We start from the raw sequence: 72,089 nt of genomic DNA on the forward strand, positions 1-72,089 counted from the left end.
TCAGAATGTTGCTGTGAGAATGTTCCTCCTTTGTTATTATGAAACATTGTGCCAATGTTTTATAAAAGAACCTTCTACCGTCTGTTGCCTAAACAACATCAACCCAAAATATCTTCAGAATGTTGTAGGCAAAATGTTCTACCTTTGTTAACACATCACATTACAGGACCTGTATCTTAGGCATAAATAACACCCTTAAAACATCTTCCGAATGTTGCAGTGAGAAATGCTCTTCCTTGGTTTTTATGAAACATTATACCATTGTTTAAAAAAACTGAAAATTATACAATCTGTTACCTAAACAACGTCCCCAAAATATGATAAAAATGTGGTGGGCAAATTTGTTCTACCTTTGCTAACTCATCAAATTAAGAGAACATTTTATAAAATACATTCCGTCTTCTCAGGCCTCAATAATATCCTCAAAACATTTTATGAATGTTGCTTTGATAATGCTATTCCTTTGTTTTCATGTAACATAATCTGTGGCCTTAACAATATCCTCAAAACAATGATGCAGTTAAAATGTTACAGTTAACATCTTTATAGGAACATTACTGGAAATGAAAAAACATCCTTAAAACATTATTTGAACATTATATTGAAACGTTTTGTTTAAAACATTAATAGAACTTGTAGGTAATGTTAGCCAACGTTATGAAAACGTTCCCTGCTAGCTGGGAGGGAGTTCAAAGAACTGTTTAAAGAACTTTTGAATCCCTGAAGTCTTCACGTCACACTCCAGTTCTGTAGGTGGCGGTAATGCGATTTAAGGCGGTTGCCACCAGCCAAAAACGTCGATGAAGACAAAGAAGACGCGGAAGAGGCGGAAAAAGAAGAAGCGGCAGTAGCAGCAGCAGTAGCGTGCTTGTGACGTGCACACTGGATAGTCTACTTTCTATTTTTATAGCTCGTCGGTGTATTACCACTATATATATATATATATATGAGAGAGGTTTACATCAAAATGCCAGTCTTAAAGTCTGAAAGTATTAGATGGGAGACGCTGGAAGCTTTGAAAAACTCAGCGAAAGCAAAAGTCAAATATAGTCCAGATTGGCTTGAAAAGGGGGAGGTAAACGAAAACTTGCTTCAAAGCCTTTTTTAAATGTGCTTGGTTGCTAGACGGTTATGCCGCTTATTTATTTAATTAATGTTGGTTAACTGAAATGGAAACTCTTTAAAGGCCTTTCAGCTATGACGATATATTTTATGTACCTGGTTAAGGACGACTGTAACTTATAGTACTTGTGTAGATAAACTCCGCAATGAAAGCTTCACTGTTTTCTGAACATGATTTCGTCTTTGGTTCTACATTAACAGGGTATTACTATTCCCCACTGCCTTAATGTGTTTTTGTAGATTGCATAAATTTTATTTTAAAATTTTTTTTTTTTTTATCTACAGGACATTTTAGCAGGCTGTAAAGAGGTAACGAGCCTGTCCCCTCTCTCTGAACAAGTTCTAAAGAGACTGAGCCCTCAGACTGTTCTGAAAAGTGGTTCCTGCTTGGGGTCCATGATCCCTGATGCAAGTACATCTGAAGATGGCCTTAACTCTGGTTCAGCAGCTGTTAAAATGTTACATACTTTCACTACTACATCATCCACCTCACCACTGCTGTTCACTGTCGAAAATAAGGTGAAGGTAAGCGCTAACATGTTTTATTCTGGTTCCATTTTAGAGCAAGGTGTTAATATTATCATGGAAGTCAAGTCCAATCAGTGATGAATATGGATATGGATCTGTTTCATGTGTTCTTTTTTCTGCTATTATATACAAGGTGACAGATGATAATTCGGAGAGTTTGAGCTCCACTGTGGACATGTGCAGCAGTTTACCACCACCCATCTCCCTCCTCTCACCCAAGGCCACTCAGATGGCAGGATGCATCCGCATCTGTGAGAAGAAACATTGGGCTAAAGCCAAGGTGCTATGTGATCAAATGAGTGCAGTAAATTGTTACTATGAAGTTACAGTGGTATGATAGAAGTGTGTAGAAGACAGTTTATTCCAGAGTAGTTAACAAAGTGCTTACAGACTTGCAGGATGGAAATTTATAACAGAGATTTACAACAGTGCCTAACATTCTGCTATGCAATATAGCAAGCAACTATGAGGAATGTACTTGCCTAACTTTGCCTAAGACACCTAATCCTAATTTTAAAAACACATAGAAACTAAGTCTCTGCTGCATTAGAGGCCGAACATTACTAGAAAGTAGGGATGTCACGATACCAAAAATCGAGTAGTCGGTACCGATACCACCAAAGTACATGATACTCGATACCACAGTGTGGTATAAAAAAATTTTTTATTTAAAAACTCTCCTGGAGGACATCCTCCTCTGGCTGGCTGGCTAAAAGGGGGGAGGGGGAGGGGGGTATTTTAGTTATCAAACATTGTCTGACAATGAGTGGAGGTGCGGTCCTAAATGTGTGTGCGCACACACACCCCTTATACTCTGAATGCAAGCATTAGTTTAAATTCACTGATATGATGGCAGGATTTGTTTGTTGTCATCTCCCTCGAATGCGAAGTATTTCCATATTCCATACCACATTTCCTCTCAACGAGTCGGGGTGGAGCTAAACTTCTTTAGTTTTTCCCCGTGTGCTTGTAGTTTGTTCTTCTTCACTACTTGTGGACCGACTAAAACACTTAAGCGTATTTGCTTCCCCATCAGGTCAGGAAGAATTGCAACCTCGGTACCTTCATTACCAACAGTACTACGCTAATGCTGAAAAACAGGTACCGTCACGTTTTAAGAATGTTGGTACCGAAGTAACAGTTCTCGTGACATCCCTACTAGAAAGATGATGGTGGTAACTCAGATTCTTCCAAACCATTCAAGCAAAATGAATACACTGCTCTGAACTACAACCCCAATTCCAAAAAAAGTTGGGTGCTGTGTAAAACGTAAATAAAAACAGAATGCAATGATTTGCAAATATCATAAACCCATATGTTATTCACAATAGAACATAGAAATTATATGAAATGGTTAAACTGAGTAATGGTACCATTTTAAGGAAAAAAATGGTAAAAGTTGGGATGGGGACAACAAAAGGCTGAAAAAGTAAGTGTTACTAAAAAGAAACAGCTGGAGGAACATTTTGCAATTAATTAGGTTATTTGGCAACTGGTCAGTAACATGATTGGGTATTAAAAGAGTATCTTAGAGAGGCAGAGTCTCAGAAGTAAAGATGGGATGGAATCTGGATGGGAACAAATGTTGCTCTAAAACCTGTATATACCTTTCAGCATTGATGGTGCCTTTCCAGATGTGCAAAATGCCCATTCCATAGGCACTAATGCACCCCCATACCCCTAGAGATGCAGGCTTTTGAATTGAGTGCTGATAAAAAGCCAGATGGTCCCTCTCCAATTTAGTCCTCTTTAGTAGGGATGCACCGAATGTTCGGCAACCGAAATTATCACTTAATAATAAGTGAAAAGGCCGAATAAATTTGACCGATCAATGACGTGTTTGATGACGCGACCAAATAGCCTAGCAACCAGAGTGAGACGCGCGAATGTCACGACCTCCACTCCCGGCAGCATGAAGGGGCGCGCGCATGCGTGATCTACGTGCACGAGTGCTCAGCGAGCGCATGCTTTTCAGATGTTGACAACCGTGACATTGTTTACTGCGGACACATGCGTTTGTTTTGTTTCAGTTCCAAAAAAACGTGTCTGGCCTTTGGCCAAGTTTTTCATTATAATCGGCTTCGGCCAAGAATTTTCATTTTGGTGCATCCCTATTCTTTAGTTTAGAGGATGCAGCGTCCATGGTTTCCAAAAAGAATTTTAAATTTCGATTCGTCTGACCACAGAACAGTTTGTCTCAGTCCATTTTAAATGAGCTTCGGCCCAGGGAAGACTGTAGCGTTTCTGGATCATGTTCACATATGGCTTCTTCTTTGCATGATAGAGCTTTAACCAGCATTTGAGGATGGCACGGCAAGCTGTGTTCACAGACAGTGAGTTCTGGAGGTTTCTGAGCCCATGCAATGATTTCCATTACAGAATCGTGCCTGTTTCATGCAGTGCCGCCTGAGGGACCAACGATCACAGGCAATATTGATTTTCACCCTTGTCCCTTGCACCCAGAGATTTCTCCAGATTCTCTGAATTTTTTGATATTACTGTAGATGATGAGATATTCATAGTCTATGCAATTTTACATTGAGGCACATTATTCTGAAATTGTTCCACAAATTGTAGATGCAATTTTGCAGATAGGTGAACCTCTGCCCATCTTTACTTCTGAAAGACTCTGCCTCTCTAAGAGACTCTTTTTATACCCAATAATATTACTGACCTGTTGCCAATTAACCTCCAGCTGTTTCTTTCTAGGAACACTTACTTTTCCAGCCTTTTGTTGCCCTGTCCCAACTTTTTTGAGATGTGTTGTGACCATCAAATTCAATATTTCCTTGTTTTTTTTTTTTTTTCTTTAAATGGTACATTTACTCAGTTTAAACATTTGATATGTTTTCTATGTTCTGTTGTGAACAACACCTGTGTTTGAGATTTGCAAATCATTGCATTCTGTTTTTATTTACATTTATTTACATTTTACACAGCGTCCAAACTTTTTTGAAATTGGGATTGTAAATAAAGGTTTCACACATGAATTGGTGTATGTAAACTCTTGGATATTATGATGTTCCAGTGTAGTACACACTTACAACGCTGATGAAGAAATGATTTATAAAAGGTATAAAGTTATGAAGGTTTAATAATAACTGATTAATAGACTTTATCTATTTGTTCATATTCAGCAACTGCTGCTGAGATATTGTACTAAAAATGACACATCATTATTAAATAATGTTGCCTCTTTCTCCATTTACAGGCAGAGCTGAACCTGAGGCAGGAGCTGCAAGAGTGTCTGGTGGCTGGTGTTGCCAGTCGGGAGTCAGAGCAGCTTAAACGCTTTGAGGAGTTCATGGAGCTTAAGCAGAGACAGGAGTACCAGAGCATGAGGGACATGATGGAAAAGGAGTATGTACCTTTTAGATAATCTGCCATTTAAAATGGGAATAATATAACGTAATAACCTATGGTACTTCTTAGGATATATTAGTGGATATGCCAGTTAGTATTTGTATACAAATGGCAACACTAAGATAATGATAATAAGCTTTGTTGGTCATTGTTTTCCAACTTCTGAAAGAACACAGGAAAGCCTTGGACGCCAGGAGAAGTTAAAGGAAGAACACAGAATGAAGGTAAGTGTGAAAAATATACCTTTCACCACTCAGTGTGCACGTGCATGCATTATATCCCATTAATTATCTAGAGTGTGGCGACCTACCACAGTCTAATTTGTCCCGCCACAGTTTCGTTGTGAACCGAAAATAGTTTTACACTTCTCATAATAACATAAAGGATCTCTGTTTTGCACCGTTGCTTCGGCAAAGCATCTCTCACTACAAGCAAGTCAGACCCTCCACCCAGTCATTCAGACTAAGCCAGAGAATCACACTTCCTCCACTAGCTTGACTTCTTCCCAAAGTGCATCCTGCTGCCATCTGTTTCCCAGGGAATTGACGCTCACACACACACTCTGCCGTCCACATGATCTGAAAGAAAATGTGATTCATCAGACCAGGCAACATTCTTCCATTGCTCAATGGTTTAGTTCTGGTGCTCACATGGCTCATTGTGTAGGTGCTTTCGGTGGTGGACAGCATGGGCACTCTGACCCAGTCTTCAGCTGTGCAGCAAACTGCCATGAACTGTGTGTTCTGACACCGTTCTATCATAGCCAGCATTAACTTTTTCAACAATTTTTGCTACAGTAGCTCTTCTGTGAGATCAAACCAGATGGGCTAGCCTTCGCTCTCCACAGGCATCAGTGAGCCTTGGGTGCCCATGACCCTGTTCTTGGACCACTTTTAGCATGTACTAACCACTGTATACCAGGAAAACCCCACAAGACCTGCCATTTGGGAAATTCTCTAGCCAACACAATTTGGCCCTTGTCAAAGTTGCTCAGATCCTTATGCTTGCTCATTTTTTGTGCTTCCAACACATCAACTTTGAGAACTAACTGTTCACTTGCTGCATAATTCATCCCATCCCGTGACAGGTGCCATTGCAATGAGATAATCAATGTTATTCACTTCACCAGTCAATGAATTTAATGTTATGGATGGATGTGCCTGAAGGTGTGTATATGGTAGATGTTTCTCAGAGCCAATCTACTTCAAGGTTTGGCCTGCTGTGCATGCTCAGATGTTTTTCTGCTCTCCCTGGTTATAAAGAGTGATTATTTAATTTACCGTAGCCTTCCTGTCAGTTCAAACCAGTCTGACCGTTTGAGTATTTCAGAAACCGCTGATCTCCTGGTATCTGCATGCTGTGCTATAGAAAGTGTATAGGATACTGCCGACAGCAACACTTGGTTGATGAGAGTAGGGCTGTCACGATAGCAAAAATCTAGTAGTCAGTACCGATACCACCAAAAATAAATGATACTCGATACCAAAGTCGATACCATGGTGTGGTATAAAAATAAAATTTTAAAAATAAAATTTAAAACTCTCCTGGAGGACATCCTCCTCTGGCTGATACTGGCAAAAAGAGAGAGAGAGAGAGAGAGAGAGAGAGAGAGAGATTGATTTTAGTTATCTAACACTGTCTGACAACAGTGGAGGCTAGAAGTGCTAAGGTGCACACACGCACACTTTATACTCTGAATGCAATAATTCACTTTAAATTCACTGATATGGTGGCAGGCCAAAAAGATTTATTAAACCCATTAACATTTGAAAAATTTTTTGTGACATTAGGCTACATTTTGCTGACAGGACACGGGCTGAATGGCGATGCGTGGTGGCCAATTAGGAGGTAGTCTGTAACACTGCAATGCATTAGCATTGTTAACAAATAACTGGCTATCGCAAACATTACATGGAGCATAACATTATCTGGTTTTACGGCCACAATGCCAGCTGCCTCAAACAAACATAATAGAGGGCCCGTCTTTCAGGTGCTTCGCCAAATTCAAGGTGTTTCCTCGCTTTGTTTGAAATTAATGATGGCATCGGTTGCACACCGGCTTCAGAGCATCAATTATGTTTGTCATCATCTGCCTCAAATGCGAAGTATTTCCATATTTGACCACCTTTCCTATCGAGTTGGGTCGGAGCTAAACTTGTCACCATTTCTGTAGTTTTTCCTGTGTGCTTGTAGGCGTTCTTCTTCTTTACCACTTGTGGACCGACTAAAACAATTGCACGTCTTTGCTGCCCCATCAGGTCAGGAAGAATTGCTACTGCCGAAAAAACAAGTACCGTCACGTTTTAAGAATGTTGGTACCGACTTGGTACCAAAGTTGCAGTTCTTGTGACAGCCCTAGATGAGAGTTCTTTGGGGATTAGGGTAATTGAGATCGCATTTTTTCCCCCATTCTGATGTTTAATGGGAATAGAACAGAAGCTCTTGATCTGTATCTGCATGGTTTTATTTGTTTTATCTATTGCCACGTGCTTGGCTGATTGAATAACTGCATGAATGAGATGGTGTATGTGTTCATAAGTGTATTTTAAACTTTTTTGAAGTCCCCAAAAGTAAACAGGTGTTGAATAGTATAATGCATTTAGAAGTAGGATAAAACACTTTTCTGTTTAAGTAATAATACTAGTTGGAACATTTGGAATCTCCTTTAATCATTAATATGAAAAGCTTTTCTTTGTCAGATCCTAAACTTGCGGCTGCGGGAGGCAGAACAGCAGAGGCTGAGGGAGGCAGAGCTTGAGCGGCAGAGGCAGCTGGATGGCAGGGACAGGCTGAGAGCACTCAATGCCATTCAAGAGGAGGTGCTTAGGCTCAATCAGCTCCTGGAACCTGCACCTTACACACAAACAAGCCCCACCTTGGACTATACTTCATACGTCACCCGTGGCAACCAGCTTTGTTCACAGGTTTCAGAGGTGGTACGCACTATGACTGAAGTGAGTGGTTATTTTTCAGGAGTTTTAGTCTTTAGTGGTTGTTTATGGAGAATGATTTGAACATTGGGCCTTCATGACACGTTCATAAGCGTTCCATACATCTTTGATCAGGCATATTGGAGGATGCATGCAAGGCTTGTGTTAAAGTTTTTATGATGTATGTTGCTTTGTCTATGCTTGAAAGAAAATTGAGGGTTTCTCTTTAATTATTATGACTCTGCTTAAGACTTGAGCTTGCTGTATTTGTAATTTCTTTAACCTTATCTTGGAAGTTGTTATTTTGTCTCTACTAAATGCATATTCATGAAGTATTGAGCAATCTTGTATAAACTGTTCACTTTGTGTGTATCTCCTTGTAGAAGTATGGAACTTAAATGCCCTTAAACTGTAATGGTGGTGGTCCATTTGAAGGATTAGTTACTTAGGATATAGTTACTTTTTTATAAAGTTTATATCCCAACCTAATGAATATCAATGCCTTAGTCAGATTTGCATTAATAGCACTGCTATGAATCCACTGATGTATACCTTCGACAACTAAGGAAAAATATTGCAGTAATTGTGAACAGACCCATAATAAGTCAATTTATTTTCACATTCTTTCATGTACAGACGAAGTTACATGAAATTGTAATGTCACTGTAGAGTTCTAATGTAAACCTTTTATAAATTATCTAGCATTGCATTATGACCAGTATATGCAGAGTCTATAAATGTGTAAAGGCTCTTTAGAAAAATACTCTTTAGAAAAATGTTACTTAACAGTGTTTTCAAATTAGTCTGTAAGTTATTTTTAGAATGTGGGATTTCTTGTTTGTATATTGTCACATTCCATATCAAGACATTGTAGTTTTAAAATATTGCCCATCTTTTTAAAGTATGTTTTATTGTCAGAATTTGCAAAAGAGTTTCACATATGCCAAAATATGTGAAAAAGCCAAAACAGAACACACACCCCACCACCCCATGCAACCAAATAATCAACTGGAGGCTGCCAGAATCTCCCAGGTTTCTAACTACTGTCCCCTCTGATTTATTTGCTGTATACTGAAGACATTTGGGTTTGAGATCAAAATATGAATATGAAAAGATAGTTTAGAGTTTCCACTTTTATTTCCTTGTCTTTATATGTAAATGTGTTAAACGACATAGAACATAGCACATATTGTATCAGACCACCTAATTTGTAGGTGAGCAAATTATTGGAACATGTGAATGACAAGTGTTTCTTGTTACCCAGAGGTGTCCTGTTGGATTGATTGTGAACAATAGCTTTAAACATCTATTATTGGTTTTAGCCTTTAGTTTCATGTGTGAAGACTGCATTTGTGGTTTAAAAGGATAAGCCAACATGAAGATCAGAGAGCTGTCTATGGGAGATAAGTAAGCCACTTTCAGAGGCATTGCACACACATTGACCAATACAACAATTTGGAACTAAAGGTGTACTGAACAACAAACACCAAATGGGTCAGCCAAGGAAAACAACAGACTTTAACTCAATTGAGCATGCATTTCACCTCCTGAAGAGGAGACTATAAGGAGAAACCCCATGAAACAAACAACTGAAAGAGGCTGCAGTGAAAACCTGGAAAAGGATCACAAAAGAAGAAACCAACAATTTTGTGATGTCAGTGAGTAGCAGGCTTGAAGCAGTTATTGCAAGCAAGGGATATGCAACCAAATATCAAGTGATATTTACTTTACATCAAGACCTATGTGGTCCTATACTTTTTCTCACCTAAAAATTGGGTGGTCTGATACAAAAGGTTCTATGTTTTATCTTGTTTAACACATCTGGATATAAATACCAGGAAGCTGAAATCCTAAACTCTGCTCTCATATCCATCTTTTGAGCTCAAACCCACATGTCTTTGGTGTATAGCACAAACAAATGAATTGGCCTTGCCATTCCAATAATTTCAGAGGGGACTGTATATTGAATGTACTAGCTCACCAAACCATAGTTTAACTGAGAGAAACTCTTTCTTTTTACATAAGGAAAGTAAATGTTTTTAGCTTTGAGGAAGGAATAACTGCAGTTTCCAGGTATAGCTTAAATACAAATATTGCTCTGACATTCTGTAAATAATTAAGAGGGGCTCTGGTTTTAAACTCGTATTCAGTAAGGTTGAGAGACCAAAAATTTCCATCCAGAAAACTTGCAGTTGGGGAAAATTACAGAGCTTTAAGGAAGAGGTATTTCTGTTAAATTACATGCATCACAGATGGGGGAAAAAGCTTGGTTCAAAATTAGCTGCTTGAAATAGCAATGAAATTGTAAATATGAATGTAAGAATCTGTGTATCTGTGGAATATGCATGACTTTACCTCTGTGTGCTGTGCAGGGACAATTTCCAACTGTTGAGGACATGACTGTGGCAGAACGGGCACTACAGGAAATGAGAACACTGGTTAGAGCCATCCAGGAGGAGTTTGCTCAGGCACAAGAGCAAAAGAAGATAGAGCAGGAGGAAGAAGAGTGCAGGAAGAAACAGGCAGGGATGAAACCCCAGCAAGAAGAAAAGAAGAAAAGTGCAGCATTACCTGTTAAAGAGAGAGTCAAAAAACAAGGTAAAATCAGGACTCTCACTGCATCTTGTCTAAATTCCTAATTAGGTGTTCCTCCTTAAAACATAGAGAGGGTCTTGAGGCATTAAAGTCTATTCTTGAACCTACTGAACTATTACTGGGGGATTCCTAAACTAATATGAATGCCACGGTCAACCCCATTGCTAAGGATGACAGTGTTTCATGAATGAATATCAGCAATGATTGGCTGATGCAACTAGTGGAAGTCTAGTGCATGAAGTTTTGCTGATTTTAAAAAATTAAACCAAAAATCTCGCGCTCGTGTCACATACAATACAGTCCCCTTAGTATATCTGAAAGTATCTTGGACAATGACCACACTGGACACACTGCCAACACAACAAAGGACTTCATGAGTGGGAAAAAAGTAGAAGGCTTTACACCTGCCAAGTCACAAGACCTTAACCCAAGTGAAAATGCATTTCATCTTCTAATAAGCTATGGTACAAGCCTGGAAAAACATCACAAAAGAAGAATGAAACAGTTTGGTGATGTCAGTTATTTGCTGGCTTGATGTAGTTATTGCAAGCAAGGGAAATGCAACCAAATATCTGTTCCAATACTTTTGTTCACTTACAATTTTGGTGTTCTGCCACCCAAGGTGCCATATTCTGAGTTGTTTAACATATCTAGATGTAAATATGAGGAAATGAAAGCTGAAATTCTGATCTACCATCTCTGATCTCAAACCTAAATGTCCTCATTATATAAAAACAAAAGAATTGGCCTTGCACCTCCAATACTTTTATATGGGACTATACAGCTGCTTTGAGACAATGTCTATTGTAAAAAGTGCTATACAAATAAAATTGAATTGAATTGAATACAGTGCATCTGGAAAGTATTCACAGCTCTTCACTTTTTCCACATTTTGTTATGTTACAGCCTTATTCCAAAATGGATTAAATTAATTATTTTCCTCAATTTTACAAACAATACCCCTTAATGACAACTTGAAAGAAGTTTGTTTGAAATCTTTGCAGATTTATTAAAAATAAAAAACAAAAAAAGCACATGTACATAAGTATTCACAGCCTTTGCTCAATACTTTGTTGAAGCACCTTTGGCACCAATTATAGCCTCAAGTCTTTTTGAGTATGATGCTACAAGCTTGGCACACCTATTTTTGGGCAGTTCCTCCCATTCTTCTTTGCTGGACCTCTCAAGCTCTATCAGGTTGGATGGGGAGTGTCGATGCACAGACATTTTCAGATCTCTCCAGAGATGTTCAATCAGGTTCAAGTCTGGGCTCTGGCTGGGCCACTCAAGAACATTCGCAGAGTTGTCCTGTAGCCACTCCTTTGTTATCTTGACTGTGTGCTTAGGGTCGTTGCCCTGTTGGAAGATAAACCTTCACCCCAGTCTGAGGTCCAGAGTGCACAGGAGCAGGTTTTCATCAAGGCTGTCTCTGTACATTGCTGCATTCATCTTTCCCTCGATCCTGACTAGTCTCCCAGTTCCTGCCGCTGAAAAACCTCCACACAGCATGATGCTGCCACCACCATGCTTCACTGTAGGGATGGTATTGGCCAGCTGATGAGTGGTGCCTGGCAACATGACGCTTGCCATTCAGGCCAAAGAGTTCAATCTTTGTTTCATCAGACCAGAGAATTTTGTTTCTCATGGTCTGAGAGTCCTTCAGGTGCTTTTTGGCAAACTCCAGGCGGGCTGAAATGTGCCTTTTACTGAGGAGTGGCTTCCGTCTGGCCACTCTACCATACAGGCCTGATTGGTGGAGTGCTGCAGAGATGGATATTCTTCTGGAAGGTTCTTCTCTCTCCACAGAGACACCCTGGAGCTCTGTCAGAGTGACCATCGGGTTTTTGGTCACCTCCCTGAGTAAGGCCCTTTTCCCCCGATCACTCAGTTTGGCCAGGCGGCCAGCTCTAGGAAGAGTCCTGGTGGTTCCAAATTTCTTCCATTTACGGATGATGGAGGCCACTGTGCTCATTGGGACCTTCAGTGCTGCAGAAATTTTTCTGTACCATTCCCCAATCCTGTCTCGGAGGTCTACAGACAATTCCTTGGACTTAATGGCTTGGTTTGTGCTCTGACATGCATTGTTAACTGTGGGACCTTATATAGACAGGTGTGTGCTTTTCCAAATTATGTCCAGTCAACAGAATTTACCACAGGTGGACTCCAATCAAGTTGTAGAAACATCTCAAGGATGATCAGTGGAAACAGGATGCACCTGAGCTCAGTTTTAAGTGCCATGGCAAAGGCTGTGAATACTTATGTACATGTGCTTTTTTTGTTTTTTATTTGTAATAAATTTGCAAAGATTTCAAACAAACTTCTTTCACGTTGTCATTATTGGGTATTGTTTGGAATTTTGAGGAAAATAATGAATTTAATCCATTTTGGAATAATGCTATAACATAGCAAATGTGGAAAAAGTGAAGCGCTGTGAATACTTTCCGGATGCACTGTATATGATCGGCAAAATGTAAGCCTAAACATGGATGTTAATTATAGGGTTAGTATTTTATTTTGGAATAATTTTTTTTGCAGCAGATATTCCCAACCCAGGATAATTACATGGAATTATCATTGTAACCAGTACATGGATTTATGAGATTATGGAATTGATCCAAACAGGGTCAAGGTCGCATCAATGTCAAATGTTTCAGATAGCTCCTTTTCTGTTTGAAGTATTTATTTCAGCCATATAAATTAGTAACAAGAAGGGCTAGACCTGTTGAGGGTGGAGGCATCAACATTGGTGTCGAATTCTTCTTGGTTTTAATAGTAATATGACATTGTGCAATGGGTTTTTTAGTTTAACGAGGAAACGAATCACTATCAATATTCAGGAGATGATTCTTCTTAAATATTTGTATGTTTTCTTATTACTAGTGATTGTGCATTTGCATGAGCAGTGCACATAACTATTGCTATGTAGGGAAAATTTGCTTTTTCTTTTGTTAGATTGAGCTCAAAACAGGGAAATGTGCCAAGTTACTATTTCAACAGCTGATCAACTATTCGTCCATCGATGAGTTGAACTTAATGTATCTTATTAAGTCTGGCTAGGGTATTAATCCCCCGGCTACTGGTAATAATATCTTGATGTTAAACACGTATTACAGTAACAAAACTTAAGACAATAAATCATAAATATAGACGAGGTACTTGCTATTAAAATCAGACGAGACTTTATTAATCTATTCTAATACACACACACACACACACACACACACATATATATATATATATATATATATATATATATATATATATATATATATATATATATATATATATATATATATATATATATATATATATATATATATATAAAATAATATGAAAACAAAGGTGGTGAAAGTAGTTTTGACAGAGAATGAATGACTCCTTATTTTTAACACTGCATGCTGTTCTTAGACCTCGACCTGTACGAACCATCAACAAGTAATTAAATTTTTGCTCCATTTTAGAAGGGCCCTATTAAATACACCAGCTTCGACTGAGACCTAGAGGTGCTTACTTGTGTTGAAGTTGCTGTAGATGGGGAATTCCCTCAGTATGTCGTTGTGTAGAAGGGATTCCAGTTTGTGGGGATTTGTCAGAGGTCCGGTTGCTTTTGAACGGCGTCTAGGAAGGCCAGTCGTAATGGTGAATGGAGTGGAGTCTCGTCGGCTTCGTAACGGTTCTTCTGGTTCTTTCACAACTGGAGTTAGGAAGCTTTGCCGGAACCAGTTCACGCAGACGTTGATTGCAGAGCCCTCTTGCAGATGTTAGTCAGAGAGAGAGGTTTGAGTGGAGAACTCAAACCTCCACTGAGTTAGTCAGAACAGGAGGTTTGAGTGGAGAACTCCTGGAAGATGCTGGTTGAAGAGAACGCCTTAAGATGTGGGTTTGAAGAAAACTCTTGCAGCTGTTGTTAGTTGATGAGGACTCCTGGAAGATGTTGATTGGGGAGTATCTTTTGAAAAGTGTTGGTAGAAGAGAACTCATTGGTTCCATGGTGTCCAAGGGTTTTAACTCTTCCTTGCTGGGCAGAACCTGAAAGGTTTTAGTCCAGTGAGCGTGAAGTTAGGGCGGGGTGTAACTGCCTTCTCCGCCCATGATTTTACTCAGTCCATGGTCTTAGTGGTCACACAATTTCATGCCTTCTCTTCTTTTTAGAGTGTGGATCAAACTCTTAGTCCCAACTGTTGGTACCTATACCACACAATGATCTACCTGATTTTCTTTACTCTCATCTTTCAGGAAATCCCACAAGGAACACACACATGAAATAAGACATATGTTGGCTGCTGTTAACACATTGCTAATAATTAATCACACACCTATATCCATAATAAAGCATACTCATGCATGTTAAACAATCAAATGTCTAATTGCAACTTTGTGATTACAAGCATGATAATTACAGGGTAACACATGGAAGAAAATAGGCTATTTCAGTTATTTTATTATCCTTGCAGTCCTTGATCTTTTAAAATATGGGAGGTGTTCTGATTCAGTTGGTGTGACAAAGGTGTGATAAGGACCATGATTAAAGAAAGTCAACTGAGTAAGAGAGCGAAGGGCTTTGCCTGTGTTGATTGTCCTTGGGGCCTATTTGGGTGAGTCACCCCCCTTTTCCCAAAGTTATCAGATGGGGGACAGAGCTTTCATCTTGTAGGCCAGCCACCACATCTTGGCCAGTGGCCTAGATTAATGAGTTTTACGAGAGGTTTGCTAATCTGTCAGGCATCATCCATTGTTCACAGGACTGTGAGATCAGCCATGAGCTGTAATTGGCTTGGTGCCCCAAAGTCTGCACACAGTGGCTCATGATAAGGGGTGATCTTATGCTTATGTTGTGCTTATAATCTTGTGTGCTGAGGTCCTACAGCTATTAGATTTCTATTATTATTATTACTAATTCTATTGTTATCCCATATTAAAGTTTATTTAGAACACTAATTGCTCTGATTATTATTATTATTATTATTATTATTATTATTATTACTACTAAGGTTAAAATTTAGGTTAAATTGTCACTAACCACTGTGTATTCTGCAAACCAGTGAGATGTCATTTTATGAAAATGGTATTAACTGCTGCACATATAACATTACTTACGTTACAACCGTACCGTATCTGTACCATATTGTTGATTATACTGTTTACAAAAAGTACAGTGGCACCGGTATTGCAATACTACCGTAGTACTGGTATACCGTGCAACCCTACAAGCAAAGTCTCTTTATATGAAACATGCCATTAGTGCTCAAGACTCCAAAGTGATTTGGAGTCTTCAGCATTTGTTTCAGGGGACAATCTGGCTGTCAGTTAAAGCCTCTGGTATACTTCCTTTTTTATGTGTACGCTAGCATATGCGCACAATTCTACGCATAGCCTTTCAAAGTATTCTCTATTTGACATGAATGCCTACGCAGACAGTCGACGCATGCGCATTACGACAACTTGTACTACTGCTCCTGGTCTACAAGAGTCAGTACGGAGCAGTAAAGCAGGTCTTTTGGTGTGAAGGACAACAACGAAAAATAATCACAACACCATGAAGAACAATGCTTGGGCAATCTCTTGCAATGATTAGCACTCATATATAAATCATTATTCTCTTTAAGGCTAGAATTATACAAATGCGGGTACTTTCTAACCTGCACTAGTTTCCGTCTATTCTGTTTTTTCTTAAACTACCCTGAGAATCAACAGCCTTGTGGAACAATTAAATAGTGCAAAATAATTAAATGTGCACGTGCAACCTGCTCATACAAAGTACATGTTAGAAAAATCGGGCAATGCACATACTGTATGCTGTACTCTGCTGATGACGAAATTTGCATCTCTCGTACTGTATCATGTTCCTAGCATATGTGTAAAAAATTAAGCATACCCTCTAAGGATGCACCAAATGTTCGGCCGAAAATAAGTGAAAAGGCCGAATAAATTTGACTGAACAATGACGTGTTTTATGACGCAACCAAATCGCCTAGCAACCAGAGTGAGACGCGCGAATGTCACGACCTCCACTTCCGGCAGTGCATTCGGAGAGATGAGGGGGCGCGCGCATGCGTGATCTACGTGCACGAGTGCTCAGTGAGTGCATGCTCTTCGGATGTTGACAACTGTGACATTGTTTACTGTGGACACGTGCGTTTGTTTTGTTTCTGTTCCAGAGTATTTTGTCACGTCGCGAGACGTAAGGGAGTAGAGTACGGATGCAGGTGCAGGTAAAGACGTATTTATTTAAGGGCCGGCAGACAAATCCAAATCGTAATCCAAAAAACGTAGTCCAGACAGGCAAAGGGTGATCGGCAAACAGGCATAAACGGGGCAAAGCAGGAATCAAAGTCACGGTCACAGAAAACAGGGTCAAAACACAAAACAAGAAACATGAACTTAGTACTATGGACTGGGAGTGGAAAAACTAGCGGGGACTAAATGAACTAATCTATAGTTTAAACTAACTAAATCTATCAAGGAGCATAACATTAACAACGTATCTAACTATACTATATCTACTATAATACTCCGCGAGGTGTACAGGGACGCGAGTGGTATATATCTCCAATATAATCAGCCGTATATAACCGAATATAACCATTTTTTGCACTCTTGTTAATGCACTTTTTTGTTGTAGGCTACAGAGTGTTACATTCTTTCAGCAGTCAGTTATAGGCCTAACATAGGCTATTCAAGGGGGCTCAAAGATGACCACAAAAATATTTTTATTTTACTAAGTTATTTATTTAAAGTTATATTGTTCCTTGTTGGTAGACTATGCCTGCTGGAATGAAAAAAAAAATGTTCACTGTTAAATATTTTGAAATTGTAGTTTTTGTTGTTGAATTTTTTTTTCTTTGACAAGCAAGACAAAATAGTAAAAAACACATTTTGACTATTTAATTTATGCAATGGTTAAAAAATGGAAAAAACGCAAAAAACGTGTTCGGTATTCTGCCAAGTTTTTCATTATATTCGGCTTCGGCCAAGAATTTTCATTTCGGTGCATCCCTAATACTCTCTGCTTAAGACTGCCAGTCTCTCTCTCACACTCGCATGCACGCAGCACTTTGACACAGACAGGCATTTTGTATCCAAGTTAATTCTCTGTCTATTCACTCACATGCATAAATACCACTATGCCTGCTAATTGCTCAAAAGACCAGAAATAAATCCTCCCATTCCCCAAATACCAAAATAAATATACCCATTAATGCATGATTCCCCAAACCCAAAAAATAAATACCCCATGACCTCTAATTTCCCACATGTAAATATAAATACCACCCTGACTGCTTCTAATTACTCCAACGCCCAAAAATAAATAACATTCGCTGTTAAATTCCCCAAAAGCCATATATAAAAACCTAAGATAAAATAAAAAGTTGTCGGACACAATGATAAAACTATTACATTCAATTATATTTTATTAGTATAGCACTTTTAACAGTGGATATTCACATAGCAACTTTACAGAAATGTATAAATTGAGTACATCAGTTTGAAATTTATACAACCCCAATTCTGAAAAAGTTCCGGAAAATGCAAAAAAAAAAAAAGAAATCATTTGAAAATTCAGTTCATCCTATAATATATTGAAAACACATTATAAACTCATTATTTGTTGTTTTGAGAGTTTAAATTATTTTTTAAAATATACATTCATTTCAAATCTGATGACTGCAACACACTCCAAAAAAGTTGGGACAGTCGACTGTTTGTCACTGTGTGACATCACCTTTTCTTTTAATAACACTTAAGTGTTTGGGCACAGAAGACACCGGTTGGTTAAGTCTAGCAAGGGAACCCCCCCCCCCCCCATTCATCCATTATGCATTCCTTAAGCTGCGGAACTGTACAGGGCCTTTGTTGCCTTATTTTGCGCTTCTTAATGCGCCACACATTTTCAATCGGAGGCATGACAGCACCTGCGCACTCTGCTTATGCAACCATGCAGTTGTAATCCGGGCAGAATGTGGTTTGGCATTGTCCCTGGTAAAGACAACTTCTGGATGACAGCATATATTGCTCCAAAATGTGTACATATCTTTCTGCATTAATGGTGCCATCACAGATGTGCAAGTTACCCATGCCATGGGCACTGACACACCCCCATACCATGACAGATGCTGGCTTTTGGACCTGACACTGATAACAGCTTGGATTGTCCTTTTCCTCTTTGGCCTGGAGAACAGAACGGCTGTTTTGTCTAAAAACTATTTGAAATGTTGACTCGTCTGAGCAGAAAACATGATTCCACTGTGCTACTGTCCATCTCAGATAAGACCAAGTCCAGAGAAGTCCGTGGTGCTTCTGGACAGTGTTGATATATGGCTTCTGCTTTGCATAGTAAAGCTTTAACTTGCATCTGTGGATGCAGCGGCAAATGGTGTTGATTGGCAAAGGTTTACAAAATATACCCGAGCCCATGTCAGTATATCCATTAAAGACTCATTAAAGGTTTTTAGGACAGTGACACCTGAGGGCTCGGAGATCACACGCATTCAGAAGTGGTTTTCTTCCTTACCCTTTACGCACAGAGATTTGAACGGATTCCCTGAATCTTTTAATTATATTGTGCACTGTAAAAGGTGAAATGCCAAAAATCCTAACAATTTGTCTTTGGGGAATGTTGTTCTCAAAGTGTTGGATTATTCGATGACGCTTCTGTTCGTAGATTGGCAAGCCTCGACCCATCCTTGCTCTTGATGGACTAGGCCTTTTTTGGAGGCTCCTGATATACAGGTGCGTCTCAAAAAATTTTAATATCATGGACAAGTCAATTTTTTTCTGTAATTTAGTTAAAAAAGTAGAACTTTCTTATATACTAGATTCATTACACATAAAGTGAAATATTTAAAGCCATTTTTTGTTTTACTCTTGATTACGCTTACAGTTCGTGGAAATCAAAAATCCTGTATATCAAAATATTATTAGAATAAAGAATTTATAATACAGAAATGTCAACCTGAGAAGAGCTGGTTAACTGGTAATCTGCCAATTAACTCAAGTTAATTCAGTACACTCAACCACATGCATGGGGAAGATAAAAAGTAAAAAGAAAGTAAATTTTGCATTTAATTTGGAAATCAAGGTCCCAGAGCCTCTGGAGGAAGAGTGGAGAGGCACAGAATCCAAGTTGCTTGAAGTCCAGTAGGAAGTTTCCACAGTCAGTGATGATTTGGGATGCCATGTCATCTGCTAATGTTTGTCCACTGTTTTCTCAAGTCAAGCGTCAATGCAGCGTCTGCCAGTAGATTTTAGAGCACTTCCTGCTTCCATCTGCTGACAAGCTTTATGCTGATTTCCTTTTCCAGCAGTACTTGGCACCTGCCCACAGTGCCAAAACTACTAGTAACTGGTTTGCTGACCATGGTATTACTGTGCTTGATTGGCCAGCCAACTCGCCTGACCTGAACCCCATAGAGAATCTATGAGGGACACCAGACCCAACAATACAGATGAGCTGAAGGCCGCTATCAATGCAAACTGGGCTTCCATAACACCTCAGCAGTGCCACTGGCTGATTCCTTCCATGCCATGCCGCATTGATGCAGTTAATCGTGCTAAAGGAGCCCTGACCAAATATTAATTGCATAAATTAACATGCTTTTCAGAAAGTCGACATTTCTGTATTATAAATTCTTTATTGTAATATTTTGAGATACTGGATTTTTGATTTCCATGAGTTGTATGCCATAATCAAGATTAAAACAAAAAAGGCTTGAAAAAAATATTTCACTCCATGTGTAATGAATCTAGAATATATGAAAGTTCCACTTTTTTAATTAAATTACGAGAAAAAATTTTTTTTCCACAATATTTATTTTTATTTTTTAGATCACCTGTACTATGATTTAGACGATTGCCTTAGACGATTGCCTCACCAACATCACCATCTTATTTCAAAGTTTCATATATCTATTAGTTCTAAATTGCCCCTGTCCCAACTCTTTTGGAATGTGTTGCATGCATTAATTTCAAAATAAATGTTTATCTTCAAAAAACTATGCAGTTGATTTAGGTAAAACATCAAATACCTTGTCTTTTATGAAATTTTTTGTTTAAATACAAGTCAAAGTACATTTTACAAATCACTCCTCTTTTGTTTTTATTAGCATTTCCATACTGTCCCAATTCTTTCAGAGGTGGGGTTGTAAGTTTATCCCTGATATCCCTAAATATTAATACAAAGCAGACATGCATTAGATAAACTTCCTTGCCACAGAGGTTTAACTTTTCTGACAGCTTGCGACATCTTAAGGCCTTTCACGCTGTGCGCCATGAAGCGACGCGAATGTACGACATGGTGATGCTCTTGAATCGAATCAATAGATCCAGTCGTGATCAATTACAGCGCAACAAAGCAAGATTTTTTTTCCCTGACCAGTATGTCGATTTCTTTCCCCATCGATCTGCGATGAAATGGGCCATCTAATTAGATTTGAGCTTTAAATCACATGCCCACAGCTGCTGCTTTTGCACAAAATGGTGAGATTGGTGGCGAGAGAGAAGAGAATGGATGTTGAGTTCTTATTAATTTGTGTCTGAGAACAGAGAACTTTGTGATGAAAATCACAACGAAATCCACTTTCTTTCTATTTCTGTGCTTAAGTTTGTGTGCCTTGTGCCAACATTTAAGGGATTTGTCTATGACCACTGACAAGATAGGCTGATCAGCTGAAAAGTGGGTTGCGCCACCTAGTGTGCAGGCATAGAATGCCTTCTTGCTCAGCGCCATCTATCGTGCAAGCGTGAATTAGCTGAAGGCGATCAATCGTTTCGTGTTCGGTGTGAAAGGGCCTTTAATCCACGACTATACAGCGAGTTGTATCCTGAGTGGGCCAACGTCAGTGATATACATTTTCCACAGTATGCTATTTTGTCTGTCCAGCATTTTGAGTCATATCAAAAACCTACTTTTTTGGAGTCAGCCTAGACCAAAAAATCCAATCTCCACCAAATTTCATACAGATTATCAGAGCATGCTGGTGAAAAAAATACTTTTTAAAATCACAAACCATTTCCATATAACGCATTGACATAATTGTGTTTAATGCAATATCTTTGCAACACTACTTCATATTGTACTGAAACTTGACCATGCTCTGATGCTTGCTTATCTCCTTACTTAGGCTCTGTTGTGTTTGGCTCCATAATTGCTACTTGCAGCTATATTTAGGGGCCAAGCACAGAAGGTGCATCGGCACCTATTGTAATCATTAGCGTTCTTATTCTTCTGTCTTCTTCTGGGAATGAACTTCCAACCTCAGTCCGGACCGCAGAATCTCTCACCATCTTCAAAAAAACAGCTAAAGACCCACCTCTTCCGTGAACACCTAACCAACCCATAAAAATAAATAAATAAAATTACTCTGGCACTTACACCTCTACTCTGCACACTTTGCTTCCTCTGGAACTCAATTAATGGATCTTGTATGGTAGCACTACTTGTATTGTTCTCTGCTTGATGTATCGCTTTGCTTGTATTCTATCAATTGTAAGTCGCTTTCGATAAAAGTGTCTGCTAAATGAATAAATGTCAATGTCTATGACAGGTCTTTTGAACCGTACATAGGATAGTTATGAAGTTTTGCACACAGATATGGGACACTCTGAAATGTTACAAGACCAAATTTGGAGTCGCAGTCTCAAACCCACTAGTGCGAGCAACAGCTCAAAGTTGCACTCATGTTTATGCTAATAACTTTTGAACCATAAGTGCTAGAAACTAAATTTTTTCCTCTGATTTTGAGCTGCAACAACTAATTGATTATGAAAATCGTTGTCAACGAATCTCATTATCGATTAGTTGGTCTGCGTGCGGCATGGGGTGCATTTACTCACTACGTTACTCCTGTTCTGAAAATACGCTTCGGAGAGTAAATACTAAAGTTGCGTCCCAAATGATGTATTATACACTTGCACAATGCAGGTATTCTACCGTCTAGTGTGTGAATTTTAGAAAGGTAATATCATCTCAAATATATCACTAGCGTTTTTTTTACTAACTGGAAGTATAAGCCGCTTCCTAGTCAACGGCACATGACGTCATACGCACGTAATGCAACGCCGCTAGCTTTAGCCTAATACCCAGAGTCACCGACAATGACTTTCTTCAGTTTACTGTTTGTCAACGTTACCTTTTATTCTGAACATGACCTCAGTCACCATCAGACGGAGGCGAAATTGTCAAGTGACCGAGGAAGAAAGTGTGCGACCTCCAAGTCCTCTAAGGCAGGGGAACGTTTTATATTAAACACCGCAGAGATCAAACAGTCAGTGCGTTTACATGGACAACAATAATCCAATATTAACCCGATTAAGACAATACTCTGTTTAAGAATCTACCATGTAAACAGCAATTTTTAATTAAACCTTAATGACCTTAATCCGATTAAGGTCATACTCAAAGTAAACACAAATCGAATTAAGACATGTGGAGTACTCCTGTTTTAGTCGCATTATCGACGTGTATTACAGATATGTACACACCTTAATCACATTATTAACATCGTGTGAGTTTTCACCACATTTTGCGACTCACACGGCAGTGCTCAACCGATTTACTGGAAAACAATAGAGCACGGCTGCATGCCAAACCGCGTATTTAACTGCTATAGGCCTATAGTAGGCGAAATACATGCATCTCTGCTAATATATAGAAGGTAAGTATGCGATTTGGGAAGCAGGCCATGGTTTCAAGCAGTCATCTATTAGCACGTATAGCATGACAAATAATTAACCGCACTTGAAAGCTTCGTAAAATTTTTAAATAAAAACACCCAAAACTGTACACGGTGCCATAACGAAGACCAACTGTATGTTGATGCGTGAAATTCTGGAGGGAACGTCGGACGACGAGGCGTGGTGAAGTAATGACGTGTGCTGTTAATCGAACTATGTTCTATAACATGTAAAACGGGAACATGAAAGGAGTATTCTAAAAGCAACTCATGTAAATACGTTAATCACAATATTGTCTTATTCAGAGTAAGGTCAATAATTAGATTACTGCTGTCCATGTAAACGTAGTCAGTGATGCACGAGCACAAACTTATGTTTATATCCAAAATGCCCCACTGTGTGCAAGGGGCAGGGGAAACTGGTACAAATTGCTTAAAAGGTTTAATTTAATTTAAGTTTGTCATTATAGTTTGTATTTGTGCGATTGCAGTGTAAATTCTGTAGTTTATTATAACAAAAGTGATGTGTTAGTCACGCGGTCGCGTTGCTCCTCATGCGCGGTGTAGACGTGGTGATACAGAGTGGGAGTGCGAGAAAGATCTGTAATGTCTAATTAAAACATTTTGATCAGAAGTAAAACAATATTCCTAAAGGCGGTGAGTGACAGAAACCACAAGGTGCAGTGAAAGTGATGTTTCTATTATTAATTTAGGACTGTAGTTCAGTGCTTTTTGTGCATCCATAAAAAATAATGCATAAATACACTCTCTCTCTCTCTCTCTCTCTCTCTCTCTCTCTCTCTCTCTCTCTCTCTCTCTCTCTCTCTCTATATATATATATATATATATATATATATATATATATATATATATATATATATATATATATACAGTGAGGGAAAAAAGTATTTGATCCCCTGCTGATTTTGTACGTTTGCCCACTGACAAAGAAATGATCAGTCTATAATTTTAATGGTAGTTGTATTTGAACAGTGAGAGACAGAATAACAACAAAAAAATCAGAAAAACGGATGTCAAAAATTTTATAAATTAATTTGCATTTTAATGAGGGAAAAAAGTATTTGACCCCCTCTCAATCAGAAAGATTTCTGGCTCCCAGGTGTCTTTTATACAGGTAACGAGCTGAGATTAGGAGCACACTCTTAAAGGGAGTGCTCCTAATATCAGTTTGTTACCTGTATAAAAGACACCTGTCCACAGAAGCAATCAATCAATCAGATTCCAAACTCTCCACCATGGCCAAGACCAAAGAGCTCTCCAAGGATGTCAGGGACAGGATTGTAGACCTACACAAGTCTGGAATCGGCTACAAGACCATTGCCAAGCAGCTTGGTGAGAAGGGGACAACAGTTGGTGCGATTATTCGCAAATGGAAGAAGCACAAAAGAACTGTCAATCTCCCTTGGCCTGGGGCTCCATGCAAGATCTCACCTCGTGGAGTTGCATTGATCATGAGAACAGTGAGGAATCAGCCCAGAACTACACGGGAGGGCCTTGTCAATGATCTCAAGGCAGCTGGGACCATAGTCACCAAGAAAACAATTGGTAACACACTACGCCGTGAAGGACTGAAATCCTGCAGCGCGCGCAAGGTCCGCTTCTCAAGAAAGCACATATACATGCCCGTCTGAAGTTTGCCAATGAACATCTGAATGATTCAGAGGACAACTGGGTGAAAGTGTTGAGATCAGATGAGACTAAAATGGAGCTCTTTGGCATCAACTCAACTCGCCGTGTTTGGAGGAGGAGGAATGCTGCCTATGACCCCTGGAACACCATCCCCACCGTCAAACATGGAGGTGGAAACATTATGCTTTGGGGGTGTTTCTCTGCTAAGGGGACAGGACAACTTCACCGCATCAAAGGGACGATGGACGGGGCCATGTACCGTCAAATCTTGGGTGAAAACCTCCTTCCCTCAGACAGGGCATTGAAAATGGGTCGTGGATGGATATTCCAGCATGACAATGACCCAAAACACACGGCCAAGGCAACAAAGGAGTGGCTCAAGAAGAAGCACATTAAGGTCCTGGAGTGACCTAGGCAGTCTCCAGACCTAAATCCCATAGAAAATCTGTGGAGAGAGCTGAAGGTTCGAGTTGCCAAACGTCAGCCTCGAAACCTTAATGACTTGGAGAAGATCTGCAAAGAGGAGTGGGACAAAATCCCTCCTGAGATGTGAGCAAACCTGGTGGCCAACTACAGGAAACGTCTGACCTCTGTGATTGCCAACAAGGGTTTTGCCGCCAAGTATTAAGTCATGTTTTGCAGAGGGGTCAAATACTTATTTCCCTCATTAAAATGCAAATCAATTTATAACATTTTTGACGTGCGTTTTTCTGGATTTTTTTGTTGTTATTCTGTCTCTCACTGTTCAAATAAATCTACCGTTAAAATTATAGACTGATCATATCTTTGTCAGTGGGCAAATGTACAAAATCAGCAGGGGATCAAATACTTTTTTCCCTCACTGTATGTGTGTATATATATATATATATATATATATATAATATATATAATCACAAAAGTGAGTACACCCCTCATATTTTTGTAAATATTTGATTCATATTTTTTCATGTGACAACACTGAAGAAAAGACACTTTGCTACAATGTAAAGTAGTGAGTGTACAGCTTGTGTAACAGTGTAAATTTGCTGTCCCCTCAAAATAACTCAACACACAGCCATTAATGTCTAAACCGCTGGCAACAAGAGTGAGTACACCCCTAAGTGAAAATGTCCAAATTGGGCCCAAAGTGTCAATATTTTGTGTGGCCACCATTATTTTCCAGCACTGCCTCAACCTTCTTGGGCATGGAGTTCACCAAAGCTTCACCGGTTGCCACTGGAGTCCTCTTCCACTCCTCCAAGATGACATCACTGAGCTGGTGGATGTTAGAGACCTTGTGCTCCTCCACTTTCCGTTTGAGGATGCCCCACAGATGCTCAATAGGGTTTAGGTCTGGAGACATGCTAGGCCAGTCCATCACCTTCACCCTCAGCTTCTTTGGGGTCTTTATCATGCTGAAATACTGCCCTGCAGCCCAGTCTCCGAAGGGAGGGGGGCATGCTCTGCTTCAGTATGTCATAGTACATGTTGGCATTCATGGTTCCCTCAATGAACTGTAGCTCCCCAGTGCCGGCAGCACTCATGCAGCCCCAGACCATGACACTCCGACCACCATGCTTGACTGTAGGCAAGACACACTTGCCTTTGTACTCCTCACCTGGTTGCCGCCACACACACTTGACACCATCTGAAACAAATAAGTGTATCTTGGTCTCATCAGACCACAGGACATGGTTCCAGTAATCCATGTCCTTAGTCTGCTTATCTTCAGCAAACTGTTTGCAGGCTTTCTTGCGCATCATCTTTAGAAGAGGCTTCCTTCTGGGATGACAGCCATGCAGACCAATTTGATGCAGTGTGTGGCATATGGCCTGAGCACTGACAGGCTGACCCCCCCTCCCCCCCCCTTCAACCTCTGAAGCAATGCTGGCAGCACTCATACATCTATTTCCCAAAGACAACCTCTGGATATGACGCTGAGCATGTGCACTCAACTTCTTTGGTCGACCAGGGCGAGGCCTGTTCTGAGTGGAACCTGTCCTGTTAAATTGCTGTATGGTCTTGGCCACCGTGCTGCAGCTCAGTGTCAGGGTCTTCTTTTAGCCTAGGCCATCTTTATGTAGAGCAACAATTCTTTTTTTCAGATCCTCAGAGAGTTCTTTGCCATGAGGTGCCATGTTGAACTTCCAGTGACCAGTATGAGGGAGTGTGAGCGCGATGACACCAAATTTAACACACCTGCTCCTCATTCACACCTGAGACCTTGTAACCCTCACAAGTCACATGACACCGGGGAGGGAAAATGGCTAATTGGCCCCAATTTGGACATTTTCACTTAGGGGTGTACACACATTTGTTGCCAGCGGTTTAGACATTAATGGCTGTGTGTTGAGTTATTTTGAGGGGACAGCAAATTTACACTGTTATACAAGCTGTACACTCACTATTTTACATTGTAGCAAAGTGTCATTTCTTCAGCGTTGTCACATGAAAAGATATTATCAAATATTTACAAAAAATGTGAGGGTGTACTCACTTTTGTGAGATACTGTGTGTGTGTATGTGTGTGTGTATATATATATATATATATATATATATATATATATATATATATATATATATATATATATATATATATATATATATATCTCAAAATAAAAAATTATATATAAGTATTTATGCATTATTTTTTATGGATGCACAAGAAGCACCGAATTAAAATACAGGCCTACATTAATAATATACTCTGGTGTGGGTGTGTATTGGGTAATTTTCTACAAACCAAAGTTTTATTCTGAAGATTTTATTTGTAACACTCAGTTTGTGGATATTATTTTAAATTAAAAAAAAAAAAAAGGCACTGAATTCTGATTAATCGAAAAAATAACCGGTCAACTAGTTGAATATGAAAATAATTATTTGTTGTAGCCCTACTCTGATTCCTTGGCAAAACATACCTCAAAACGTGTGGAGCCACTGAGACACGTGTGCTGCAATTTTCACGCATGTGGCCAAAAATGCATTGTGCACATCACTTGCACGTTAACTCCCAAAATAAGTAAATCATAAAGCAACCACCACATACATATGTGACACATTAAAATGCTCAGCTCAATGAGGAGAACTGCATTATGGGTATTCTAGTGATGTCACATCCATTTTAACCCCCTCCAAATATGGGGAATCACCAAACTACCACACCAGAGACATATCAAAACACTTGGCTGACTGAGGATATTTGCGTTATGGGTATTTAAGTGACGTACCATATGCATCACTTGCACATTATGTGTATGTTAACCCCCAAAATAAGTGGAATCACAAAATAGACATGTGACATATCAAAACGCTGGACTGACTGAGAATTGCATAATGGGTATTCTAGTGACGACATGTGAATGGACTGCCTTAAAGCCTACTATATTAAAAACTCGAGAAAATACAGTCACATGTAGTTCCCCTTACTGATTGGTGTGTGCAGCTGCATGTCAGTGTCAAATTTTGCTTCAGAAAATGGCAATTTTAGTTATTATATCTTTGCCTAATTATTGCCTATTGACTAGTCTTGCAGTTTTTGAGATATCAACACACACCCAGTTCCAAATTGGTCAGGGTGATTGGGAATGGTGTGGAACAGCTTTTGGAAATATCTAGGGCTGCAACTAACGATTATTTTCATAATCGATTAGTTGGCCAATTATTTTTTTTGCTTAATCGGATTGGGGGGGGCAAACTTTTAGGACCATCGTTTATAGTGATGTTAGTAATATATCATCATACCCTAAGCAACATAACATAATACTCAAATGTATATTAACTGTGTATAACTTACCAATAGCAGAGTTCAATCGGTGCCCGAAGCATTGTAGCCTTGTCCATCTGTTCAACTCGGTGGCTTTGATGATATTGGTCCTGCTCTCTGTGGTGATGCAGACCTGGCGGCCCTCGCTGAGTCCCCAAGAGGCGAGCGTATCCGTAAGTCCGGCTGCAATTGCTTCGCCCGTGTGATCCTCAGGGAAGTAAACCATCTGGAGACATAAGCTGACAAGCTTCCAGTCTTGGTCAATAAAGTGTACTGTCAGGCTCAAGTATAGTTCTGAGGTTCAGCTTGACCACAGGTTAGATGTGGTCACAAAATATGATACTGACTACAGTTGCTCCCTAACTTCACCGTAAAGTGTAGGTATAGCTGTGCATGAAAAATATTTCCGGCCAGGGAATTCGTATCTGGGGTAGATGACTGACATCATTTTCCTGAAGCCCATGTGTTCTACCGTACTAAACGGCATCATGTCCTTAGCCAAAACGTTTGTGACAGCCTTAGTAATGTCTTTATAACGTTTAGACTGTTTGTCATAAGGCATGAATGCAGCCATCTGTGTTTGCTGCATGGGTTTCGCTTTTAACACAGCTGGGGATGGGGGTGGCGGTGATATTTCAGGGACAGGTTAGCTTAAACTTTTATGATGCCTTATCTTCTGACTCTCAGAATATTATATCGGGTGGAACTGCTTCAGATGATGGAACAGATTTGATGTGTTCCCGTTGCTAGTCTGCACCACTCTCCGGCACATTTTGCAGCACACTGAAACCTGAAGTTTATCAGAGCTTAGATAGCCAAACCAATTCCATACCACTGAATTAGTCTTTCCTCTCTTATCAACTATTTAATCTGCTTTCTCCTCACTTGTGTAAGCTCGTTCAGTCGCATTTGTATTGCGGTTCGGTGTACTCGTTTTGTAGCTAAAACTTGCCTTGTTGGAGCTTAGCCTACTACTGCTGGGCGCTGGCCGTGTACCTGTGGTGTACGTCATCACACACGTAACCAATTATGTTCTGCTCGGCTTGAATACAATGAACTGATACCTGCGCCATGAACGTCAGTCAGTGACAAATGCTGTAATGTATGTCGAAATATCGGAAATGTGTTTAAAAGTCACATCACCGTTATTGAAAAAATTATATTGTGATATATATATTGATATTGAATTATTGTCCAGCCGTACCCCAACCCCTTGAACACAGTGGAGCATTTTGGATATAAACATAAGTTTGTGCTCGTTCAACACTGTTGAGCTTCCGTGTTACACAAACTCTGCTTTGTAAAGTTTGATCATCTTCAGGGTGTTTAATATAAAATGCACCCCTGCCTTAGAAGACTTCGAGGTTGCACACTTTCTTCCTCAGTCACTTGACGATTACGCCTCTTTCTGATGGTGACTGAGGTCATGTTGTGAATAAAAGGTAACGTTGACATAAACAGTAAACTGAAGAAAGTCATTGTCGGTGACTCTGGGTATCTGCTAAAGTTAGCGGTGTCCCATTACATGCGTATGACGTCATGTGCCACTGACTAGGAAGCGGCTTATACTTCCGGTTAGTAAAAAACTAATGTGTTCCATTTGAGACGATATTACTTTTCTAAAATTTATACACTAGACCAGTGACCTTTTGTGAGCTCTGGACCCCTAGCATATTTCGAACATTTCACAAGGACCCCTTCACTCCACAACAATTATAGGCTATATATTAAACAGTCATTTCTATATATGTTGCTTTATTTTATTAATATTTAACATTTAATAATATTAACATTGGACATTTAAAATTTAATCAAAACATTTCAGGATTTCATTTTGTACATTTTATTGTTGGTGTGACATTTAATTTGATTCTCTGAATTGTATTTTGTTTATTTTATCCATCAGTGAGACACTTGAACATGCCTACCACTCATAGGTTTTTGCAAATTAATTTCATTTGTAAATAAATTTTAAATAAATCCATCAATGAATGATCATCAGCTCAGCTAACGTGATATTTGTGAATGCACGCGAATAACCAAATTGGTTTATTTTAAAACATATCTTATTTGAATATATGTTAATACATTTAACAAAAAAAATATATTATTTAAACATTCCCTCGGACCCCTTGCAATTACACCACAGACCACTAGGGGTCCGCGGCCCGCCCATCCCTGCACTAGACAGTAGCGAACACAGTACATAGTGTAAGTGTATAGCTCGTTATTTGAGAGACAACTTTAGTTGTTACAAAAGTAACGTCATCAGTAAACGCACCCCATGTCGCGTGAAGACCAACTAATCAATAATTCATTGACAACGATTTTCATAATCGATTATTATAAATTTTATCGTTTAGTTGTTAAAGCTCTACTCTGCACGTGAGCTGCGAATGGGTCGCAGACCGTCGCAAACAGAACTACGTCATCAACTAGACTTTATCGTTATTATCGCGGGAAGATTAATTCTTATTGTGAGGAGAATTTCTACCGGTATATCGCAAACGATAAGATATCGCCCATCCCTACTGACCAGATAATGCTCTTCCAATATGCTAGGTCTTCATCCTGGTGTTCAACTGCAAAGTCAGTTTGGCTTTCTTATGCCAGTCTTGGAGTAGGGACTTCTTCCTTGCACAACAGCCTTTCAGGCCATTGTGATATAGAACCATCTTAATAGCAGCTGACTTCTCCAACTTCTTGACCAGTTCCTTTGTTGTTGTCTTTGGGGTTCAATTGAACCTTTTGGACCAAAGTTTGTTCATTCCTGGGAGTTAATTTGCCTGTGTGGTCCCAAGGTTTTTAATATTTTCATACAATTTTTGTACAGGTGTTACTGGTACCTTCTGTTGTTTGGAAATTGCTCCTAAGGAGTTTTGGAGGGCCACAAATGTTATGGGGTCCACAATTTTTCAGGTTGTCTGTCCATTCATGCGTCTGATTAAATTTTGGAATTGATCTGAAAAGGGTTATGGTCACAACAATGTCAAATATCTGAAATAGTTTTTCTTTAATAGCTACTTTGCTGTTTGAAGTATATTTTAAGTGATTTTAGGCATACAAATTAGTAACAAGAATTACTAGACTTGTTTGGGGGTGGAAGTATCCCTGTCAGCACCGTTTGCATTGAGTTCTACTGGTTTTCAGCAGTCTAACGAAAGTTGCCTGGATTATCAAAGGCAAAAGGCAATAGCTATGGTTTCATTTCCAATTAAGTATCAATAACGACAGTTGGCCAATCAGAAGCTTCTAAAAGTCATTGAATCAATTTCTGATATCTCAGCTGTAAATCCAAATAAGCTCATCACAGAAAATAATTGACAAGATATCTTTAAAGCTTATTGTCTTTAAATGCATCAAATACAAGATCCTTTTAAATCCCATTGTCATTAAATACATCAAATGCATGAACTTGATTTCATTGTTGGATGGAGAAATCTAATGCTTGCAATTGTTCCAGGCCTGCAGACTACAGCTGATGACAGCACCTTGAAATGGTACAAAGAACTGCAAAGTCTGGCCAGCCACTGCGCCCAGTCCTTTGAAGATTTGAACAACACAAAGGATATGCAGGTCAAAAAGTCTACTGGAATAATAAATGATGAAAAGCACTTCATGTATTTGTATGTGTGTAAATATGTATGTTTAATGTGGTTTTGAAGACAAAAAAGATGAGGATGGAGCTCCAGAAGGCTGCAACAATTCCTGTGAGCCAGATCTCCAGTATTTCAGGTCAGTTTATTATCATTTTCTGCTGATCTCAGCCTTGTTGCATAGGTTTGTGAAAATGGCTCTGTGTAACCCTTTAAAGCATCTATCTTGAATTGATTTGTGGTTTACTTTTTTACCTCTAGGTTCCCAGCTGAAGGAGATTTTTGACAAGATTGACAAACTGTTATTAGGACAACCAGTTGTGTCTGGTGGAAAGTCAGTTTCCACATCCCAACATCCTCATGGACTAGAATTTGTGAGCTATAAATTGGCAGAAAAGTTTGTGGTAAGTTAAAAGTATTTGCAAGTAGTGCTGTAGTTAATTACTAGGATTATTTATCTAGCTTTAAGGAAATAAATCTTACTGTACATACATTTTTAAATCCTTACTCATAGAAACAAGGAGAAGAGGAGGTGGCATCTCACCATGAAGCTGCATTACCCATTGCAGTTGTAGCCTCAGGTGTGTGGGAGTTGCATCCTAAAGTAGGAGACCTCATCTTAGCCCATCTCCACAAGAAGTGTCCATATGCTGTTCCTCACTACCCTCCAATGAAGGATGGCACCTCCATTGAAGAATATCAGCAGTAAAGATCTATCGCAAATCAATTTGAATGTTAATTCGAATAAATCAAAGTTTATTTTTTCATCATTGTCCCTCATAACAAAACAAATGGTACTCAGCTGAACTTTTTCTTGCACTGTAGGATTCTGGGATATCGTGTGGATGAGTCAGGGGTGGAAGGTCAGGACAGTTTCTTAAAAAGGATGTCTGGAATGATCCGATTATATGCAGCCATAATACACCTACGATGGCCTTACACTAACAAACAAGGGGTATACTGTACCTTAGCATATGTGTATTATGCTATGTTGTAAATTGATTTTCTTTTTATATAATCAGAGGCATTTGTCATGTTTCTCGCTACAGGCTGGTCCTCATGGAATGAATCATGGCTGGCGTTGGTTGGCCCAAATGCTGAACATGGAACCTCTTGCTGATGTTACAGCAACTCTTCTGTTTGACTTTCTAGAGGTAAAAAATTATCACCATTCTGTTTACAAACCTAAGCAAAATTACTGGCATTTATAAATAAACCCCGCATATCCTTCTCTTAACATGTACAGGTTTGTGGAAATGCACTTATGAAACAATACCAAGGGCAGTTTTGGAAACTTCTAGTCCTCCTCAAAGAGGAATACTTTCCCAGGTACATTTATAGCCATGAGTGTTTAGTGAGTGCAGTATTAACTTGTGATATAAACAGAAATGTTGAGAATAAAGTATCTTCTGGTGATTATTGGGAAATATTGTGGAACAGTTAGATAGCACATTACAGCTAAATAAATCTGTTCTTTATGCTCAGAACTCCAACTCATTTAAGTGATTCTGAAGGTGTATCAGTATTGCAAAAATATTGTTTTTCAATTATTTGAGTTATTTGAGAGTTGCTTAGACCTATATTAGCCTTTTCCTCTCATCATTGACCATCTTGTATTTAATGACCGCCTCATCAGATAACATCAGTGTGTTTTGGTTTCAGGATTGAAGCAGTCACCAGCAGTGGACAGATGGGCTCTGTAACAAGACTTAAGCACTTTCTGGAGGTGAGGTGAAAGACCCTGCCACAAACCGTTACAATATTCAAATATTAAACTGCACCTATTATGCTTTTTTTGTTTTAGAAGTCTCATACAATAGGTTTACATGCATCCAAGGTCAAAAAACACTAATTTTTTCATAATTTAAATTGCAGCATCACCTCTTTTTCTCAGGGTCAGAAACGACTCGTTCAGGGATCCGTTCACTCTAAACCCGATTGGTCAAATGTTGTGTAGTCTGTTGTGATTGGTCTACTGCTTACAGCGTGTGTTGGAAAGAAACGCCCACTACCATATCTGAATTTCAGCTCTGTAATGTCAGTTTAACCTTATCAATTTGAGCCCGGGTCTGATAGTGATGCATGGGAAGATCAACCCAACCCCGAGAACGGGACATTTCTCAGTGGTAAGTTTATATGTAGTTTGGCAATAACGTGAGTTAGCCGGTTAGCAGAGGCTAACAGCAGTGCACTGGCTGTACACATGTACAACACAAAACTACGCATTTGGAACACTCGGTAGAAAATATATACATAAATAATTCATCATACTTACAGGTTGTGATCCAGAGGCACAAGAAAGTCCAAATAAAGTGGGTATGGCCCCATCTTTATTGGATAATCGTTTTGCAAATCTTGATTTCAGCTAGATTCAGTCATCAGTGAAATTACTTCAACACACACGAAGGTCGGAGTTGAACGGTTGTATTGTTTTAAAATGAATTTTAACCACTGACACTTTACATCCTCATCCTTTGGGAGTCCATGCAAAGTGGTTTTGCTTTTGCAGTGCAGAAAATGTCTTCTAGACATGAACCTAACTCTTTCAGGACGCAACCTCAAGCAGAGAGTGGGTCCTTAAAGTCTTAAAATGTCTTAACTTTTTTAATGTAAAAATAAGGCCTTAATTAGCATTAAAATGTCTTAAATTCATGTTTCAAAGGTCTTAAAAATGCAACTGAAATGATGCCATAACGCAGATTTAAATTTTGTTTTGGCTCGTTGCTGTTTGAAATGGTATACCTGTGTGACTGTGTTGCACTCAGTGTGTGTGCGGCTCATCAGTGTTTTAAAGCGGCTCAGTTCACTGTAACTGCCGCTCCACACCAACGTCATCTCTGCGCTGTGAGTTTGAGTCACTTATAGCCTGCATTTAGACACGTGTGCCAGAGTCACTTTGGTTTTACGTTAGCATAATCCCAAACATTTTTGTGGGCAGAGGTTTACAGCGTTTCACCTGATCGGTAATGAGAAGTGAATAAAAAAAATTAAAAGGAGGTCTTACTGCGGTTTTCCGTCTAAATAAAAACCACAAGGTCTAACACATAAAAGTGAATTAAGTCAGAAATATATTGCTATTGTTATTACTATTTGTACACCAAATAAAAATGTATTATCATTCAGTGCAATAGTAATATTACAAAATAGCAAAGGTTTTTTAATATATACTTTCTTCTTTACAAACATTTCTGTAAATTTATAACAATAGTTACATTACCCTGGCAGTAAATTACAAAAAAAATCGTAAACACTTCTGCGAGGGGATTTCTAATAAGGCTGCTGAGGGAGTGATGGTAAATGTGATATATTTCTTTGCTGACTGCTGTAATGCATCGCTCTATATTTTTTTTCCTCTCTTGGAAAGTCATAGGAAGGAAATACTGGATTTTTGTTTCTTTCAATGTTTCAGCAAATGGTAATGCAGAAGGATATTTGCTCTGGTCTCCCATATACTTCTATAGAAGTTTAACCTGTTATAGTTTACTTAAACCCAGAAATGGATGTACATCAATGAACACAATCCATTATAGCTGATGTATCGTATAGCATGATTGAAGTGACGTGCAGGTCTTAAATTTGAAAATTATTAAATTTGAAGTGATAATACCTGCAGCTACCCTGTGTGGTGTTTGAGGGGGGTCAAAGTACATGTTCGTGAGCAGCCAGTGAAGACCAGAGGTGGGGGTTTTTGCTACAAACCTATGTAGGTTTGTACAGGAAGTATGTCTGGAATTACTGACAACTCATTTCAGGTGTTCAGAATCGGTTCTTTCTTTTTGAAGTCAATAACTCCATTTGTCATGCATGTTGATTTTTGCAACTTTGCAGACTTTTTACATTCACAAACAGCTATATAACACTACATGAAAGGTGATATCTGAAAAAGCACTTTAATACTTATTAACAAATCAAAGGTACATGTATATGCTGTATTCTAGAGTGGCACAACAGAAAAGCATTCATGCTATCATTGGGAGATCATGACTTTGAATCCTGATGGTTACTACTGCTACAGTTAGTTAGGTGTGCTCAATGCAGAGCTGCATGAAGCATGGTAGAAACCCAAAACTATACAATTAACTGAGCTTAAAGGGTCAAAATACAAACAGACCTCACAAAAGTTTGGGATTTGGGGCCAGTTCAATAGTTAGCAAATTGGGAAATAGAGTTCTATCTGTTCAGCTAAAACTCTATCACAGTTGCATCCCTTTCTCCTACATTCCCCTTTCTCCTGTTATAATTGTTTGGTTTGCTGGCTCTTATATTCAAATATCATTCTCTTGTAATAATGTGATTTGAAAATCCAGTCCCTCAAAATGCCTATTATATTTTTAACTAACTAAATTTTGTGCAGTGTAACACTACTTATTTCTGTGTATTTATTTACTACTGACATGTGAATTATATTACTATAACAGTTATCTTACTGTTGTTCTAAGACTATGTCTGTACTGTTTTATTAAACATTATGTACATTGCTAATGCTTTGCCTTTGTTCTTATCTAGAACTCATTAAGAAACCAGCAGATTGAGCCACCCAAAGGACAACTAAACTCAGCCTTCTGGAGATCCTGAAGGTTTTGATTGTTCATCTGTCAACTACCTCAATGCTTATAGAGAACACATCATGAATCCTGACATCCAATTTAAACTAAAAAGAAAATAGTTAGTTATTGTGGGATCCCACAAATCCATGGATGTTCTGCAGTTTCTTTTTACGCATGTTACAGAATCAAATTATTTTGGTATACATATGATAAATATACACTCTGTGGTCACTTTAATAGGAACACCTGTACCCCTGCTAATTGATGCAATTATCACGTGGCAGCAGAGCAGAGCAATGCATAAAATCATGCATATAGAGGTCAAGAACCTCACTTAACGTTCACATCAAACATAGGAATGTGATCTTGGGGACTTTGGCATGGTTATGACTACAACACAGGTTCACTGAACCGGGACCATTTAAAAATCGTGGAGGGGAAAAAAAACCTGGTCTTTTTCCAATATTTAGCTGTCCAGTTTCTCTTGTCTTTAGCTTTCCAGTTTTTCTGTTCACCATGGTTGTAAAGAGCAGTTCTCATAGACCTCGTCACCTCCTGGCAGACCTGCTGCTCACTGGATGTTTTTTTCCCCCCTCATAATTGTGTGAGCTCTACTGTCTTATGCATGAAAATAATAGGGGAATCAGCAATTTCCAAAATATGCAAACCAGAACATATGACCATATTTTTCCCCATTTTGATGTTTGTTGTGAACATTCATTGAAACCCTTGACTTGTAACATGAGTGGCTGATTAGATGGTTTCATGTGCAGCGTTACAGGTGTTTCTATTAAAGTGCCTAGTGTGTGTTTCACGATGTATTATATATAGCCTGCGGTGTATGTTCCCAGGTTTAGTTCTTGGACAAAAATGTAGATGTTTATTAATGATGTAAATTGACTGGCACATGTCACTAATGAAGAGTACATCATGTTTATAATTTTATAATGACTACAAATCTACAGACAGTAGAAAACATATTACTGTGTCATTGATGAATTGTGTAGACATGCTGGGCTATTAATGACGATTAATCTTTTAAACAAACATGAAATGATGGTGACGGTCTTCCCACGTCTAAACAATATTTCATTCCTTTCTGATAAAATACATTAAAAAAAACTAATGTTTAGGAAGCATGGCAATAAAACTTTAAGACTGGGTTTTAGTCAGGAGTCAGTTGCAACCAACAAGGTTAATAAATGTATACATTCAGATCATCTCCATGTTTGCAGTTTTATGGCAGGGAGCATTCCCTCACTCCAGTTGGTTAGACCTTCTGCGGGTACAAAGAGACTTTAGGGAAAAGATGTTCATTGTCCCAAATGAACTAACCATCAGGTATAACAATGATTGGAGGATTGCTGTTCAACTTTTTGAGTACCAGCAGTGAATTCAGTTTGAAGTGACTGTATTAAAGAAAGCTAATGCACTGAAGAGAATTTCATTTGCTTTCCATGTTTCTTGGGGACTGTAGCTACATGCCCAAGGTGTAAAACGCACATTTTGTCTATTTATTGGAACCAGATATTTATTCCTGAAACGTCCACCTCCAGTACACATTAGATCAAGGTGACCATTTATTGGTTAACTTGCTTTGGATATTCGGACTAAACCCATTCACGGGAGTTGACTTGTTAAATGGGCTAAAACAATAAGAATTCAGTAATAACTATTATATCTTTGATAATGGTGTGTTATTTGCACTGCTGCCACAGAAAATCATAGCCCCCTGGCCATCCCCCTACCCAACTTTGAGAACCACCCATGTACTTGAACATAGCCTGGCCCTGACCTAGTAACTATTACTTCTGTTCTCATTGTACAGTCATGCTCCTATTTGTTACAGTATCATTTGAGCTGTTTTCATTCTAGGCTTGGCATTCCAACCAAGTGCACAGCCGAAGATAATGACAAGAGAAGAATTTGAGGCCTTGGATCAGTCTTTGGTGGCCTTGACTAGACAGACAGCTACAGGAACATTTTGCCTCAACATTCGATACCAAAATCTTTCAAAAGCAGACCCATCGGGGGGGAGCACCTTTTCTTCATGTAAAGGGCTTATCACTAGAAAAGTTTAGTTGAAAAAAAAAGATGGAAATAAATTCCTACACTTTGTTCTTTTCATACAAATCTTCAAATTTCACTACAAATCACATGTTCACATTGTGTTTTATTTTAAACAAAGCAAACTGATCTAAAGTTACGTTTGTGTATAAGATACAAGATTAGTAAAATGTACACAACCTATGCAGCAGAGCCAAAACTTGCAGGCAGACTATTTATTTTTAAGGATTTTATTTTATCAAAATGTCATTTCATATCCAATGAATGTCTGTGAAACAAGATTTAAATAAAAAAAATAAAATAAAAAAAAAAGGAAATTGTTTCCAAATACCCTTGTTTCCTCCCTTGCTGAGGGTCAGCCCTCATAAAATTACAAACTCACAGAGGGGAGAGAAGTATGGTTGTGATTTATGTTCTTGAAACCACAAGCTAGAGGGGAAGACTCAATCACTAAGCAGTTGTAATGCCATGAGCAACAAAGCCGTTAAGAAGGAAGCTGGAAATACAGATCACACACCATGGCCTTTGTTCATTTAACCACACTAACAGGATGAAATATGCATATACACATTTATATAAAAAGTTTACCTATTTGCAAGTCTACTCCAGACAGTGTGCTGCTTATATTACAGTGTGTTTTGCCTTCTGTTTTATTCCTCAAAATGTACTTGGGAATTGAGATTAATTGCCATAGCAGCAGTCTCTTCCTGGGTGGATTTCAACATGGCACTGTCGGGACAGGAGAGGGAGCACAAAAAAAAAACCAAGACAAGAAGGAAAGGGGGCAAAAAGGATGCATTTTTGCTCCCAAGAATCACCAAAGTAGCAGATGGGTTGTGGCAGACAGGACTAAAGTGATGAATTATGCTCAACTTTATTCCTCTTCAGTCATCCTCACCATCATCATCCTGAAATAAGAGGAAGGATTATTTTGACAAGCTTTTTGGGTTGTGGTTTTTTTTTTTTTTTTCTGCTTTTTTAACACCATGCCAGCTTCTATGGCCATTTCTGACAAGAAATGTAAAGAATTTTGTATAAAGGTTTTTAAAAATCTATTTTTCCTAGACACTCTAAAATTGCATTCAGATTGACTTTGTTAAAAATTTCTTCCAGAGTGTTAACCGGGGGGGGGTGTTTCCTCACTGGTTTAAGACCGGTACAGTCCAAGAAAACATGTTTCAAGGATAATGGATTCTGTCAGAAGGCACATGTTCATTTGTACAAGCACCAGCAGACAACTATTACCACCACCATAAAAATCATTTCTAATTATATTTATCCATCAATTATTTCAGATGAATACAGGAAACCAATTTAGATGTATATTACCTCCCCATCATCCTCTTCTCCATCTTCTTCTCCCTCTTCATCTATGTCTTCTAGACCTTCCTCATCTTCATCCTCACCCTCTCCTTCCTCATCTTCCATATCTGGGACCTACAGGCAGATGAGAACAACTTTTGTTCAGCTAGCCAGTGATGAGAATATTCCTACTCATACTGAGGGTGGAAACTAATTGAGACTCACCAAGTAATACTGCAGAGGATTGGGCCAGATGTCATCCTTTATGACCTCCCCCAACTCATCTGCTCCTGAATCAGAGTGATCAGTGAACCAGGTGAAAAAGCTCTCAGGCTCTTCATGTTGCCTCTTCTTGCCCGCTTTACTTTGAGGTTGACTGGAACGATTTGTGAGGTCCTTGAAAGGGTCACAGATTATGTTTCTTCAATAACCCATATACAGCATTTGAAGAAAAGGTCACGGCAGAGAGTTTTAATGAGTACTACAATCAAACATCATTCACACCTTTCCTGGTTTCCATTTGATCTCTGTTGACTTTGGTGTTGGGTCTCCACTTTCATTCAGGTGAATTTCCTTGGATAGGACTTTGTTTTCAAAATACATGTTTTCATCAAAGTACTACAAAACACAGGCAAAAATCATAAACATGAGAATAATGAAACAGAAAGATTAATCTATTTCCAAAAATATTCACATGTTCTCAAAACTAACAAAATCTATTCTGTAGCCTGATTTGATGTCTTCAAATTCTGTTACTTCCACCCTTGTCAGATAGTGAAGTGCTTCTTCATCCTCCTCACCAAGGAGAGCAGAGACTAGGTGGATACAGAGAGGGCATAATATTGAAGAATCCTTCATTTTTTTGTTCCATTCGCACAAACAAATGGTCTAGCTATTTAAGGACACGTTATACTTGTATAACTCGGGTTGATGGTGTTTTCTCCTTGCTTACCTTGTGGATGATTCACGAATGTAGTGACCCAAAAGTTGGGAATTTTGGCAATGAGTTCTGACCTCTTCTGAAAATATGGCTGGCGAAGCTTGTTGTATTTTTGCTCGACTTTGAGGATTTCCTCACTGGCCTGTTCATTCAGTCTGTGGTGGACAAATACAAGCAGTTTATTTCTGTCCAGGGCTTCCACATGAATAAGCATTTTGTTATTGTGATTGGACACAAATGAACTGACCTGTCAATTTCATTCTGTACTTCATCAATATGCTCAATAGCTTCCTGTTGCTCTTTTTCTGAAGATACAAAAAGGGCAATGATCAGGACAAAAGTATAACAGACTTTTCTGGAATTAGAGAAATACCTCTAAGCAAATACAGTTTAAAGTTTATGGGGGAATAATTAGTTTCACGATATCAACACGGCTAAAAGAAACAGTCAAATGGTGAAATAAGTTGAGCTGTCTTGAAATTCACGCAGAAAATGTACTTTTTATTGCTGTGAGAAATGCGAGGTAGCGTTGCATCTGATGGCCGTGATTCACTATGCAGCTCCTCAGTTAAAAGTAGATTGTAGCAGCTAGTTTCCTCGTCAATGAGAGAACAGACGCCGCTTCCTGCTGCTCGGGCCGCGTGGTTTAAATTCGCCTAAACAGAAATACCTGCCAGCTTCCCCTCTCTTGTGCAACATCGGGTGGTTAACAAACACACAAAACTAGCTTCTTCACACAATTTCCATAAACCTCGGAGTCGTAAGTTTAAGAACTTGAAAAATTTGGGAGGTGTAATTATTTAGTACAATTACCCGAAGCGTACAGCCAACATGCCAGGCTAGCTAAATGGTATGTACATCATGGCGGAGGTCGCTACCCTACAACAATAAAGTAGCGTATATACCTCGACGATATATATCCAACATAGATTCATAATTATGAACAAAAAATTGTTCCGTGAAGGCAACACATGTTCCTTTAAAGAATACAGAGCGCATACACAAATAAATAAAGTTGTTGTTTTTTTTATCTGAACATATGACATTTTGTCGTTGTAGCAATGGCGTTAGCCTTTAGCGGCTATCTAACATGGCCTCCACTGCCGGCGCTTTCCATTGCTTCTGAGCGCTCAAAACATCCAACCCCGGCGGCGACCACAGCCAATCATAACCTCATGAAACTCGCAGCAAGACACGTAAAATTAGATATACTTTGCTGCCGCCCTTTTGGTAAACAGCTGGTCAAAGAGCCTCAAAACCGTGAAAAGAGAAAGTGAAAATGGCGATGCTCAGGAGGCCCTCACTTCTTACCAGAGGTCTCGTCCGCTCCGTCGTGGTTCGAGTTCTGCTCCTTTTTACTCACTTTAGCTGCTGGGGCTGACATGTTTTCACCGCTTAGCAAAAAAATACTTTCACGGAAAATTACCTAGTATTTTTTTTTATATAAACTTCGTAAAGGTAAGCAACGTTCCTTTGCACTGAAATGTGTCGCGCTCCTCAACTTGCTGCGAGGAAACGCAAATATACGCGCACGCGCGCTCCCAGTTGTACTACTAGCACATCGACTACACTCACGCGTTTCTCTTTCGGAGAGAACGCGCCCTCGCGCGCATACGCTGAAAAATAGAAAAATCCGCCCCATTGAGAAGTCAGCCCTTGCGCTTTTCTTACTGCGGTCTTATTGGCTGCGTCGTGAAGTGTATTGCCAATTTAAATGCAAAAATCAGAATTTGAACGCATTTTAATCATCCTCTCTGAAACTGAATTTCGTGGTTCCGTGGTGGTCCAGGTACGTAGGGTTCATTCGCTTTTGGTTTCAAAATTGAAAAACAAAATACAAATTACAACGCGTTCATTAATTATTTTTGTTTTAATATTGAAAATTAAGTTACTAATTAACTATGTTTAAAATCTATTATCGATCAAAATATGCCTTTATAGTTTCTTGCCATCTTATTATTTTTTTTCTTCATGTTTACGTAACCCGGATGTAACTTAACTAATTGATAAATGTGCATAATCCTTCCTTAAAAAAACCCTTCAGGCATTCTGCAGGACTAATATGCAGATATCCTACAGGATTCTCAGCTCATTTTCCTGTAGAAATACCTTCAGGAATTCTGTGAAGGAAAAATTACATGCAATAATTGTATTCTCCAAGAATTATGTCCTGCAGGTTTACTTAAAACACATACTTCCTGCAGGACTATTGTGCAGGATAGATCTGAAATTCTGCAGGACATGGCAAGTGTTTGTGTCCTGCAAGATATATACTGGGGAAATAACAACAAAAGCAAAGTATTTTCACAAATGAATTATTTTATTTAATGAAATTATGTTGCATAATGGCCAATGCAATCTGTAAAGTTTCCAAGCCAGAGTGTAATTCACACCTAAAAAAAAACAATAAAAAAGCTGTATTAGCTAGTAAGCGAATTAATGTTTGCTAACCGCTGTGTACAAGATAAAAAAAAATTAGCCGCATTTGCTAGTAAGCAAGCTAACATTACACTAACTGCTCCCTTCTGTAAATTACATTGTTATGCCTAAACGTGCAAAGATAGACATATAAATACATAGACACCGCATTGGCTGCTGGATCATACATCAATGTCGCCACCATATTGGTCTGGGCAACTTGCCATAAATCTCATAACTAGACTAGAGAAAAAATGCCTGACTTGTGTGCAGTTTGGGGCCGTACAAACTGTCACATAATCCAAACCAAATCTCAGAGAATTACCTTTCACAGGTAAAACTGAACACCCAGCAAATAGGCCAGTAGCAGTAGCTAGCATTTTTCTGACAGTGGTCCGCTTCTGGGCCACCAGTTTATACTATATTCTTGCTGGTGGCCCCTGGTTGGTCCAACAAAGTATTGACAAAGGGTATCAATTGTTGCATACCTAAATTTAACAAAGATATATATATATATATATATATATATATATATATATATATTTTTTTTTTTTTTTTTTTTTTTTATAAACCTGTGTTTTGTTTGTAATTGTTTGATATCCAGGAGAGCAGAGTATGGTTTTGAAATACCTGCTTGCAGTCCTGAACTGTCTGATTGAGAATGTGTGGTGCATTATGAAGTGCAAAATAATGCAACAAAGGCCCTGTACAGTTGCGCAGCTGAAGAAATGCATAATGGATGAATAGGGGGAAATTCCGCTTGCTAAACATAACCAACTGGTGTGTTCAGACTACTATTTTTTTTTTTTTTTTAAGCAAAGGGTCATCACACCAAATATTTACTTTGTTTCATTTATTACTGTTTACTCCTTTTTATAGTAATTATTTAATAAAAGATCTAAAGGTTAAACAATAAAGTTTAACTTTTTTTTACAGTCTTCTTTGCTCATATTTACCAGTGCCAATATTAGTGGAGGGCACTGTATATATACACATATAAATAACTATATCGTGATATATATCGTTACCATGAAATAGCCAAGAAGTGACAAATCTGGTACAGTCCATGAGGATGAGATTAGTACTTAAAGCAGCTGGTGGCCACACCAGATACTGACTGTTACTTTTGATATTGACCACCCCTTTGCTCAGGGACTCATTATTCCATTTCTGTTCGTCAAATGTCTGTGAAACTTGTTCAGTTTATGTATCAGTTGTTGAATGTTTTTATGTTAATACAAATGTTTACACATGTACACAAACCTCTCTCAGTCAAACTCACCGCCGATTCACTACCAACGTGAGACTAACTCAAAACATGAATAAAATACAAATAACAAATGTCATTACATTGTGTTCTATGACATACAATTATATTATTAATAACAATTAGCTTTTTAACTTAATACATATTAAAACAAATAATGATTATATTGATGCACATTTATCAACTGGTACATAACAAAAAAATATATACATTCCATTAAAAAAGAATACACAAACACCACAATTACAATTACAAATACACTGTACCACAATAGCCTAATATAATGAACTTGACTAAAATAATACACTTACTGAACATGGTAACGGGAATACAAAACACATGTACATACCTATTCAGAGTTCAAAGAGAGCAAAACGTCGTCATACAGGATTTATCTTCTCAACAAACCTAATATGAGAAAATAACATAAGCGTGTACCTCGATAAGAAGATAAAATGGCGATAGCTAGCACACACGCGACAAAAATGTGCTAATTTGCTCATCTTTCACAAACTCATTTTACAAGTAAAATACTCAGCAAAAACAACAGTTCGTCTATCCTAATAATAACATAAATGATTAAACATGGTTTGCACTTGAAACGACTTTTAAAGCTTAAAATTCAAACTTTATAATCGCGCTGGCTTAACTACATACCTCTCTCAGTCAAACTCAACGCCGACTGACGAGAAACCGGAAATGACGCGATACATCTGCTACCAATTAGCAAAGAGCGCTATAACAAATAAAGTACTCCCAACACCAAGAACAGCAAACTATTAAATAACTGCGAAGGATTTTGGCGAAATTAATACATTTTACAGCGCAACACATGCCATAAAAAAAACACAAATAAAAAACAATAAATTTTATTTCCTCTATCTATTACATTCACCCCTCCTTAATTTCGCCTAAATCCTAAACATACAGAAAGTCAAGCAAGATAGATAAAGCAATCATATACGGTACAATGTTCACACTCATTTGGTCCAACATAACCATAAGAATCTAATTCCACACACAGCATTTTAAGCTACTCACGAAGTAAGTTCAGAGAAAGCAGAAGTTGATCAGGCTACTGCTTCTCCTAGTTAATGTGATGCCTTTTACACCACACAAGATGTTGGGACCATATACTTGTCAATGTGAACATTCTCTCATATAACCCCAAAAGAATGTGCTAACTAAGAACATAACACAGTATTCATGTCTACACTCCCTCTACCCTGTTAAAAACAAGGTACATAAAGACTGTGCCTTTCTGTTAAACCCACCTGCACCACTCCTTGTGAAAGGTTTTTGCACCATATTCTCTATCAGCCTATTGACTGCTTTAACAACCCTGCCTGTACGTGTTCTGACTATGTGCATCTCAGTCCCTAAGTCTTGTGTAGGTTTCTGACTAATAGTCACTGTCGTGGGTAAAATGCTGTTATGGGGCCCCGTCTCATCTAATTCAGGAACACTGATTAAGCTGTCAAAGTCAGCGTAAGACTTGTGGGGGTTGGAGAGCACGTTGGAACTAGGCAGATCACAGGCAAGACTTTCTCTCTCTCTTCTTTGTTCTTGTTATCATCGGCAGGATCCAATTGGTATCTTTCAGGTGTCGCCTGATCAGAGCCACTGAGTGGGGGGGTGTGGTGTCTCATCTTCCATTCCTGATTCTGCACCATCTCCCAAGGACTCATCAACATCAGGTGACACGCATATCCACGAACGGGTACGATCCTCAGAAGCTTCTACTGCCAGGTCGCTCAGGTATCAATGGACAGAGGCTGGAGCTCGCTGACCTCATCCGCGGCATCTGAATCCAGCTCCCCACTAGTTTGTTCTGGGAATGATAAAACTCATGTCCAACATCAGGTTCCGATGCACAACCTTAGTCCTTCTGCTCTCATCCATGACTTTATAAATGTGTGTTTGAGGGTTCTGATCCATGACAGTATAGATTGTGGGTTCCCATTTGTCTGCGAACTTCCTCTTCCCTCTCTCTGCTTTGTTTGCGAGCAGGACTCGGTCACCAACATTCAAGCAAGTGCCACGGACTCTCTTGTTGTAACCATCAGCTTGATGCTGCTGCTCTTTCCTTGCATGTTGCTGAGCAATGCGAGTGGCTTCGTGGAGGTTTGCCATCAATTTCCCAGCGTAGGTCTTGTAGTCAATAATGACTGGGTCCCTCAGGACTTGACTGAAGACCACATCCACCGGGAGTCTGGGAACTTGACCATACATTAACAAGAATGGGGCGTATGCAGTCATTTCATGAACTGTGGCATTGTAAGCAAAAGTCAAGGTTTGTATCTGTTGTAACCCAATGTTGTATTGCCAAGCGTTCTATTAAACCTCTCAATTTGCCCATTTCCCATCGGATGGTCTGCAGTTGTGTGTGACTTCGCGATCCCTGTGAGGTTGAAGAGCTCTGCTATGAGCTTACTCTCAAAATTGGCTCCCTGATCCGACTGTATTCGCTCTGGAAAACCATATATGCAGAACACGTTGTCCCACAGTTTCTTCGTGACCTGTTTTGCAGTCTGTTTGACACAGGGGAATGCATAAGCCAATTTGTGAAATGGTCCATTATGACCAAGACGTCCACCACTTTTGTTATCCTCAGCACTCCAAAAATCTATACACATCAACTCCATGGGTGCAGAGGTGTGAATGCTATCCAGGGCAGCTCGGGCAGCTGGTTCAGGGGTTTTTGCTAAGATACATCGCTGGCAGCCTTTCACATATTCCTTGATGTCTCTTTCCATTTGTGGCCAGAAAAAACGCTGTCTGGCAAGGTATAGGGTCCTGGCTTTTCCTTGATGTCCTGCAAGGTCATGCACACCAGAGAGGGCCTTGGCCTTTAAGTCTTTGGGTAGGACGAACTGATACCCTTTCTGTCTAGTCGACGGTTCCTTGGTGATTCTATAGAGGATTCCATCCTGAACTTTCAGTTGATGCCACTGCTTGCATAGTGTCCGTGCTCTAGGAGGTAACCTACTTCTCTCTTGTCTGGATGGTGGCTTGCCCTGCTCCACAAGCAACAGGACCTCCCCAGTGAATGGACCCAATTCCTGGCTATGCTGAAGCTCCTCAATAGAGATGGCTGGGAGCGTGCCTTGTTCTGAGGGTGCCAATTTTGGAAGAATCTTGATAAATTGTTTTGCTCTTGCCTCTGCAGCTCTCTCCCACTCAAGGTGAGCTTCACAGACAGACCTGACATGGGAGGAATCCTGATTCCCGGCCCGCTTGTCCCTTGGAGCACCTGCGGTCCCACAGCCTGAATAATTTGCTTGAAGACACTGAACCTTGCACCGGAAAATATCCTGAACTCCTTCTTCCTTTGTTCCTTCAGCTTCTGCCAAAAGATTCTCATATGGCTCACTGATCAACCTTTGGTCCACTGACATAGCAAAAGGATCTCTACTTAAGGTATCTGCCACAGTGTTTTTTGCCCCGGGGATATGTTTGATACTGAATGTGTAGGGGGACAGCTTGGCCACCCATCGCTGTTCACAAGTGTCCAGTTTTGGTTTTGTCATTATATATGTTAGTGGGTTATTGTCGGTCCATACCATGAATGCGTGTCCCTTCAACCAGTGACTAAATTTTTCACAAACACTCCACTTGAGTGCTAGGAATTCCAGACGATGAGCCGGATACCTCTTTTGTGAGCCAGTGAGGGTCTTACTTGCAAAGGCAATCGGACGTGCTTTGGTTTCACCTTCCGGTATCTGTGACAAAACTGCTCCGAAGCCATTAAGAGAAGCGTCGATGGATAGGATAAGGGGTTTGGAGAAGTCCGGGTGAGTCAGGACTGCACAGTTCAGAAGATTCTCCTTGAGGGTGAAGAAAGCGGAGTCACAGTCATCAGTCCAGTCTGTGGGCTTGAGCCTTCTGAAGACACTGGGTTTCTGATTTAACTTTCCCATTTTGCCCCTCCGTTTTTGACCAGCTGTAAGGGCAAAAAGAGGCTTTGCTATGGAGGAACAGTTGGGTATGAAGTGCTGATAGTACAACACCATCCCCAAAAATGACTTTACCCTCCGAACTGAAGGTGTGCAGCCGTCATCCTCCATTAAATCCCTCTTTGACATTTTCACAATAACTTCTACTTTCTCTGGATCAACCGCTACCCCGTCACCATCAATAATGTGTCCGAGGAATTTCACAGACCGCAGCAACAGATGACATTTTTTTTGGCTCAACTTCAGGTTATGCTCTCTCAGCCTCTGAAAAACGACCTCCAGTCTACTGAGGGCCTCTTGCTCGGATGGGGCAAACACCAGGAGGTCATCGAGATAGCATAGCAAACTACTGAAGTTTAGATCACCTAAGACACTTAGCATCATCCTCATGAAAGACGCCGGACTGTTACAAAGGCCCTGTGGCATTCTGTTATATTCGTGCAGGCCCAGTGGTGTTGTGAAGGCAGTGAATCTCTTGTCTTCCTCGTGCATGGGCAGGTTATATAAACCTGATGTTAGGTCCAAGGTGCTGAAGAGAGTGTTTCTGCCAAGGGCTGCTAAACAGTCCAACTGATGAGGCAGGGGATGAGCATCTTTGATGGTCCTTGCGTTCAGCCACCTGTGTCTGTGCATATCCTGTGGTCACCATTTTTTTCCACACCATCACGAGTGGGGAGGCAAATTCACTCATAGACTTCCGAATGAGTCCTTGCTCCTCCATCTCAGTGAGGACCTGGCGTAGCTTTTGGTAGTAGGCCGGAGGCACTCTGTGATACGGAAGCCGGAAAGGACGGTCATCGGTAAGCCTGATTCTATGCACAAAACCCTTGGCTTCTCCACAATCTAGGTGGTGTTTTGAGAACACGTCCTGGTATTGTTCCAGCATTCTCACCAGTTGGATCTTGGTGGATGGGCGTACTTCGCAGCGATCAATGTTGACATCCCCCAGACCAACATTCTGTAGACTCTGTTTCAGGTCAGTATTGTCAACGTGTTCATCATGAGCCAGATTATCTGTGTCATTCTCTTTCTGACATGAGCCTTGGGTCAGAGTGAAGTCTTCAACTGCAATGCAAGGGGAGACGTCCCTCAGTTTGCAATTCCGTTTCAAGGTCAGTGGCTTTTCTGTGAAATTGGTAACTTTCATGGGAATCCAGCCATCCCCCCACAAAGGCGTGACCACTCTGCCGACCATGATACCACGAGGGCTGTACCTGGAGGAGGTAGACTCTACCACCACCATGCTCCCGGGTGACATAGGGACATTACATGGCAACCTGCCCCACAACAGGTGTTCGTGCTTGGGGAGGAGAGTCACTGCTTGAGTTAGCTTAACTGTGCCCACTTTATCTGGTACATCTGGTCCCGTCCACCTTGTGAGCCCAGCCATCATCTCCAAAAACCGCCCACATTCAGAAGACTCCTGTGCATTGCATGAGAGAAGTTTCCAATAGTTGACATCATTCTTCAGTTGACTCAGCACATGTTTCAGCATGTTGGTTCCTATGATGATGTCATCCTTCTGACCAGCGACCACCAGGACTGGGACCATGCACCTTACCCCATACAATTCCAATTCCATGTCATATATGCACTTGAGGCTCACCCACAGCCAACAAGTATAATGTGCTGTGTCTGCTCTTGCCGTTCTGTCACAATGTTCTCTATTAAAAGTCTCTGCTCTGCCTCTTCACTTATTGTACAAGCCATGGATCCTGTATCAAGCAATCCTTGCAACTGAGCAGAACCACTGACTGTCACTGGTGCATGAAATAATTCGCCAAACGGCTCAACTTTGTGGATATTCTGAATAATTACTGAGCAGTCCTCTGGCATTGCTTTGCAAACCTCCGCATACACCTCCTTTAAGTCTTCATTTCCTTTGAGGGTTGGTCCCATAATGCCCACACTTCCCCTCTCTGAATGTGAGCTGCATAGTTTAAACCTGCTCCACCTTGCTCATATCTGGGCTGTGTTTGGGTGGGTGGTGGCATTATGTCATTTCTTGACTTACGTTGTCGACATGCTCTTCTCAAATGACCAAGCTTGAAACAGCTCATGCAAAGGTTTTCCTGTCTGTCTAGACATTATTATTAATGTCACGTATAGCACGTAATGGAGATTAGGATGGATGCCAGTACATATAAGAGCTTTCTTAAAGAGAGGCAGGCAGACAAATCCAAATCGTGAAACAAAAGTGTGGTCAGAAATAGGCAATGGGTCAGGCAATATGCAAACGGGCATTAGACAGGCAAGGCAAAGCACGTAATGAAAAACAAGAATTATTATGTTATTTTTGTGTTATATTTAACACATCTTCGTGTGGAAATATTTAACACACAATATGCGTTTAATGTGTTAACACACAAATTGTGTTGAAAGAAACACAAGTGCTGTTGTCCTAAACTATACACTCAGTTGTGTTAAAAATTAACACATGATGTGTTATTTTTAACACATCTGTTTTAAGAGTGTGCTAATAGGTCCCAACTTCCTGTGTATTAGGGCTATGTGTACGTGGGCGTCAGCTTCCAGTATTATCTTTTCATGTAACATGCATAGCATATGCATATTACATTGAAACATTCAGACATTTTTCTGTTTTGTTTTCTTGCGATTTTCTTTTTTCGTGTAGCAAAGAAGAAACAGGGAAATGGCATGTTTTTTTCCGTTGTTTTGTTTTTTATTAGTAATATATGATAGCTCCTGTTTGTTTTTTAAAATCTCTTTTGGAAATGAAAATTGGATGAGCAAAAGGTAGCTACAAGGACCGACCACCCATGGACCTTTTAAACATAGTTAATTACTAGGCATAATTTAATTTTTAATATTAAAACAAAAAAAATTATGATTTTTATTTTGTTTTTCAAATTTTGATCTTAATCGAATGAACTTTTGCATTTATTGTATTTTTAGACTGAAATGAAAAATAAAAAACGAACTGATGGCTAAACAATAAAGTGTAAACAATAAATTTTCCCTCATCACATCCAGAACATTCCTTCTGTCTTTCAATCTTTTATAGCCGAGCTCATGCTCCAAAACTGCCTTCTGAAAGTGCAGTCCATATGTGTAGTTTTTAAGTGCCATATACCTTAAAACAGCTCGCGACAGAAACGGATGAAAAATGCTCTTCAAAATTTCTGATCAAAATTTAAAGTGGTCCATAGAGCTCACCTCTCTAGGAGTAAACTATCTAAAATATATCCCAATGTTCCTGACATGTGTGAAAAATGCAAACTTTTGCCCTGTAACCTGAATCATATGTTTGCACTCTGTCCCAAACTGCAGAACTTTTGGAACTCTTTCTTCAAAACTATGTCCAACCTTCTTGAAATCAAATTGGATGTCTGTCCTTTAATTGCCATCTTTGGTGTTTTATCTCAGCGTCAGCCTCTGAACCATAAACAAGCTAGTGTTGTGGGTTTTGTATCATTACTTGCTCGGCGCAGAACATTGCTGTCTTGGACCTCTCCACAACCTCCTCTATATCAGTCTGGCTTAAAGATTTAATGTTCTTTTTAAAACTTGAAAAATCAAGTATAACATCAGAGGCAGGGGTGAATAATTTTTGGGAAAATGGCAACAATTTATTACCTACTTCAATGATGTACGCACCCTGGAGGTGGATTGAGGAGAGGTAGACGGTAAATACTAGGGAGGCACCGAAATGAAAATTCTTGGCCGAAGCCGAAACCGAATATAAGGAAAAGCTTGGCCAAGCTTGGTAATGTTTTTTTTTTCGTGTTTTTCCCATTTATTTTGCCATTTTTTTCACAATTGCATAAATTAAATAGTCAAAATGTGCTTTTTACTATTTTGTCTTGCATTTCAAAGAAAAAAATCAATTACAAAAACTACAATATCAAAATATTTACTTAACACTGAACATTTTTTAAATTCCAGCAGGCATAGGCTACCAACAAGGCACAATATAACTTTAAATAAGTAAATGAGTAAAATAAAAATATTTTGATGTGGTCATCTTTGAGCCCCCCTTGAATACCCTATGTTAGGCCTATAACTGACTGCTGAAAGAATGGAACACTCTGTAGCTTACAACAAAAACGTGCACTGACGAATGCAAAAAATGGTTCTATTCGGTTCTATACGGCTGATTATATTGGGGATATATACCGCTCGCATCCCTGTACACCTCGCGGAGTATTATAGTAGATATAGGATAGTTAGATACGTTGTTAATGTTATGTCCCCTTAAATAAATACGTCTTTACCTGCTTCCGTACTCTACTCCCTTACGTCTCGCGACGTGACGGAATACTCTGGAACAGAAACAAAACAAACGTGCACGTATCCACAGTAAACAATGTCACAGTTGTCAACATCTGAACAGCATGCGTTCGTGCACGTAGCACGTAGCTCATCGCTCCAAGCGCGCTGCCGGAAGTGGAGGTCATGAAATTCGCACATCTCACTCTGGTTGCTAGGCTATTTGGCGCGTCATCAAACACATTGTTCGGTCAAATTTATTCGTCCTTTTCACTTATTCGGCCGAACACCAAAAGTGTTTTTTTTTTGTTGGTTTTGTTTTTTTTTTTTTGTTTGCTATTTTTGGCCGAATAATTTTGGTTGCCGAACATTCGGTGCATCCCTAATAAATTATATATATATATATATACACACACACACACACAACCCCAATTCCCAAAAAGTTGGGACGCTGTGTAAAATGTAAATAAAACCACAATGCAATGATTTGCAAATCTCATTAACCCATTATTTATTATTTGTTATTCACAATTCGGCCGAACACTGAAAATGCTTTTTTGTTATTTTCGGCCGAATTGTGAATAACAAATAATATATAATGGGTTAATGAGATTTGCAAATAATTCCGGTTGCCGAACATTCGGTGCATCCCTAGTAAATACTGATCATCTTACTTTTTTGTTTGTTTGTTTTTGTTTTGTTTTGTTGTTTGATTTTTTTTGTTTGTTGTTCTTTGTTGTTTTTTTTTTTCTTTTCTTTGTTGTTTTTTCCCCCTTTCTTTTGGTTTTGGCTGTGATTGTTTTGTTGGGGTTGTTGGGTGGGGTGTTATAATATGTAAAATGGAAATTTCCAATAAAAATTCTATGATCAAAAAAAAAATATTTCTGATCAAACACTATTGAATGGATCTAGTTTCTCCTCTATTATAAAACTCTCCTACTGAACAGCGAGTATAAATGAATAGAAGCAAGTTTTTCCCCCGAGTTTCATATTGTTTCACACTATTGTATAATGGATTTATTTACGGAAAACTACAGTCATTATATTATCCCACATTGGAGACAGTCTTGGTCTGAATGTGGCCTCAGGATGGCACTGCTGTCGTGCTGCCAGCAGGGGGCATGCATCATGTTAGCCAAGTGTGGGCCATGTGTGGCTATTATGGCACTGCAAATGTGACGGCAGACAACATTTGGGCCGATTGAGGATGGGGTATGTGTGGCCCAGATCATTCTAGTGCCACATTTAGAATCAGATTGCGATTCTGGACAAGAATTTATAGTCCTGCTATGCAAAAGCCAAGATTCTCTCTCTCTCTCTCTCTCTCTCTCTCTCTCTCTCTCTCTCTCTCTCTCTCACTCACTCACTCACTCACTGACACACTTTTTCATGATTTTAAAATGTGTTGCTCTTTGAATGAGAAAGTAATTTTTCATTGATTGATTTATAGGGTCAGAGAGAGAAATAGTTTGTATATAATGTAACCTTAGTTTTGACAGGTATAGGTCAAAGGTCAAAAAGATACACATCATTACTCTCTATATCTAGATCAAAGGTCAAGATCATAAAAATATATATAGTTATGTTAAATCCGGTTCCCATGCATTCCAGACACATATGTTCTCATACCTGGTACGGCCATGTGTTTTCCACCCCACACACGTTGCACACATGGTCTTTCTAACACTCTGTGGTAGGTCATAAAAATATATATAGTTAGTTCTCGGGCCCGGGACACACGATCTTTTCCTTTCACGTAGAATATGAAGCACTCTGAGTCAACACCGTAAAACCCCAGTTCTGATGCATTCCCGCGCACACACACACCCCACACACGTTGCACACATGGTCTTTCTAACACTCTGTGGTAGGTCATAAAAATATATATAGTTATGTTAAATCTGGATCACATCCATTCGTGACAGAAACGTTACCATACATGGTACGGCCATGTGTTTTCCACCCCACACACGTTGCACACGTTCTTTCTAACCCTCTGTGGTAGGTCATAAAAATATATATAGTTATGTTAAATCTGGATCACATCCATTCGTGACAGAAACGTTACCATACCTGGTACGGCCATATGTTTTCCACCCACACAAGTTGCACACATGTTCTTTCTAACACTCTGTGGTAGGTCATAAAAATATATATAGTTATGTTAAATCTGGATCACATCCATTCGTGACCGAAATGTTACCATACCTGGTACGGCCATGTTTTCCACCCCACACACGTTGCAAACATGGTCTTTCTAACAATCTGTGGTAGGTCATAAAAATATATATAGTTATGTTAAATCTGGATCACATCCATTCGTGACCGAAACGTTACCATACCTGGTACGGCCATGTTTTCCACCCCACACACGTTGCAAACATGGTCTTTCTAACAATCTGTGGTAGGTCATAAAAATATATATAGTTATGTTAAATCTGGATCACATCTATTCCTGACACAAACGTTACCAGTTATGTTAAATCGGGTTCCCATCCATTCCTGACACAAATGTTACTATACATGGTACGGCCATGTGTATTACACATCCAAACAAAAATATGACACACACAAACACACTTTATTTTCACATTATTTAAAAGGAATTTAAGTGTTTTGTACTAAATTACCATAATTATGAACACAAGTTGTTAAGTTGACAATCATTTTTAAAATTACGTTTCTCCATTTAGATTGTCTGCAGTAGAATGCAGTCTTTTAAACCAGGAAAAATGACTGCCTTTAAGTTTTATAACAATAGTAAGTAAAATCCAGTGTGATTTACATTACAAATCTCATACGTAACATCTCTGCAGGATTTATAGACGTTAAAGCACTGAATGAAATGAGCAATATAGACAAAAAATAAACACTCTGTGTCTACTACTTTGATCTCTCTCATAGAACTATCCACAGTCCAAAGGCTGTGGAGCTAGAAGGCTACGTATGCGAATGACAAATTTTTTTTTTAAATAAAATAAAAAATGTAGCAATACATGAAATTAGATTACACAATGTAGTTGAGGTTTACATGAATAAGCAGAAATGTAATCATGCTTATCTTTCCTATAGCACAAATGAAAAGTCCTCTCTAGATGAACAGATTTGTCAAATGAAACTTTTTCCTTCTTTTCCACTGCTACGGTAAACTAAAGAGTAGATATTCAAATTACACTGCTAAATATGACTAGCATTACCTACGTGTACTAGTGCAAAATAGTCCATGAAATGTATTAGCAGGTGTAGCCTATACACGATTCCACTATTGGTCATATCACAATTGAGAACATGCCCCCAAATTCATTGCTTTAGTAGAATTTAATGGTAAGTCAAATGATATTCAAATTGTAATGTCCTTAGTATTTGTTCAGTCTACAGGTCCTCTAACACTCTGTTAAATGAATAAATGTAAATGTACTACAACGTAAATTTTGTTTTAAATCAATTAACGCAGAAATTACACACAATATTAAGTTGATGTAATTATCAACATTATTATGTCAACACAACTCATCAAAATAATGTGTACAACTTTAAATATTTAATTAATTCAATAAATTAGAATTTTTATCTTGCAACCCCACATTAAATTTAGATTGTGGGGGTTTGTTTTGTATAGCTCCGCTGTTAGAAAATACATGATGGTTGAATGTGAACATAAATGAGCAGAATGTAAGCTTGTGAAATAAATGAAACTTTATTGATTGCACTTTTGAGAAAATGGCATGACTTTGAATAAAAATTTACTGAAATAAATACTCTAAAACATTGATATACCCGAAGAAATGTAAAAAAGAAAAAAAGAAAAAAAAAAACTTTTTACATACCTTCTAAAAAGGTCCCTTTAGGAGGTAAACGTTTTAAAAGACGGTGTTTTATAAGAAACGCGCGTATTACATGCCTTCTAAACCTAACCCTTTAGGATGTAAAATGTTTAAAGTGCTGCTTAAAAGAATCGAGAGTTTTGTTTAAACTAGAAGACACATTTTCCGGGCTTGTCTTGTAGGCCTATACACAGTGTCCTACACATCTGAAGTGTGTGTGTATGTGGGTGTGGGGGTGTGCATGTGTGTGTGGGTGTGTTAGAGAGAGAGAGAGAGTCATGTGTTTCCTGGGGGTTTGCTGACCAGAATGCTTACAGTGTGTTTATGTTAATGAATTAAGGGACGAGTCGTGTGTTTCAGGGTTTAACGATCCCTACCATTGTGTACATTTGTGGTTTAAGTGAATCTTTGTTTCTGAAATTACTTCTGTGGTAATTATCAGTTTGTGTAACTAATCTATCAGAAAATACTAGACCTGGTGACTGAATGTGGTAGATGTATTAGAATTTTGGACATGTTATGCATGTGTAGCTCCCTATGTGTATGATCTATGTGTAATCCTTCTGTCAAGAAATGAACAGACTGAGGTTTGTGAAATAATTGAACTATTTATTGGCTACGTTGTTGAGAAAAACACTGTGATGTGTAAAACATTTCTACAGTCCTTCAACGCTGTATGATGTCGTTGTTCTCTTTTACTGAAAGAAAGGTCAAAACCATCTGTGTTATTCGTTGTGGAGACTGAAGTGACAATATGTCTGAAGAAAATGAAAATATGTATTACATATCCTACCTTCTAACCAGGTTATTTTAAGGGTGAAAAAACCTTTTTTTTAAAAGACGGTGTTTTAAAAGAGTTGTGCATTTTGTTTAAACTATAAACAAGATTTCAGAAAATGGTTCGCCAACAAGGATACTTACACAGAACTATCGCTAAATACATAAGCTTTTGCTATGCTTTGACATCCCATGTCCCAGCAGTACATTTATGACCTCTGGTGACCATGTGGGTGTGCGGGGGTGGGTGTGAGAGAGAGAGACACAGGTGTTCTTTCGGGGGTTTTGCTGACCAGAATTCTTACAAATGTGTTTGTTAACGAATTAAAGGGAGTCATGTGTCTCAGTGTTAAAATAATGGTTAAGACGTCGTAGTTAAAACACAGAAGAAACTCTGCAACTATCTGTTACAATGTCTGGTCCGAGAAATCCTAATACCCTTAGAAGATTGCTGTGTATTCACCAACAAGAGGACCTGTTGAAATGAGAGAGGACCTGACTTTTGCTCAAAAAAAGAATAAATAAATAAATAAATTTAAAAAACCAAGAGGTTAGTTTGACAATTTATTAATGAGGGTAATGTAAAGAAGTTGTTGTTTAACCCTGAGCAGGGCTAACAACTCCAAAGATCGTGTCTTAAGTCCGAGGTTTTAGTTAGGAGGTAGAAAAACATTTAAAGATGATGTTTTAAAAGAAACAAGTGTTTCATCCTTAATGGTAATAAAGAAAAATGGTTGTACTCCAATATAAAATAAAACGGCGGAGACACACTGAGTACATTTCTGTTCCACAGTCTATAAGGATCCCAAAACTTCATGTAGTGTGGAAAAATATATACACCCTCCGTGACTACGTTACTTAAGGTTTAAACATGTTTATTTTGTGATGGCAGCAAGACAAAACGGTTGTGCATTTGGTATCTGGTGATTTTAGAATTAGGCCCTAAATGTCAAATATATTTTGTGTATGGCTTCGTCAGGCAAAGATCACGATGGTATGGAAAGAGTATACAAGAGTAATTGGGGTGATCTAATGCTTAGGACTTGCACAGTACTTCAACTCGGGAACGTCCCACCATGGCGTTCAGAGAGCCATTATCTAAGGTACACGTATATATAATATAGATCAGATCACCAGTCTGTCTTCACCCACTCCTAATCTGGGGGTTGGGGGGTGGGAATAACAGTTCAGGCATATTTCCAACAGAACAGAATATTAGACATTTAGTGTAAACTTGTGTAAAAAAAAAAATCTCTGAAATATTTCAGTGAAAATAGTGGTCCATATTTAATGCATTATATTAGAAATGATAGTACAGTCTTTGTTGATCAGTTACCAACTCATACTTTATAATAATTTGTTTAGGAGCATCTGAATCTGGCAAATAACTTTTATTGCATTTAGGCATACAATAAAAGTTAATAAAAAATTAGGAAGAAATGACTTGTGCACTACTGCTGCGGATATTAAGTCAAACCATTTTGTTCAAACTTCAGCATGACCCATAGAGAAGCAGAAACTTATGGCACCTTATGAATACCATGTGAAGGATTACGTTGACTCGTCCCTTACAGTTACAAAGACATGTCCTTGTGCAGGATCACCTTCGCACCAGCATCGATCCCCTCTTCTCCCATATCAACGTATAAGAAAAGGCAAAAAGTAATATAAGATGTATAAGAATATATTTATAAAATATAACACATTATGAGGAAGAAACATAAAATATTATTTAACAAGGTCTACCATTCAGCCCTCTTAACTGTAAGAGCATTATCAGTATTGTACAGCAGTTGGGGACAGTAGTTAGCTTTCAGATGTCAGATATAAAACAACTTTTTGAGTCACAGTGCCAAACTACTGGTATTATATTTGGATCCTTCTTTTTCAGCATGAAGGACCGGCATTTATTTAATAGACAGATGGTACAGCCATATACTTGGTCAGAGGATTTAGGAATTTCTTTGAGAAAGGTTCATTGTTTTTGTTCTTTTATCATAGCTTCAGTTTGTATACTTACTTTGGTTAATGACTTAAACTGTTTTATTAGGTACTGACAGATTTCATTAACAGGGAACGATGATAGGTGAAGATTAAGTTGGTATGCTTGTACAAAATAAAACTGTCTATATGTATATTTGTCTGCTATGTATCTGTTTAAACACTGCTGTAATGGCGATATAAAGAGAGAGAGAGAGAGATACCCATTTACTAATTCATAGAACCCCTTTCCAACTTTTCAAGTTCGTTATACATTTTTCTTTTCAAGCATCGTGTTCAGACATTGCAAATCATCAGTCTGAAGGTTAAGGGTTACTTAGATTTTTGCTTCTTCAGCATCAAAAAAAGTCTCCACAACGAATAACACCGATGGTTTTGACCTTTCTTTCAGTAAAAGAGAACAACGACATCATACAGCGTTGAAGGACTGTAGAAATGTTTTACACATCACAGTGTTTTTCTCAACAACGTAGCCAATAAATAGTTCAATTATTTCACAAACCTCAGTCTGTTCATTTCTTGACAGAAGGATTACACATAGATCATACACATAGGGAGCTACACATGCATAACATGTCCAAAATTCTAATACATCTACCACATTCAGTCACCAGGTCTAGTATTTTCTGATAGATTAGTTACACAAACTGATAATTACCACAGAAGTAATTTCAGAAACAAAGATTCACTTAAACCACAAATGTACACATTGGTAGGGATCGTTAAACCCTGAAACACACGACTCGTCCTTTAATTCATTAGCATAAACACACTGTAAGCATTCTGGTCAGCAAACCCCCAGGAAACACATGACTCTCTCTCTCTCTCTCTTTCTCTCTCTCTCTCTCTCTCTCTCTCTCTCTCTCTAACACACCCCCACACACACATGCACACCCCCACACCCACATACACACACACTTCAGATGTGTAGGACACTGTGTATAGGCCTACAAGACAAGCCCGGAAAATGTGTCTTCTAGTTTAAACAAAACTCTCGATTCTTTTAAGCAGCACTTTAAACATTTTACATCCTAAAGGGTTAGGTTTAGAAGGCATGTAATACGCGCGTTTCTTATAAAACACCGTCTTTAAAACGTTTACCTCCTAAAGGGACCTTTTTAGAAGGTATGTAAAAAGTTTTTTTTTTTCTTTTTTTCTTTTTTACATTTCTTTGGGTATATCAATGTTTTAGAGTATTTATTTCAGTAAATTTTTATTCAAAGTCATGCCATTTTCTCAAAAGTGCAATCAATAACGTTTAATTTATTTCACAAGCTTACATTCTGCTCATTTATGTTCACATTCAACCATCATGTATTTTCTAACAGCGGAGCTATACAAAACAAACCCCCACAATCTAAATTTAATGTGGGGTTGCAAGATAAAAATTCTAATTTATTGAATTAATTAAATATTTAAAGTTGTACACGTTATTTTGATGAGTTGTGTTGACATAATAATGTTGATAATTACATCAACTTAATATTGTGTGTAATTTCTGCGTTAATTGATTTAAAACAAAATTTACGTTGTAGTACATTTACATTTATTCATTTAACAGAGTGTTAGAGGACCTGTAGACTGAACAAATACTAAGGACATTACAATTTGAATATCATTTGACTTACCATTAAATTCTACTAAAGCAATGAATTTGGGGGCATGTTCTCAATTGTGATATGACCAATAGTGGAATCGTGTATAGGCTACACCTGCTAATACATTTCATGGACTATTTTGCACTAGTACACGTAGGTAATGCTAGTCATATTTAGCAGTGTAATTTGAATATCTACTCTTTAGTTTACCGCAGCAGTGGAAAAGAAGGAAAAAGTTTCATTTGACAAATCTGTTCATCTAGAGAGGACTTTTCATTTGTGCTATAGGAAAGATAAGCATGATTACATTTCTGCTTATTCATGTAAACCTCAACTACATTGTGTAATCTAATTTCATGTATTGCTACATTTTTTATTTTATTTAAAAAAAAAATTTGTCATTCGCATACGTAGCCTTCTAGCTCCACAGCCTTTGGACTGTGGATAGTTCTATGAGAGAGATCAAAGTAGTAGACACAGAGTGTTTATTTTTTGTCTATATTGCTCATTTCATTCAGTGCTTTAACGTCTATAAATCCTGCAGAGATGTTACGTATGAGATTTGTAATGTAAATCACACTGGATTTTACTTACTATTGTTATAAAACTTAAAGGCAGTCATTTTTCCTGGTTTAAAAGACTGCATTCTACTGCAGACAATCTAAATGGAGAAACGTAATTTTAAAAATGATTGTCAACTTAACAACTTGTGTTCATAATTATGGTAATTTAGTACAAAACACTTAAATTCCTTTTAAATAATGTGAAAATAAAGTGTGTTTGTGTGTGTCATATTTTTGTTTGGATGTGTAATACACATGGCCGTACCATGTATAGTAACATTTGTGTCAGGAATGGATGGGAACCCGATTTAACATAACTGGTAACGTTTGTGTCAGGAATAGATGGGAACCCGATTTAACATAACTATATATTTTTTTATGACCTACCTCAGAGTGTTAGAAAGAACATGTGCAATGTGTGTGGGGTGGAAAACATATGGCCGTACCAGGTATGGTAACGTTTGTGTCACGAATGGATGTGGTCCAGATTTAACATAACTATATATATTTTTATGATCTTGACCTTTGATCTAGATATAGAGAGTAATGATGTGTATCTTTTTGACCTTTGACCTATACTTGTCAAAACTAAGGTTACATTATATACAAACTATTTCTCTCTGGTCAGTGAAAATAAGGGGTGTCCAGATGAAAAAAAGGAGAAATAATTCGGAATAACTATTTTTATGTGCTAAGTTCTCAGTAGTGTAATTCAAGAAATTTCCATAAGGATACTCGACCTGACGAAAACATGCATTTACATAACAAGATCAAATGTTGTAGCCTATTTAAAAAATAATAATAAATGAAAAAATGAATAAATAAAATTAATGTAAATAATATTTTAAAACAACACTGATTCACATCTTATTTCTTTAAAGAAACAATAATAAAACATTATGCCAACCTTTAAAATATTTTTATAAATTGCCAGGCACACCTGTCTGGGCATTTTTTTATGCACCACAAAAAAAATAAATAAAAATGATCTGTTTGGTGGATTAACTGTCACGTAAAAAGTTAAGGGGCGGTCACACTAGGCTTTAGCGCTCCATTGACTTATATTCAAACGCATCCAGAAACGCAAGCTTCATGCATAGAAATTTCGTACTATGCTGCGTGATGAAAGTTCAAATTTGGTGAACTCTGACCTGCGTAATCGTATCACGTGAAGATGCGTGACCAATAGATGACGTCACTGTGTGACCTTTTTATTTAAAAAATGAATTAATTAAGAAATAAGTGTTATATTACCACATCGGCATTGTCCTCCACTGTAACAAATAAATTTCATGTAATTGATAAATTTGCCCCAGATTTTTTCAAATAACTATTTTTTTAAGGTTAAACATAATTTTTTTCAACTGGAACATAAGATGATAGTTCTCTAACCCAGGGGTTCCCAAACTTTTCCAGGGCAAGGTCCCCCAAATGGCAGTAACATTTGACCGAGGCCCCCCTTTTGCAAGATGTCTTTAAAACACATTAAAAATACAGACTTCTGAATATATATCCCTTTTTTATTAATAATTACATCAAACATCTTTACATTACAGTACATTAGGAAGTGTGTGTGTGTGTGTGTGTGTGTGTGTGTGTGGGGTTGTCTGAGAGTGAGAATTTATTTTTCACACCAAATTCTTGAGGCCCCCCTGGCCCTCACCTTGAAAACCACTGCTCTAAGCCACACGACAGTGTGATTCCACTGTGTAACTATACATTTATTTGCTGCTATCAGGGCCATCATTATAACATTGTAAATTTACTCTCTGTTCAAGTTGTAGAATCGATTCATCCCCTAATAAAATAAATCTTGGATCAAATGGAAGCTTAACCTCAGTAATTTTATTAATAGTTTGTAGTATATTTTCACAATAGGTTTTAAGTTTCGTACATGCCCAAAACATATGCAATAATGTGCCTATTTTACATCTTATGTAATCTCTTTAGTGTGTATTATACCCTGTGTATGATGTTAAACTGAATTAATCTATGTCTTCTGTTACATGAGGATGTTAGAGCATTTTTACAAATAAATTCCCAAGTATCTTGTTCAAGAATACACTCCAAATCTTTTTTTCCCATTTGGATTTAGGAGATGGTGTATCCTCTCAATAAAAATCAATGAAATTGTTATACATATAAGATGCAAAATATTTGGGCCCTTTTTTCTCTCTTATAATGTTATCTATTGGGAGCGAATAAAGAGTCAACAAATAACCACCTTGTTGTGTAGCAATATAATGCCTCACCTGAAAATTCTTTTTAAAAAATATTTAGCAGGAAGGAAAAACTTTGTTGTTCAAATGTCATGAGCATATATGTCATGAACACTCAGTTGTTCAAATGTCATGAGTATATCCTCCTCAAACAAATCACCAAATACTTGAATGCCCTTTTTCTACCAATATTGAGTTATTCCATCTGTAAGTGTCTCTGAAAGAACCGGCTTACAGTGAAATGGATTGTTATCATATATTGACAATAACCATTTACATTTTTTCTTGATGCCCGACCCCAGTCTACAAGTAGGCCTGACAAATGGGTTATCAATCTCCTTCACAACATTCAGGGGAATGAGCAATATCTTATCTAGGGAATTTCTCTTGCATGAGGTTTTTCAATTGGTATCCATGCAGGTGGAGAAGTACAATTCATCTGCCATAACCTCTCTCCGCTCTTATTTGCGCTGCCCAAATATAAAGTAAGAAATCTGGGAGTTGTAATCCTCCTCTGTTAAATGACATTTGCAATGTCTTAAATTTAACCCTTATTTAAATGAATTGTCTAATCAAGCTATTGAGATTGTTAACAAAAAACTTTTGTGGAATAGAGAAGAATTTGAAATGAATTTTTTTTTTAATTTTGGAAGAACACTCATTTTTATACAATTTCCCCAGCCAGTCAATGACAGAGGTAGTGAATTCCACCTTTTCTAGTTCTCTTATTTCCTTTTTAAGTAATGGGGTATAATTTAAAGAGTACATATCCTCCAATTTCGTAGGGATATTTAATCCTAAATACACATTTTTTTCTGGATTCCATGTAAGGTGGATATTACTTAAGAGCATATTTTCAGCAGCTAAATTCATTGGCATCATAACACTTTTATTCATATTACTTTTTAACCAGATATTGACCTGAATTTTTCCAATAATTGGGATACTTCGAGATTAGTAAGATATAATATTACATCATCATCATATAGCGATATAATATGTTTGGAGCCTCAAATTTCTAAACCAAAGATTGACTCATGTGTCTGTATTGCAATGGCCAGGGGCTCCACTGCCAATGCAAAAAGTAGCAGAGACAAAGTACATCCCTCCCTGGTTCCTCTTGATAAAGTAAATTGTGAAGACATGTCAGAATTAGTTTGAACAGCTGCAGACAGAATTTTATCTAACATATGAATAATGTCAAGAAATTTTGGACCGAAATTTATTTTTTGCAAAACTGCCAACAAGTAAGACCATTCTACTTGGTCAAAGGCTTTTTCTGCATCTAGAGAAAGTGCAATCACCAGGGAGTCTACTTGTTTTGCCAAGAATATGATATAAGATAAGGTAAGAAACTTTATTGATCCCACACTGGGGAAATTCCCTCATTACAGCAGCTCAATTACACACACAAAGATAAGAAAAAATACACATTAAATATGAATAGAACAGAAAAAAATAGAAATAGAAAATTAAGAATGAGAGTAATAATAATAATAGTAATATCTATACTATGAACACCTCATTTTATGTACAGATGAATAAGAATATGAATATATACAGATGAGTAACACCTCGTTTATATACAGATAAGTAACAAATGGAATATTGCACAGTTTACAGTAGAAGGTGAGCAACAAAGAGTAATAAATTAATAAATATACATAGTGCAGAATATTATGAACTTGTTGGCTGATGTTGCAAAACAGCTAGCAGTGCTACATTATGTTGTTTTTGCATTAAAGTGTCTAACTGCTGTTGGAATGAAGGACCTGCAGTAGCGCTACTTCTTACACTGAGGGTGCAGCAGTCTGCTGCTGAAGGAGCTGCTCAGGGACCCCAATGTCTCATGCAAGGGGTGAGAGGAGTTGCCCATGACTGTCGCTAGCTTTGCTAACATCCTCCTCTCCCCCACCACCTCTATGCTGTCCAGAGAGCATACCAGGACAGAGCTAGCCCTCTTAACCAGTTTGTTAAGTCGTTTCCTGTCCCTCTCTGTGCTCCCAGCTCCCCAGCAGACTACTGCATAGAAGATAGCAGACGCAACCATAGTGTCCTACATTACCTGCGATAGCACTCCTGTCAGCAGAGTCCTGCACACACCTAAAAACCTCAGTCTCCTCAGCAGGTGGAGATGACTTTGGCCCTTTTTGTACAGGATATCTGTGTTTTTGGACCAGTCCAGTTTATTGTTGAGGTGAACACCAAGGAATTTGTATGTCTCCACCCTCTCGATGTCAGCAACCTGGATGTTTACCGGTGTAGTCCAGGACGGCCTTGTACAGAGGTTGACCACCATATCCTTTGTATTGCTGCCGTTGAGGCGAAGGTGGTTTAACTCACACCAGTTGACAAAGTCAGTGATGACCTCCTGGTATTCCTGATCGTTCTCTTCTGAAACCCGTCCAACAATGACAGTATCATCAGAGAACTCCTGCATGTGGCAGCTGCTTGTATTATGACTGAAGTCCGCTGTGTACAGGGTGAAGAGAAAGGGAGCAAGCACTGTACCCTGTGGTGCTCCCGTGTTGCTAACCACCACATCAGACACACAGTCCTGGAGCCTCACATACTATGGTCTGTCAGTGAGATAGTTGGCGATCCATGCAGCCAGATGGTGGTCAACTCCAGCTCCCAAAAGCTTCCCCCTAAGAAATAATGGCTGAATTGTATTGAAAACACTGTAAAAATAAAAAAAAACATGATACTCACAATGCTCCCAGTATTCTCCAGGTGTAACAGTGATCTGTGCATTAGATAAATAATGGCGTCATTCACCCCAATGCCTGGTTGATAAGCAAACTGTAGGGGGTCCAGCTCTGAGCTCACCAGGGTCTACAGTTGTTGCAATACAATCCTCTCCATGGATTTCATCAGGTGAGAAGTTAAGGCTACCGGTCTGAAGTGTTTGGCTCCCATAGGATGTGCAGTTTTGTGTACTGGAACCAGGGGCGGACTTACCATTAGGCAAAGGTCTGTGATTACCCTGGGCCCTGAGCTACCAAGGGCCTCCAAAATGCTGCATAAACTTATGGTTAAGAAAGTTTTATTTTTAATTTTCTCTAATTAATAATGTTTTTCTAAAAATCCATATGTTAAAATGTCATCAGAATGCTTAATTCTGTGTGCGCCTGCAGTAACCACTATATTGTACTATTCCACAATTTTACTGCGCATCTGCCAGAAATGATTCAGGAAGAAATTAGCCAACTCGTGCAAATGCCGGTGAGGTCACATGTAGAGTACATACAGAGCAAAAATGAAGCGAAGCAGCGCTGCTGAAAAAAAGAGAAAGCAAAAGTTTTTATCAAAGCTTGTGACGTGTTTTAATAAACAGATTTTGCCTTTGTCATGAAGGCAAGGCTCTAGCATTACAGCCAAAGAACAGCAAGGCTGGGACAGGCAGCAGGGTTCAGTCTCTCTCTCTCTCTCTCTCTCTCTCTCTCTCTCTCTCTCTCTCTCTCTGTCCAAATGAAGCTGAACTCTGCAGACATTATCATACGTGAGTTTAATGTGACATGATAGTGGGCCATTCAGATGTGGATTCATGTTCAGTTGTATTTCAAATAAATATGTTTAAATATTACCACAATTTAGAAAGAAGAATATTTGAATAAGCTACTGTCCTACTGTACCATACAGTGACTTATTGTTTGCTCTTGGTTAGTGGTCATAGTGAAATAGACTTATGTATTAATATAGGCCTAAAATCAGGATTAATTTCATAATATTAATATTAGAAAATAAAAGAAATTTTATATATATATATATATATATATATATATATATATATATATATATATATATATATATATATATATATATATATATATATATATAGTAGTAATAGTAGTAGTAGTAGTAGTAGTAGTAGTGGTGGTCTATTTTTTGGGGGTAAAATGATTAGATGTGGATTGATATTACTGTTAAAATATAAAGTTTCAGTCCTGATTCAGGAGTTGTACAGCTGAGTGGTGCAGCTCTCCTACACTGCACCCAGATGATGCCCCCTGACTAGCTAACGTGCTGTCTTGATTGTTTTATATTCCTTGTCACACTGTTCTTCTGTTTCTCTTTGTCTAATTTACAAATATGACTTGGTATCTGTTCAGTGCTACTTCAAATAATTATGTTTAAATAGCATTTCTGTTTCTGTATTGTGTTATATTTTTATGCTAGTAACTAGTGTTAAAAATTGGTCTAACCATCAATGAGCCGGTATGTTGTGATGTGTATTAGGGTGTGTTGTGGGCTGGGTGTAGTGGTCTGCTGGGGGCCAGAAAGTCCAGGGCCACTTTTTGGTCCCAATTCACCCTTGATTATTGCTATTAATGCAAAATAAGGTATGTTGAAAATTTTAATATCAAAGTTAAAACAGTGAACCGAGGGCCCCCAAATCACTAAATTCGCCCCTGACTGGAACCACACAGGAAGTCTTCCACAGGACTGGAACTCACTCCAGTCTGAGACTCAGGTTAAAGATGTGCAGGGTGACCTCGCTATATTCATAAGCCTCTGTATGTTGTCAAAAAAAAACCCTATTCTTAATAAATCCGGTCTGATCCATATGGATTAAATTTGGTAAGACTCGCTCTAGACGTAATGCAATCATCTTAGTGAAAATTGTATAGTCTCAATTAAGCAACGAGATTGGCCGGTGTGAGGTACATAAATTAGGATCTTTGCCAGGTTTCAACAGAACAGTTATCAAAGCCTGATTTAGAGTTTCTGGTAACTCTTTTTTGTGAATTGCCCCAGTATACATAGAGAGCAGTGGATCGACTAATTTAAAAAAAAAAAAAAAAAAAAGGTTTTATAAAAATCCATCAAAAAATAATCCAACCCAGGTTTTTTACCTCCAGCTAAGGCTGAAACTGCAATCTGAATCTCTTTTTCTGAGATTTCTTGCTCCAGGCCTTCTCGGTCTTCATCACATAAAACTGGAATATTCAGTTTGCTTAGGAAATTGTGAATTTCAGTATCATCTACTCCTTGAGAATTGTACAATAGTTTTGCTTCTTTAGAAGTCAGAATATTATATTCCAATTTTTTAAAACAGCTGAGCGTTTTTAGTCTTGAAGTGTTTTCATTCCATTGTCATAATTTCTTCTTGTGATTTTAATTGTGACTAATATTGTTTTCTCTTACTGGAAGAGTAACTAATAATTTAGCCCTGTAAGAACGCTTTCATGGATTCCCAGAGTACACCCGAAGAGGCCGAGTCCTTATTTATAATAATAAAATTATCAATATTATTATTTATGAATCTCAATGCTTCCAAGTTATTTCGTAAGTGGTTGCTAAATCGCCATAGTTTACAAATGGGCAAATCAAGAGATTGTTGTATTGACATGAGAAGCGGGGCATGGTCTGATAACATTCTTGTCAAGTAGTTGTATAATTCATTCAAATAATCCTTTCCTTTAGGAACAAAAAAGTAGTAAATTCTGGAGTAATTATTATGCCTGTGTGAATAAAAGGACTATTCTTTTTTGTTTTATTTTTAAGTTTACATATATCAACCAGATTCATGCTTGAAAGCTCATATTTCATAAGCTTGGGCAACTTGGCTTAATGCAATTATTTTGGCAAATGACTTGTCCAATACAGTGTCTATGAAATGCAAGTTTAAAAAAATAAATTGTTAATAAAGTCAGCACCCTCCATCTCAGGACGACATACATTCACCAAAGTTACTCCCTGTGATGCATTCATTCTTGTTAAAATTATGTATCTGCCTGATTTATCTTTATCTATAGTGTAACCGTCAATTGCCTGTTACAGTGTATGTTTATATATTTTCTTTTTATGTTATGCTCATCTCTGCCACTAGGAGTCACTAATAGGACTCCAGGCGAGATGAGTATAAAAAGAGGAAGTAGAAGCGGACGAGAGATCCGTTTGTAAACTTCGTGGTGGGCAATAGTGTCACAGCTAAATCCTGGTTTGAGAAACTCTTTGTAGCTTACTGCGCAAATGAAGGATTTATTTTCTGAGTAAGATGCCACCCCCCACAGAGCTGACCTTTGTTTAACTCGGTGATCCTTGGTGCATCTTTGCAATGGCTGAGAGACTGTTTCCAGTATTACCACAACTGACTAGTCATCTGGACCATCTGTGTTCATGCCATCACCAAATCAGACTGTGGTATTTTTTATATCCTATAGTATTGTCCTTCTGCCTATATTATGCTGTATGGTTGTGCTTCTTATTGATTCCTGTTTCTTTTCTTTTATTGGAATGTGTTAAATTCTTGATGCCTTAATTTGTGAGGTCCTTGTCATATTGTACTTTATCCTTTTTTAGTTTTTAAGACATGCATGAAAGAAGACAGCTACTCTTGTGTATTCATTACTTTGTTTCACCTGCAAACATGACCTATCTATTGGATATAGGCAAAAAATGAATCCCCCTTTTCTTTTCTGTAACACCCTGTTTCCAAGTAGCTAAGGACATTTTATAGAGTGATGGCCTGTATGGGGGATTTTGCCAGCCTATAGTGTTTTCTAAAGTTTATATTTTTTGAATTGTTAGTTTGCTGTGTGATGTTTGTTTTTTTGTTTTTTTATAAAGATGTCAGTTTCTTTCCCTGATGTACAGGATGAGCACGAACCCATTCCTGACTCCACTGCTGGTTCTTTTACATACAGAAGAGACCCACCATCTTTAAGAGAGCTCATAACTACCTTCAGTGAACTATATGTGGACTCAGATGAGGACAGTAATTCAGATTCCCTTCTTGACCTTCCTTTTCCACCTCTTCCTGTAGAGGAAGCTGCCGTTAACTTCCGTGATCCCAGAAGAGATGTTCAGCTCAAGGCCAAGTTACAGTCTTATGCTCATCTTATATCTACTCCTGTTCCTCCTTCACTAAGCACCCCTACTGGCTCATAAGCTCCAACTAGACCCCATCATACTCAACCTCTTCAACTATCTCCTAACTCTGACAGTTTACATGGTTCTTCATATAACCCTCCGGTCAAAGTCGAGTTTGCCTATCAAACTCGACTTTGCCTATCATTATAGAGCTCTATGTTTTTGCTGGAAAAACGGAGATGACCGAGAAGGAGATTGTACAGGCCATTCTAAGAAACTGCATTCCTCGTCTTGCAAACCTGTTGAGAGGAACCGTACAGGAGGTTAGAGAGAGAATCAAGATAGGTACTCAAATTGAACGAGACCTTGAAGAGACTGGAATCATGTAAATGCAGACACACAAAAGCATAAGTTCCATACAGACTCTGCTCCAAAGCTAAACACTCATGTCATGCAATCTGTTCAGTCCTGTAGCCAAATTGATTTGAAGATGGTAACCCTTCCCTCGATACTAAAAGAAAGATATTTTTAGGCAATGATTGACACAGGAAGTTCACTGTCCCTCAAACAGGAAAACAACTGGAGACCACTGAGTCACAGAGGGTAGCTGATTTTGAGTCATGATCAAACTTTCAAATTAGCCAACGGACAAGTACTCTCTGCTCTAGGTTTATGGAAATGTGCCTGTGAGCAATGAGGAAGGAAGTATGACATCTCACTGTACGTTCTGGGAGATGGGGACTTGACTGTTCCTGTAATTCTGGGTATGGATTTTTTGCTGTCAGAAGGAATAACATTGAATTTTGAAAACAAACAAACAAACAAAAAAAACAGTATACTCTGCCAGCAGTCCCCTGAGACCCAATCCATTATCCATAAACTGGTAACCAATGCTGACATTACGTCTGAGATTCAGTTACAACTTCACAATCTAATGATTGATTGGCCTTCAGTTTGTACCAGTGAAATTGGTCACACCAACATTATCAAACATCGTATAATCACTACTGATGAAGTTCCAATCAGGAAGAAAGCCTACAGAGTCTCGCCAGAAAAAGCAGTTTATCGAACAAGGCAGTTATAGTTCCATTACTCAAACCTGGCAAAGACCCCTCAGATATGAAGAGGATGATGACAGATAGATTAGATCACTACATAGAAAGTAAAGGTCTTCTCTCACCGTATCAGTCAGGATTTCATGGACCATCGATTCTGTATTATGTCTAGAATCAGAAGTTAGGAAAACTCAAACTAACAAAGAAAGTGTAATTTTTGTATTTTTTGATGTTGAAAGGGCATATGATATGTTTGGAAGGATGGACTTCTTATTAAACCTACAAATTAGGAATGAATGGTAAGCTATATAA

The 72,089-nt window shown here is 38.5% G+C and overlaps 2 protein-coding genes across 4 annotated transcripts; one reads left to right on the plus strand and one right to left on the minus strand.

Annotated features, from left to right (window-relative positions):
• The first annotated feature begins 807 nt into the window (after window positions 1–807).
• gle1 (GLE1 RNA export mediator) lies at window positions 808–39,651 on the plus strand. 3 transcript variants are annotated; one of them, XM_017468153.3, is made up of 17 exons: window positions 808–1,075; window positions 1,408–1,647; window positions 1,784–1,930; window positions 4,862–5,010; window positions 5,183–5,237; window positions 7,713–7,967; window positions 10,316–10,541; window positions 32,065–32,177; window positions 32,267–32,336; window positions 32,459–32,601; window positions 32,712–32,902; window positions 33,023–33,152; window positions 33,247–33,351; window positions 33,444–33,526; window positions 33,860–33,923; window positions 36,704–36,774; window positions 38,620–39,651. In XM_017468153.3, exons 1-16 carry the CDS (start codon window positions 947–949, stop codon window positions 36,770–36,772), a joined length of 2,169 nt encoding a protein of 722 aa, XP_017323642.1. In that variant the 5' UTR covers window positions 808–946; the 3' UTR covers window positions 36,773–36,774; window positions 38,620–39,651. The 3 variants fall into 3 exon arrangements, with proteins under 3 accessions (XP_017323642.1, XP_017323641.1, XP_017323643.1); XM_017468152.3 differs by having other exon boundaries at window positions 36,704–39,651; XM_017468154.3 differs by lacking the exon at window positions 808–1,075 and adding an exon at window positions 1,110–1,324 and having other exon boundaries at window positions 36,704–39,651.
• On the minus strand, window positions 38,457–42,645 carry seta (SET nuclear proto-oncogene a). Its single transcript, XM_017468155.3, has 8 exons — window positions 42,365–42,645; window positions 41,301–41,358; window positions 41,066–41,208; window positions 40,825–40,928; window positions 40,618–40,731; window positions 40,339–40,509; window positions 40,141–40,248; window positions 38,457–39,719 (listed from the first exon to the last, which is right to left on the minus strand). Exons 1-8 carry the CDS (start codon window positions 42,435–42,437, stop codon window positions 39,696–39,698), a joined length of 795 nt encoding a protein of 264 aa, XP_017323644.1. The 5' UTR covers window positions 42,438–42,645; the 3' UTR covers window positions 38,457–39,695.
• Between the last annotated feature and the right edge of the window lie 29,444 nt (window positions 42,646–72,089).

This window comes from Ictalurus punctatus, chromosome 5 (assembly GCF_001660625.3).
Source record: "Ictalurus punctatus breed USDA103 chromosome 5, Coco_2.0, whole genome shotgun sequence".
Lineage (NCBI taxonomy): Eukaryota > Metazoa > Chordata > Actinopteri > Siluriformes > Ictaluridae > Ictalurus > Ictalurus punctatus.

Excerpts from the sequence above, each read along its gene's own strand:
- gle1 (XM_017468152.3), top strand. The coding sequence starts at position 947 with ATGAGAGAGGTTTACATCAAAATGCCAGTCTTAAAGTCTGAAAGTATT. Across the intron at positions 32,337-32,458 it reads CCAGATCTCCAGTATTTCAG|GTTCCCAGCTGAAGGAGATT; the intron begins GTCAGTTTATTA and ends TTTTACCTCTAG. Across the intron at positions 32,903-33,022 it reads TCCATTGAAGAATATCAGCA|GATTCTGGGATATCGTGTGG; the intron begins GTAAAGATCTAT and ends CTTGCACTGTAG.
- seta (XM_017468155.3), bottom strand. The coding sequence starts at position 42,437 with ATGTCAGCCCCAGCAGCTAAAGTGAGTAAAAAGGAGCAGAACTCGAAC. Across the intron at positions 40,929-41,065 it reads ATTCGTGAATCATCCACAAG|TCTCTGCTCTCCTTGGTGAG; the intron begins GTAAGCAAGGAG and ends GTATCCACCTAG. Across the intron at positions 40,249-40,338 it reads ATCCTCTGCAGTATTACTTG|GTCCCAGATATGGAAGATGA; the intron begins GTGAGTCTCAAT and ends ATCTGCCTGTAG.